This window comes from Mustela nivalis, assembly GCF_964662115.1.
Source record: "Mustela nivalis genome assembly, chromosome: 9".
In the NCBI taxonomy this organism is placed as follows: domain Eukaryota; kingdom Metazoa; phylum Chordata; class Mammalia; order Carnivora; family Mustelidae; genus Mustela; species Mustela nivalis.
Genome location: NC_139028.1, coordinates 12,312,483 through 12,384,571, shown reverse-complemented (window position 1 = coordinate 12,384,571; position 72,089 = coordinate 12,312,483). Strand labels below are relative to the sequence as shown.

General features: G+C 41.7%; 1 protein-coding gene and 1 long non-coding RNA gene across 3 annotated transcripts in view; both read left to right on the top strand.

Annotated features, from left to right (window-relative positions):
* The window catches only part of CWF19L2 (CWF19 like cell cycle control factor 2), a 143,124-nt gene extending 127,714 nt beyond the window's left edge, over positions 1-15,410 (top strand). Inside the window, exons 15-18 of one of the 2 annotated variants that reach the window (XM_082682755.1) lie at positions 4,489-4,644; positions 7,107-7,187; positions 12,002-12,103; positions 14,742-15,410. In XM_082682755.1, coding sequence (XP_082538881.1) covers positions 4,489-4,644; positions 7,107-7,187; positions 12,002-12,103; positions 14,742-14,885 — 483 coding nt within the window. In that variant the 3' untranslated portion in view covers positions 14,886-15,410. Of the gene's footprint in view, positions 1-4,488; positions 4,645-7,106; positions 7,188-12,001; positions 12,104-14,708 lie in introns of both variants that reach the window. The other variant, XM_082682754.1, reaches the window with a different exon arrangement.
* Positions 15,411-60,094: 44,684 nt separating this feature from the next.
* Positions 60,095-66,009, top strand: LOC309840579. The gene is made up of 4 exons (XR_014298671.1): positions 60,095-60,119; positions 60,341-60,493; positions 60,830-61,108; positions 65,909-66,009. It is a non-coding gene; the product is annotated as an uncharacterized lncRNA (long non-coding RNA).
* Positions 66,010-72,089: the final 6,080 nt, after the last annotated feature.

Here is a 72,089-nt window from a genome sequence, read left to right as displayed (position 1 = left end):
AGTTGGGGAAGAAGGCTGGGGTGGTAGAATTTGAACCTTAAGTAACATCTCCTGTAATGCCCCTGTTTTCAGACTGTAAACTCCCAGCTGTGTTGGGTTTTCCCAGCCTAGCAACCTTATCGTATACCTTCTCCAAAGAATAACCTTGTAGTGTTCTGCCAGTGTCCAGAAACATAGTGGCGTAGTAATCGCTTTTTTCCAAAGACTTTCATCCATGCCATTTGCTTTTTGCTACACCTTCACTCTACTTCTGCAGCTACTTGGTGCTGCCAATTCCTGAGCCTTCCGAGGCTTCTGCAGTGCAGCGTGGCCTCCTTCTCTGTCCTCTCCCTGCTAACCAGCCACGTACCACATGCCACCCAGGGTGAACCAGCTTTCCAGTGTTTAGGTCAGATATTTTAGGGTCATCTGAGTTTTGGTGATTCTTCTCTAATTCTTTCTGTTCTGGTAAGTTTGGACTGTTTTAAAAATTACTTCAATGTCATTTTGAGTGGTTGCTCTGTGAAGGTTATAGAGTTAAATATATACATTGTATGCTGTCTCATAATATTTATCTTGGGATAACTTTATCTTTAGACATGTTCTATTTAGAAAACTTGAATAAATTATAGTATTAATATTACATGATCAATTCTAAATAGCTTTGATATTTTTAAGTAAAATAATTTTCATTTCAAAATTTTGTATTTATATTTACCTGAATTGTTGTAATACGGCAAAATAAGAATTGCAACACTCTGTAGTATAGTTTACTTAAAATATATTGTAAGATATTTTAGTCCAGATGTGTTTAACTAAATGAAGAATGGCACTTGGGTGAGTAGTCACAGTTTAGAAATGTGGAAAATAGTGATTACCCAATGGATAGAGTTTTTTTCCTACAAGAAATATGGGAAGTTTATGTCATCCCTATATCAAGGGGTAGCTATAGCTCTCTGAAGCATAAAATAGTTTCAGTATCTTATAATAATGAAATAAAAGTTTCTTCAATGTTTGGTTGTCATATAACTTAAGGAATGAATATTTTTTCAACATGTGTAGTGTATGTGTTATATTGAGCTTTGGGAAAATCCTGCTTGAGAGGAGTGGATAACCTCAGATTATGTCGTTAAACTCATATTTTTAAATTAAAGGTTTTATATGCAGAGAGAAGTACTTCAGTGTGTGTGTGTGTCCTCCCCAAAAGTGTTTGCATGATGTTTATATATAATACTGAGCAATTCTTGTATCACTGCTAACTTAGGTCTTTTGAGTTTTCATTTTTAATTGATGACCTCTGGAGTCCGTCTTCTTCACTGTTACCCAGAGAGTATCCAGAACGAGCATCCAAACAGTTAAAGCAGGAGAGGGCTGTGAGCAAACATTGTTGCTGCTACTGCTTTTTATCCATTTTCTACCATCTTCAAAAAAGCTTAGTTTTAAAATATGTAGTTCTAATCTAGTGGTGATTTTCCTTTGTCTTTTTTTTTTGAAAGATTTTATTTATTTATTAGAGAGAGAGTGAGAGAGCATGAGCGGTGTGAGGAGCAGAGGGAGAGGGAGAAGCAAGATTCCCCACTGAGCAGGGAGCCAACGCTACGCTTGATCCCAGGGCCCTGAGTTCATGACCTGAGCCACCTAGGTGCCCCGATTTTCCTTTTTCTAACATGGAAGATTATCTTACCACAAAACTTAGTAATGAAATAAATAACAATTAATTGAATATATTCATAATAAGAATTCAGAAACATATTAACAAAATAGAAACAATCTAAAAACCTATGTTATAGAACCAGTTGTATATTCCCATTAGGTTTTGTGTTTTAATTTTTTTGTGCATGTGATACAAGGCCTATGAAGGTAACCGTTGGGACATACAGTTGAGTGGAGGGAAGAATGTGGTTAATGTTCTTCACTGCTGTTGCAAACAAAACTTAATTCACTGTGTTGGAGAAAGCAAGGGTGCATTTCTTTCTTTCTTTCTTTCTTTTTAAGAATTTTTTATTCGAGAAAGAGAGTGAGAGAGAGAGTACACGAATATAGAGGGGCGGGGCAGAGCGGGGAGAGCTTCCCCCCCTCCAGCAGACTTCCTGCTAAGCAGGGAGCCCAATGCAGAGCTCGATCCTGGGACCCTGAGATCATCATCTGAACTGAAGGCAGACGCCCAACTGACTGAGCCACCCAGGCGCCCCCAAAGTTAATTTCTTATGTTTTATTCCCATGTGGGTTGGGCAGTTCTCGAAGGCAAATTGCCTGTACACATTCAGTCATATATCCATATTTCTTCCATGAAAAGGCTATTCTGTGGTGGAGTCCTTCTCTTTGAGCTCCTTGGATGAAAGAAAATGAATACAAAGGCACACTACCCCTTAACTGTTTCATGTGACACATAAGCCACTTGTCACGCAAGTGGCACTACCATTTCTATATGCATTCCATTGCCCAGAATTAAATATGTCCCCACCCAAGTCCCAGGGAGGCTGGGAAATTATTAATCTTTTTTTCTCTTAGGAAGAGGAAAGTGAAATAGTTTAATAAAAACAGCTTTTGGGGGAAGGGTTTTTTTTTATCTGCAGAAATCAAATTAGAGCTTTGACAATTGCAAAATTTGAATGATTAATTTTACCATGTAGATATCCAGGTCAATAGTTTATATATTTTTTTTATTTTTTATCATAATTTAACCTCATTTGTGTGTGCAATGTCTCCATTAATTTAATTTTATCTAGTACCAACGTCAGAGAATTTTTAAAAGGGGAAACAATCATCTTTAGTCATTTATAATGATTTATCTCATGGTCACCTTATAATGAGATTATAGGTGGAAAGTCTACAACCCCGTAGGCTATTAGCCAAGGCTTTGGGGTTTACCAACAAATGGAGTGTCTGCAGTAAAGAGACTGTGTTGGACTTCTCTGGACCTGTGGTCAGAAACAAAAAGCAAATCCTGTGTCCGTTGCTTATTAGATGTCTTTCTAGTTGACATCAGGTTACAGTTACTTGATTTCTTTTTTTTCCTACTTAAAATGAATATAAAACAGAAAAGCAATGAATGATCAGTAATAAGTAATTATGGCAGACCTGGCAGAATCCCAGAACTCCGGTCCCCTACGCAGCCATAAACCGTCGCCTCTCACCGTTCTGAGTGTCAGCGGAGGCCGGGTGGGGAGTCTGCGCACCCATCTCCACGTGGCTGTCCTGGACAGTGTCTGAATGACAGCCTGGTTGAATCTCTGGGGAGTCATGCTGAGTGAAGAAAAGCAACCTCAAAAGATGTTGTGATTGCATTTATAGAACACTGGAAATGCTAGGGTTACAGAAGCAGAGAGCCCACTGGCGGCAGCTGCTGTGATGGGAGAGAATGTGGCCGTGAGCAGGCGGTGGGAGGGATCCTCACAGGGCTGGGGTTGCTCTGTCTCTTGACTGTATCCACGTCGATATCCTGGTTGTGATACTGGACTGCGGTTTTGTAATGTGTAACCATTGGGGGAAACTGGGTTAAAGGCATATGGGATCTCTCTGTATTTTCTTCAATGTGATCTACAATCATAATTTTAAAATTTTAAATATTTGAAAATTATAAATCCACTCACAAATCTAAGTAAAAAATGCTTCTTCCTCCTCCTTAGGCAAATATAGTAGCACTTTACAAACATATGACACTCCACAAGGCCACATTTCAATTTAGGATTCTTTGACACCTTGGTGGTGGTGGGGAGTTGGCTTCTGGCTCCTAGTCTTCATCCTGGCCCCCTGTCTTCCCCCACTGAAGCCCCTGGCTTCATCCTGCTCTACACAGGCTGTCCCGTGAATCCGTGTGGACGTCCCAGACTGCATGTCTGAGCTCCACAAACAACTGACCCCCAGGCCTACGAGTGTGAAATAACTAAAGAAATAAGCAAGTAGAAGATAGCAAGAAGGAGGGATGTTATAACAATGTTGAGTTCTTTGGGAAAAGAAAACACTCTTACTTTTCAACTTTAGCATGTTTGACTTTCATACATTTGCTAGGACACGATTCTCTGTGAAAATAGGGGACCACTTGAATGTGCAAGGTTACCGGTGAAGGGTCGGCAGACATACATGGGAACCAGCAGAGAGAGATGCTGTGAGCCCAGGCAGACGACTGGCAGGAAATTCCACGCCTACCTTCTAGGACCTTTCTTGGCTTGTGGATATTTTCCTCTGATTTTGCTGTCAGTTCCGCATATTTTACTACTTGAGTTTGTTTTTCTCTCTTCCTTTACTTATTTTAGTTTATTGGAACCATTTCCAATATATACGTAAAACTATGCAGAGTAGTTCCAATTTTTAAAGAAATGTTGCTTAAATATGTGAAATTATGTAGTAGATTTAGAAAGTAAAGTAACTATAAGGTAACAGTACAGAATTTAACTGTTGTTTGCTACTTATTTTTTATTTCAAAGGGATTGAGTTTACCTTTTACTGTTTTCATAGTTTGTATTTTTTTCAAGTGCTTTATTTACGTAGCCATGTTCCTTCCTTCAGATGTTCAGAAAATCATTGGTAAAGATGTTTGAAGATAAAGGACTGGACTGCATCTTTTTGGAAACATACATGGGCATGAAGAAGCATGGTCATATGGTTTATGAGTGCATTCCTCTTCCGAAGGAAGTGGGCGAGATGGCTCCCATCTATTTTAAGGTATTTGTGGATAGACTTTGCGTGCGTACTTTTCTGCTACCTTGCTGTTTTACGAATGTGGTTACCTTTTTTCTTGTATTTTTTTTCCTATGTACTTATATCAGATTCCATCTAAGGAAATGAAGTAAAGCACACAAAAAAAATTCTGCTGTATTACAGAATTCTGTGGAGAGACATTTAGAACTTTGACCTTTAAAAAGCATGCTTATTTATAAGTATGAATAAACTGTCAAGTGGTCATTTATAATTTCTATTTTAATTTCTCATTTCTCAAATGAAAAATCAGGGTTTTCCACTGAAGTACTCTCAAGTCAAAATTATCGTCCTAATTCTAGAAAACCTACTGAAATTCACAAGACCTAAAAATAGTTACATACAAATAGTACAGATTACAGTTGCTGAAATAAGTTACTGCTCTTTTAGTATTTAATACCTCGTTGTGCTATTTTTCAGAAGAAACCAGTGTCCAACCTTGACGTACATTTTTTGGACATGCAGTTACTAGAGTTTTTAATCAGTCAAGTGTCATTGTAATATTCAGGCAGCTTTTACTGAATAGCATGGTTTGCTACTGGGCTGAATGCAGTGTGTCTTACAGACAAGCATAAATGCTTATGTGTAGAGCCATGTGTGAATTAGTAACACGTGCAGTGAACAAAGGAGGTCATGTTTGCGAAGTGCTATAGAAAGACGTTCCAATGCAACATTTAGACAATACAGGATGGTCAAGTTCATTAATATGGACTGTACATCCCAATAAGAAAGATTATAAAACCTATTAAGGTTAATGAGGCAATGAAAGTCTCCTTTCTCTATAGAGATTTTTTCCCCAAGATTTATTGATTTACTTGAGAGAGAAAGGACACATGCATGCATGAGAGGAGGAGAGGGAGAAAGAATCATCAAGCAGACTCCCTGCTGAGCACAGAGCCTGACACAGGTCCTGATCCCAGGACGCCGAGATTATAACCTGAGCCGAAATCAAGTCAGCTGCCTAAGTGACTGAGCCACTCAGGTGCCCCAAGATATTTTTTTTAAGTCGGCTCCACACTTAGTGTGGAGCCCAATGGGGGGCTTGAACTCATGACCTCAAGTTCAAGACCTGAGCTGAGATCAAGAGTTGGACACTTAACTGACTGAGCCACCCAGGTACCCCTCTCTAGAGATTTTTAAAAACAACTGACTCTTGGATTTTAAGGATTATACTGTTAAAATAGAATAAGCTGGTTAATCCCCAAACCCAGGCTAGTTCTATGTTAAACAGAATCAAGTGGGAAAGAGGTTATTACACTTTTATTAATTTTTTTTTTTTAATAATTCCTCAGGAGAGTCTTAGGTGATTGTGACTGTCGGCATTGAGGTAATAGGGCAGAATGTGAAACAGCCACTGTCAGCTCTTGTTGGGTGACAGAGATGTAGGAGGCTGGGTCACTTCTACCCGGAACCCCCTGCCTGATCAGTAAAGATGGATTTACTTGTTCTGGCTTCAGTTTTATATTGAATATGCTACCGTCTAGTGTCAACACAAGCACCAGCCCATGACTGTTAAATATGGAACAGCAGTATAGCTGATATTTTGAAATTGGGCTTATTTGAATGTTAATTGTAGGTTTAAGATTTGCTTCATTAATAATGATAACTGTACAAAAATGAGAGTATTTTGTACTCATTATCCTGGCTTTTCTACTAAATATTTCTTTGCCATAAATACTAGTTCTGTTGCTTAGCCTAGAAAGTCTTATAATGCCATTTCTGTGTATTTTTTTCTTTCCCTGCATCTTTACTGCTTTGTTATAGGGCCAGAGATAGTTCAAATGCTTGGTTGCCACAGAGCGTATAAATCACTCTTGATATTTGGAAAAGGGCAGTCAAACTAAACAAGTTTATTTGAATAGATTTTTATGAATGAGCTAAGGAAGTTGTGAACTTTAATATTTGCAAACTTACGTTCAATACTAAACTGCTTAGTCTTATTAAGGATTGTGTTTGTCATGTAAAGTTGGGCTTGAAGTCAGTACAAGAATTAAGAATGAGTAAAATAATTATCTTGGTAAAGAAAGGACTTTCAAAAAATCAAGATGGTCCAATTTTATTTTATTTTATTTTTTAAAGATTTTATTTATTTATTTGACAGACCGAGATCACAAGTAGGTAGAAAGGCAGGCAGAGAGAGAGAGAGAGAGGGTGAAGTAGGCTCCCCGCTGAGCAGAGAGCCCGATGCGGGGCTCAATCTTAGGCCCCTGAGATCATGACCTGAGCTGAAGGCAGAGACTTTAACCCACTGAGCCACCAGGCACCCCAAGAAGGTCCAATTTTAAATAACAAATGAAAGCCTTAACCATTCAAAATAATGAACTATCATTATAATATTCTTTGATTAATTCACTATATTACTTTACTTTTAAACTATCTCTTTGTATTTGCTTATAAACTACTTTTTCATTGTTAAATGTCTTTCTTAGAAAGCCATAATGGAGTCTGACGAAGAATGGTCTATGAATAAGAAATTGATCGATCTCTCTTCAAAAGACATCAGAAAGTCTGTAAGTGTCCCCCCCCCCCCCCCCCCGCCTTGTATAAGAAATGATCCTGGTACTTAGGATCTTAGGATCTTCATTAATTTTCACATGATATTTGAGAAAGAGGCCATTTGGCCGAGTGACCAAAGGTAAAGGAGTTCTAAGAATAAGAGATAATTTCCATCCTACTTGGTCTAGCAAATGCCTATTTATTCAGATGTTTCTGTGTTATGTGTTCCTGACCTCCTGGCCTGTGCCCATGTAGTGCCTGTAACTGGCAATGACAGCATCACACTCAGCCGGAGGAGCTTCTGTCCTGGGCTTTGCAGCTCCTGTGGGACATGTGTGAGAGGGGCCTTCTTTTCGCTTCAATTACAATGAGGGAAATATTCTCCTACAGGCTCCTCTTCATTTTCTTTTTCCCTTTGTACAGAGACTCCCTGGTAGGTTCCTGTAAAACAGTGGTTGAGTTAGATTATGGCTTCATTATTCTTGGTGAAGTTTCCTAACCACGTTTCCCAGTTAGTCTTGATTTGCTAGATTATCTCAGACATTCTATGCTTGAGTTGAATACTCCTGCAATGACCTCTCTCTTTTCTAGAAATATAAATGCAGTAGAACAAAACTGTGGATTCCTTGTTGTTCTTCTATTCATGAAGTTATTTATTGTACAGTTGCTAGTTGAGTGACAGCTACTTACTAGGCACTCCTATAAGCAGTGGAACAGAACAGAGAGGACTGCGGACCCTGCGGGGCTTCTGGTCCAGGTGGGAAGAGGGGCACTCCAGCCTGTACTGTTGTCCCGGGGCTGAGTGTGTGAATGACGTTGTGTTGAGCACAGCTGCACCACTTGGTTCTGTGTTGTTTTGGAAGCTTTTATGCCACGAGGGCAGAGCTGAGTGTTGCAACAGAGACCATATAATCTGCAAAGTCCAGAATATTTTATTTAAATTAAAACTTTTTTTAAAAGATTTTATTTATATATTTGACGAGAGAGAGATCGCAAGTAGGCAGAGAGGCAGGCAGAGAGAGAGGAGGAAGCAGCCTCCCCACTGAGCAGAGAGCCTGATGTGGGGCTTGATCCCAGGACCCTGAGATCATGACCTGAGCCAAAGGCGGAGGCTTACCCCTCTGAGCCACCCAAGTGCCCCTAAATTAAAACTTTAATAAGTTTTTTTTTAAATATGCTGACCCATGTTCTAGTAGATGACACTAGCCTATTTTCCTTCTGTTTCTCCTTTTGGAAAGCCAAACTCCTGATATAAATTAACTGAGGATTTCTTATTACATTTATTGTATCTTAATTAGAAGATTGAAATTTCATTGTATTACTGAAGATAGTTTTAATTCAAAGGTAAAACATTGTCTCCAGCCTTCTTCTCTCTACTTGATGTTGAAATGGACCAGACAATACATTTAAGAACAAAACAAAAACCATTCCTCCCAAACATCCTCTTTGTTTGTTTTCTGTGATTGTTTGTTTTCTGTGACCCTGTCGAAAAAGGTATCTGACGTAGGCATATTTGTTGTGCCTGAGTTTTTCACTTCTCACATCATCTCCATTGCCATTAAATATTCTTTTATAACCTGATATTAATGGTGTTTGAAAATATTTCCAAGTAGAAATTATAGAAGAAATGTATTATTCTCCATTCATTACTCTGTATATGCAGTTTTCTTATGGGTAAACCATCTACTACCTATTCTAGATATTAGAACATGCACAGGACTTGGGTTAAATACCTCGAGGGCTTTAATATTAACTTTTACCAATATGGAAAATGAGAAACCAGTCTTTGTAGCAATGGTAGTTGTGCATTCTACTTTAAAGCTTTGCGAAAATACCAACAGCTGCTTTTTCTAAGTCACCACCTAGTATCTGCGAGTCACAGCAGAGAGGGAATGAGCCAGATAACCTCTTAGCTTTAGGATTTGGCAATTATGTGGATGGAACTGTGAAGAGAACTTGTGTATTAGGAATAATTCCAAAGGAGGTCACTTTTTAAGTTAACAAGCTTTCCACTGTCTTTTGAAAATGATGAAAGTGTTTTTGAGCACAAAGTGGAAATATTGACTTACTTTAATGTTATTTTTATTCTGGAAGAACCTCATTATACTTATTTTTCAAGCTCTGTGTCCTTGGTAGTTTCATAAGTGTTTATCTGCTTCATGGGGTGGTGTGATTCACAGCACCCCCCCCAGCCCCCCCCCCCCCACCCCCCGCAGGTAGATCCTTAGCTTCTAGCAGAGATTTACATACTGGTAATTCATTCTGATTCTTTTTTGACTTATATTTTTATGTGGTGAGGTTAGCCTTTCTTTTTAATGCCCTTTTTTTTTTCCTTTCTGGATCTTAATTTCTTTGCCTGCATCAAGTTTGTGTGAAGTTTATCGGAACAAACAAGGGAAATCTGTGTGTTTGTTGCAGAACAGCTGTGTTTTCCTAACTAACTAGTTAAGAAAGGTATTCATTTTTCACAGGGCTATTTTATTGAGATTTCCTGTGAATTCTTCCTGAACTTTTAAGTAGTATGATTTTAAGTTTAATTTTGTAATAACTAATTGAAAAGCACACTTAGGGATTTTTAAAACTGAGGAAGGTCCATGTCAAGGAAACTTCGGGTTTACCCAGAGACCTTCAAACTCAAGGACAGTTACAGGAAGTCAGGAGTGAGATCTGGAGTATAAAAGGGGAAAATTCAAATATTACTGGTGGTTTTGTTGTTTTGTTTGTTTTTTACCATCAATGTTTTGCCATAATTCTGTCAGTATCTTTCCCCGCCGTTCTGGCAGGGCGGCAGGTTTTCCCTTCTGTGGCCTGCGGGGAGAGAACAGAGAGGGCCCTGGCAGCTCCTGTTCCTCGTGTACCAGTAGGAAAAGCCCGGCAGTCACATCACAGGCTGTTGAGACTCTTGGTGTGTAAGTTCATTTCCTACTGGTGATGTCATAAATTACCACAGACTTAGTGTTTTAAATGAATGCATATTTATTATCTTATAATTCTGGAGGTCCCAAATAGGAAATGGGTTTCATTGGACTGAAATCAAGGCATTAGCAGGCCTGCATTCCTTCTGGAAGCCACAGGGAAGAATCCGTTTCCTTCCCTTCTCTAGGTCTTAGAAGCCTCCTACATTGCATGACATGTGGTTCCTACCTTGATCTTCAAATCCAGCAGTGTGGGATTTTCCAGGCTTTCTCTGACAGTAACTCTCCTGACTCTTCCTTACAGGTATCCTTGTGATTGCATTGGGCCCATGTGGGCCAATTTCAGGATATCTCCTCCTTTCAGTATCATAAGTTGACTGCACCTAGGAAGTCTCTCTGCCATATGAGGTGATCTATTCATGGCAAATAGGGGATTAGAACACTGACATATTTTAGGGCCATTATTCTGCCAAATACAGCGTGATGCGAGCGGAAGGCATGGGCAGCGTCATCACAGATCGCTTCCTCAAGTTCTCCCTTTCCTTGGAAGTACTGTCGGTTAGTTGATGTAGTTCTGTATCATTGTAGCCATTCCCACTCATGACTCACACGTGGTTGCCTTCTTCAGATGACAGAAATATTCTGGAGCCTTCTGTCCTTTTTTCTTTGACCGCCATGTTTGGACAAAGCACTGTTGTTTGGAAGACAGAAGAGGCTGTAGTGTTTGAAGAACGTTCTCTTTGCCATGCATTGGGTTAGGCCCTTTACGTGCCTTCTCCTAGTTCATCCTTCCAGTTGTCATGAGAGTCAGAAATGTTAAATTACTTGCCTGGGGTTACAGAGGTCTAAGAAGCAGAGCTGTGGTTGACTCCTTGACTTTGTCTTTTCTTCTCTAGGGTCATACATGTTTATCGTATATTAAAAATGTAAAAATACAAAAAAAACCACAAAGGCACAAAATAGCTACCCACTTCTCTGCATTTTATGTTATAAACTATTTTGTAAACTGATTTTTTTCTTACGCTTTTCCTGTAACATGAACAACTCTTTCTAAGCCCTAATTTTAACTGCTTTATATTATTTCATGATGACGACTGTCTTTCCACCGTACTGTATTATCTCCTTCCAAGTCATGCCTTCTCAAGGACACAATATAAAATACATACAGTTAAGTAGATGTGTGATTCAGTGTCAAAAATGCGTAAGTGCCAGCTGTATATTAGGATCACGACCCAGTTGCATAATGTGTAGTGACAGAATTAGGGCTTAGAGGGAAAACTTGCAAGGAGACTGATCTACTTAATTGATAAAGCTAGAAATTATGGACTTTTTCCAATCAAGGTAGAGTGTGTGTGTGTGTGTGTGTGTGTGTGTATAGAAAGGAGAGAAGAAAAGATAATACTTAATCCTGGATAAACTTTGAGATGAGGTTGATGAACTATTATTAAACCCATTTTTTCAGTTAATCAAAAAAATGTGATTGGGTTTAGTTTATCTTTGGTAAATCAGTAGTAGTAAAGTCTCAGATTATAAACAAAACTCTATGTATATGGGTATGCCTCTCCCTGTTCTGCTTTGTGAGGGAAATAAAAGAAACCATGTCCTTATTCTCTTTGTAGTCTAAGGAAAAAATTGGTACCTTTTCTTTCCTGTTTTCCCCAAAGACAGGAAAATAGTTGGTTTTGATTATAATTGCTGGATGTTATGAAGAGCTGTCTGGCTGAGAGGTTACCAAATGAAATGTTTCACTTTGAGAGTTAGGTCATTGCCTAAGTATTTCTAGAGTTGTAAATTTATTATATACATTTGTCTTAGAGGGGTGCTTAATTACTGTCACGTCTCAGAGCAGGAGCAGGGACTCAGGAACTTCCTGAGCTGGACTGTGCTCATATGTGATTTATCTGTTTGTTTAGGTGCCCAGAGGCTTACCTTACTTCGCTGTGGATTTTGGCCTCCAAGGAGGGTTTGCCCATGTCATTGAAGATCAGCACAAATTCCCTCATTACTTCGGAAAGGTATGCTCACAGCTTGAATAAAATTCCAGAGGTTAGCAATTTGGTAACACTTTTCTTTCAAAGGGAACTCGAAACTTTGGGCACAATATAGAGTGAAGATGGGGAGTACTGTTCCATCCAGTTTTTAGAGGAAGAAGCTAGAAACTATTAAGAAAAGTATCCCAGAATATTCCTAACAGTCATGATTGTCACTGGGCAATCCAGCATTTACGGACACGGTCCGAGAGCTGGTGGCTGCTTTCCTGTGGAGCCAGCCAGCCTTGTGCGGGGAAGGGGGACGACCGTCCACGCTCTCAGCGAGCTGCTGGTGAGCCGCGTCCTGTTTGGAGCGCTCCGTTCTGGAGCTGTTGTCGCTCTGGTCACCTCACGGATGAAGAGGCTGAGCTTCAGACAGAGCCAGGGGTGCAAGCTCCTCTCGTTCGTGGTTACAGTTGACCCCTCATGCACAGTGAAGCACCTTGTGGTCTGAGAAGAATATACACGTCGTCTCGCTCCGTTCCCAGGTGCCCAGGCCGGTGTGCGAAGGTCGCTCTAGACTGCTGGTACTTGTTGTCATGGCACCGTGCCCTGCAGGGTGCAGCCCGTACGTTCAGGGCCTGCTGAGTATCTGGGAAGTGTGTAAGTTTGTATCAGGGACTGGAATGAAGATCATGTGACCGCTGGAGGAGTAATACAGTCTGAGCAAATCATAGTTCCAGAAGTGCCTTTTTAATCAAGTGTAGCTCAGGCCTTTCTGCTCATGTTTTCCAGAAATTATTGTCTCCACTGGTCCCTTTGTTTGTTTGCCAGTGAAGAAGGTTTCCTTTTCCATGAAGTTTTTTCTGAATTACCCAAAAATAGACTCCTCTGTTTTTGAGTCTCCATATAGTCTGCTTTGGTGTTTACCTCATCTGCTTTCTAAGATGGTTCTGTGCGTAGTTTGGCTTTTCTTCCTCAGCCCCACGTTCTGGGCTCAGTTCTCGGAAGGCACCTAGCTGTATGCCAGTTCTCATGGTATTCCCCTGCGGTACTTGGTACTCACTTGAACACGGTAAGTCCTCCTGGTAAACAGTAAAGATGTTGTCCAAGATCTCACCACACAGCCCTGTAGGAGACTGAACGTGCAGAATTTAACTGAGTCCAGCATTTTCCTGTGTCGCCCTCTACGCGTTACGTGTCTCCCCCACTCCCTTGTGTGCATGGATACTCGCAAGCCTAAGTCGCGTTTATTTCTGTAGTTAACAGCACAGGAGGAGAATCATGAGGAAATAATGCAGGATAATAAGCAGACTAATGAAAATCCATTTCTTACAGGGCCTTGGAATGTGACTTTTAAATGAAGGTGATTTATAATTTTTCATTCTTAGTTTATTTAGATTAGTATTAAAGTATGATTTTGTTTCCTGATAAAAAATCTCCAGCTAATAGTGGAAGAGGGCACCTGGGTGGCTCAGTTGGTTAAGCAACTGACTTCAGCTCAGGTCATGATCCCGGAGTTAGGGGATCGAGCCCCACATCGGGCTCCCAGCTCCATGGGGAGTCTGCTCCTCCCTCTGACCTTCTCCCCTCTCATGGTCATTCTCCCTCTCAAATAAATAAATAAAATCTTTTAAAAAATAGTGGAAGAAGCTTGCTTATAAATATACAGGGTGGCAGAGAGAACATGAGCCTGAGCTTGGTCTGCGGTCCAATAGCACAGTTCATAGTTGCTGCGTGTTGGTTACCTTCTTCCCACACCTTTCCCAGAAGAGCTCAGAAGGACCAAAATAAGCAGATTCCACCCTCTCTTTCTGCCCTGCGCTCCTCTCTGGCGGATGTACTAACAGGCAACAAAATGGATACATTACGTGACAGGAGACAAGCTAGCACTCCTAGAATTAGACGGTTTGCATCGTTAGAACTAATTGAAAATGAGGATTTTTTTCCTCCCAAGTTTTTATTTAAATTCCAACTAATTAACATACAGTGCAAAAGTAGTTTCAGCTGTAGAATTCAGTGACTCAGCACCTGCATACGACACCCGCTGCTCAGCACCACAGGTGCGCTCCTTCATCCCCATCACCTGTGTCCCCCACCTCCCTGCCACCTCCCCATCAGCTGGTTCTTTCTAGTTAAGAGTCTGTTTCTTGGTTTACTTCTCTGTTTTCCCCCCGTGTTCATTTGTGTCTTTAATTCCACATCTGAGTGAAATGGTACGGTATTTGTCTCTCTCTGACTGACTTATTTCCCTAAGCATTATACTCTCTGGTTCTATCCATGTTGTTGCGAGTGGCAAGATTTCATTCTTTTTATGGCTGAGTAATATTCCACTGTGTGTGTGTGTGTGTGTGTGTAGACCGCATCTTTTTTACCCATTCCTTAGTCGGTGGACGCTTGGGCTGCTGTGAACATCAGGGCACATGTGCCCCTTCGAATCTGTAATTTTGTATCTTTTGGGTAAATACCTAGTAATGCTATTGCTGGTTTGTAGGGTATTTCTATTTTTAGCTTTTTGAGGAACCTCCATACTGGAAAATAAGATTTTTTTTTTTACCTGAAACTAATATTTATGTAAAATTTGAACATCCTCACAGAGAACTACTGTTTAGTAGCAGAATAAACAGAAATAGTTTCCTTCTGTTTTCAGACCTGCGTCTGTATTTTTCTCCTTCTTTACAAGGAAATCATTGGTGGGATGCTGGATATAGAACCAAGACTCTGGAGGAAAGGGATCCGGGAAAGCTTTGAGGATCAGAGGAAGAAAGCCCTGCAGTTTGCTCAGTGGTGGAAACCATTCGACTTCACCAAAAGTAAAAAATGTTGAGTCATACCTTTCATTTTTTAAATTTCTTCTTCAGATTCCTTTCAGTTTTATTTCCATTGTCTCTAACTACACTACTGACCTTATGGCCAGAGGAGAAAAAGTCACGCACTGGGTCTCAGACACCCACGCATCACTGGGTCGTGTTTCCTGTCTGCCTTATCCCGCAGACTGCACTGTAGTGACTGGGCAGGGGGGCCCCGCCCATGTTCCTTTTCTGTACCTGCTACGTCTTGTGTTCTGAACTGTGCAGTTGAAGACGTGGAAAGACTTTTCTGAACAATTATCTGGGAGTTGTAGCAGATCATTGGTTCAGAGGGAAGTGGGTCTACTTCAAGGTTGTGAAGACTATTGTCTGAATTCTGTTGAATATTTTAAACCAAATTGGCGTATTCAGCAGTAATTGCAATTTCTTTTCACAGCATCTTATAGAAAGGCTCTTACTTTTCTACCAGTCGTCACGGCTTTTCTATTTTATTAAAGGAAAAAGAATGTCCCAGGAATAATAAAGAATTCAGTGAAGCATAATGTGTTCATGATTTGTTTTTATTTCTGGATTTTTAAATAGTGTCTTTGAATTTGGGGAATTTTAAAAGGTAATTGTTCCAAATAACACAATTGTTTGGGTTTTGAAAGTTAAAAATTTAAGCCAAGCCGTCACTTTGGGATTGTATTATTACAAAATCATAAGTAATGAGAGTATTCTAAATGTCCGGAGCCCCATCTGTTGCCTTGCACTTGATCTGAGCTGCTTCATTTTTCCTTTGTTCTCACACTTGGCGTCAGTAGGAGGCCATGTACTTATAAAATATGACCATGCTGTAAGAGTGCGCCTATTTTTTTTTAACATGGAAGATATTTCTGTTGTGACTGGTTTTCAAAGATCCTGGGTTTTGGAGCTGACCGTTGACATCTGGTCATGAAATGTTGATGACCTAGAATCAGTGTGGTGCATACTGCGGAGTAAATGCTAACTCTCTGCGGGTCTTTTCCACGTTGGCATCAGGCTCTTTCCTGGGTGTGTTAAAAAATGTTTATGTCCCAACTGTAGTTTTAAAATTTCACATGTAAGTTGAAGTTTAATGGTTTCCATTTCTCAATATTTGCAAGTTGAATTTAATTATAATTATCAAATAGATACTTAATAGTGTTGTAAAGTAAGTAAAGACTGCTGTTTCCAGATTCTTGAGCTTTACTGCAGGGCCTTAGAGGAATGTATAATGATTATTTATTTAATCTGTGAGTTAACAGTTGTTTGCAGGGCACTTTGTTTTGTGCTGGTAGCACAGGAATGAAAAGTACTTCCCCTCCTTTATGGTATAGTCTAGTGGAGAAGGAGAAACGTACATAAATAGTGTCAGCACAAGAGAAGTTCTCCCCTGCTTTTTAATTTAAATTCAGTTAATTAACATATAGTGTATTATTTGCCCCAAGTGTACAGGTCTGTGGTTCACCAGTCTTAAACAGTTCACAGCACTCACCATATCCCATACCCTCCCCAATGTCCATAACCCAACTACCCTCTCCCTACCCCCCATCTCCCAGCAATCGTCAGTTTATTTTCTGAGATTAAGAGTCTCTTATAGTTTGTTTTCCTCTCTGGTTTGTCTTGTTTCATTTTTTTCCTCTCTTCCCCTATGATCCTATTGTTTCTTTTTTTTTTTTTTTATTTAAAAGAAACAAACTTCATGATTCTTTAATTTTTTTTATTATGTTAGTCACCATACAGTATTTCGTACAGTGTTCCATGATTCATTGTTTGTGTAAAACACCCAGTGCTTCATGTAATCTGCACTCTCCTTAATACCCATCACTGGGCTCACCCATCTCTCCACCCACTCTCTTCTAAAACCCTCAGTTTTTAAATTCCACGTGTCAGTGAGATCATAAGAAAATTGTCTTTGTCTGACTTATTTCGCTTAGTATATAATACCTCTAGTTCCATCCACATCGTTGAGAATGGCAAGATCTTATTTCTTTTGATGGCTGCATAGTATTCCATTGTATATGTATCACATCATCTTTATCCATTCATCTGCCTATGGACATCTGGGGTCTTTCCGTAGTTTGGCTACTGTGGACATTGCTGCTATAAACATTGGGGTTCATGTGCCTCTTCGGATCACTACATTTGTATGGCCAACTAATCTTCGACAAAGCAAGAAAGAACATCCAATGGAAGAAAGGCAGTCTTCAACAAGTGGAGATGGGAAAATTGGACAGCCACATGCAGAAAAATGAAACTGGACCATTTCCTTATACCACACACAAAAATAGACTCCAAATGAATGAAAGACCTCAATGTGAGACAGGAATCCATCAAAATCCATGAGGAAAACACAGACAGCAACCTTTTCGATTTCAGCTGCAGCAGCTTCTTTCAAAACATGTCTCCAGGGGTGCCTGGGTGGCTCAGTGGGTTAAGCCTCTGCCTTTGGCTCAGGTCATGATCTCAGGTTTCTGGGATTGACCCCCACATCGGGCTCTCTGCTCAGCAGGGAGCCTGCTTCCTCCTCTCTCTGCCTGCCTCTCTGCCTACTTCTGATCTCTGTCAAATAAATAAATAAAATCTTAAAAAAAAAAAGTCTCCAAAGGCAAGGGAAACAAAAGGGAAAATGAACTTCTGGGACTTCATCAAGATAAAGAGCTTCTGCACAGCAAAGGAAACTGTCGACAAAACCAAAAGACAATGGACAGAATGGGAGGAAATATTTGCAAATGATATATCAGATAAAGGGCTAGTATCCAAAATCTATAAAGAACTTACCAAACTCAACATCCAAAGAACAAATAATCCAATCAAGAAATGGGCAGAAGACAAGAACAGACGCTTCTCCAAAGAAGACATCCAAATAGCCAACAGACACATGAAAAAAGGCCCACATCACTTGGCATCAGGGAAATACAAATCAAAACCACAGAGAGATACCACCTCACACCAGTCAAAATGTCTAAAATTAACAAGTCCGGAAACAATAGATGCTGGTGAGGATATGGACAAAGGGGAGCCTCTTACACTGTTAGTGGGAATGCAAGCTGGTGCAGTCACGCCGGAGAACAGTATGGAGGTTCTTCAGGAAGTTGAAAATAGGGGCGCCTGGGTGGCTCAGTCATTAAGCGTTTGCCTTTAGCTCAGGTCATGGTCTCAGGGTCCTGGGATCGAGCCCCACATCAGGCTCCCTGCTCAGCGGGGAGCCTGCTGCTTCTTCTCCCACTCCCCTGCTTGTGTTCCCTCTCTCACTGTCTCTGTCAAATAAATAAATGAACTTTTTAAAAAAGTTGAAAACAGAGCTACCCTATGACCCAGCATTGCACTACCAGGTATTTCCCCCAAAGCATGAGAAGTCCTAATGCAGGTTATATGCTAAATGGGGCAGAGTGCAGTGCTGAGGGACTATTTCACATCTCCTGGCTGAGTGGGGGACGTTGCTTCCTATTTTACTGAGAAAACAGAACCACATCAAAGAGATTTCCAACCACATCTCTCCGCATACCTGCATCTGTGCCTGTGTACTCTACTTTTCCTCAGGCAACATAAATTATTTTGTTGTTCTTATCTAGGTCTGGTCCACTCATTTATGTTCTGGATTTCATCCCTTCACACCTACTCAGTTGCCCCTACTCTCCCTGTGTTATTAGGCTTTTCCCTCTCTGGAAGATTATTCCTTTTAAAATAAAAAAATATTTTACAACCACAAACTCTGGCATCATATCCCCCCTAGCCATATTTCTTCTCCACTCAACAGCAGAACTCATTTCAATGATATCTGTGTCTTCTCCTTCCATTCTCCTCCTGTTCTCAGTTAGACTTCCTCCTCCCCATTCTACTAAGACATCCTCCCTGAACCTTCCCCACGGGCAGATCACGTGATGACTGCTCTGTGTTCCCCTGGGTCTGTCGGCAACGCTGATGCACTTGAGGCACCTCCTTGTTTCTAGAGCAGTGTCTCATTTCTCCTGCTTCCTGACTGGTGGCCTCCTACCAGCCTTCTTCACTGGTTCGTCTTCATTTTCTCAGCCGCTAAGTGTGGAAATGCCCATCCTCAATTCTTTGCTCTATACACTGTCTCTCTCTCAAGGTAATGCCATCATTAAAATGGTCTTAGACATCATTTTTAGATTAGTTCATTTATCCAACAAATATTTGTTTTCTGTATGCCAGTTACTGTTCTGCGTACAAGGAATACATTAATGAATAAAACAAAAATTCCTTCTTTGAGGAGTTTACATTGTATCAGGGAAGATAGACAGTAAACATTAGATATGCTAAATAAATTATCCAGAAACTGTCAGAAGTGGTAAGTGCTATGGTGGAACAGGACAAGTAAAATATCTCCCAAATTTACGTCTTCAGTTTGGACCTCTTCATTGAGCTCCAGAATTCTATATCTAAATATCAAGTTGACCTCTACTGTATGTTATCTGTAAGAAGGATTTGCAAATTCAACTCCTGATTTTCCTCCTGTTCCAGTTACTTATAACAACTACTTTATTGTATCTTGTGGTTTTAGAGGTGAGGAATTGGATTAGGGCTTAGCGGGATGGTTCGCCTCTGCTTCATGGTATTTGTGAGACCTCAGCTGGAGTGGCTCAGACATCTGGAGATGACTGGGGACCATATGTGTATGGCCTCTGCTCTTCGTACAGTGTGTGCTGGAGCTCGAGTAGTTGAAGTGGTCCTTCGCTCCCAAGCCTGGTGCCTGGACTAGAATCACTGGAAGAACTTGGGACAGGCTGCTGACACCCTCTTCTCATCCGACAATTTAGTGTAGTTGGGCTTCCTATAAGGCTTCTGATTTCTGTCCCAAAGGATGATTCCAAGACACAAGAGGTAGAAGGTGCCACTGTCTTAGGCCCTGGGACTGGAAATCAGCACAGCTTCATTTGGCTGTATTTGGTTTGTCACAGCTGTCACATAGCCCATCTGCCTTCCACAAGAAGGGTCCTAACTCTTACTCTTGGTGGGAGTAGTGTGGCCACCTTTAATCCACCATATTCTACCCTCTGGCTTCCCACATTAAAAATATATTCAGATCCTCCTCCCAAGGAAGTCTCATCCCAGTAGGGCACTAGGCTTAGGCTCAAGATTCAGGATCCCATCTACCCAAGGCTTAGACAGAGATGAGGCTCTTCAGGGCTTCATTCTGAAGAGTCATGAATTTAAGAGACAAGTGTTCTGCACCCCTTACACACACACACCAAATACTGTAGTAAGAAGCAGACAATAACTAGTAGGCACATGATGGAGAATTTGAGGCACACTGCAGTCACTGTTCACTGGTTCTAAAATTAGGTCACGCAGTATGTTGCCAGTTGTTTGATAAGGGCTGTGGTCCTGCTTCTTGCGTGGCAGGGGTGGGGGGGTGGGTTCCATGGGGCTTTTTGCTCTGCCCTGTGTACTCTTGGTTCAGTGCTGAGCAAGCCTTTCTTTTTCATGAAGAGGTGAAGACTGATGGTTCCAGTGAAGACAAAGTAACCACATTATCTTCCTGCCTGAAATGACCAGAAAGCAGACAATATACCCGAAATAATGGTTTTTAAGACCTGGTTATCAGGTACGAAAGTATAATGATCCCAAAGTGACGGGAAACAAGTGAGACGAGTCCCGTGATGGCCCTGTGCTATTGCTCCGAGAGAGATCTCATCTTACGGTACAAGGTGTGGGACTCCAGGCAGAGCTTATGGAACAAACCAGGCAGAGCATTGAGGAAGTAGAGCTGTGAGTCTGGGGGGACCAAGACAGCAGGGCAGGTGATGAGAGGAGATCACGTGCACGCATGAAGGCTCCCCGAGGCCAGGCAAATGGGCACACCCAAGAGGATTCAAAGTCACATTTCCCACGAGCAGGAACAGATGGTTTCAAGACTGACCAGGATGGGCGAGCACCCATAGTGGTAGTGTGGAGCATAGAATAATTATCTCAAGCCGTAGTCCTGACCCAGCCTTGACTGACCAATCTTGAACACAAGAGGCAGAGGAATCAAGCTGTTTCCTATATGCAGAACAAAGCTCAAATTAAAGATCCTTTATAGTGTAAAGAAAAACAGTGTGCAGCTTATAACATGTGAAGACGAAGTAAGTGAGAATAATAGCAGAGAGGTGGGATGGGGGAAATGGAAGTAGACTTTTGTAAGCTTGCCGTACAGACTTGAAGCGGTACAGGAGGACTTGAACGTGGGCCGTGATAAAGATGTAGTTATGAACTGTAAAGCAGACCCTAAGATAAAAGATTGAGCAGATAGAGATTTGTAGCAGTAAGCCAAAAAAGAAGATAAAATGGAATATAAAATAGTATTTGACCTAAATGGAGGCAGGTGAAGGAAACAAAGTACAGGTGGGACAAATGGAAAATGAACAGCAAGATGATAGAGATGAGCTGAAACATCATAGCAGTAATACTCGCTTTTTATGGCTGTGTAGCAGGTACCACAAACCTACCCTCTTAAAACCACACATCTCACAGCTTCTGGGGTTAGGAGTTGATATACAGCTTGACTCGTGTGGAGTCTGAACTGGGAAAGGATCCATTTCCCCATCCATGTGATCGTTTGCATTATTCATTTCCTTGCATCAAGGACTTAGAGTGTCCATTTTGCCAGCTACCCTATGCTACTAAAGGGCATCAGCTTTCCCTTACCATGGGGGGGTTCCCCACCATGGCCCCTTGCTTTCTTCACAACAGCAGGAAGGAAGGAGATGATGGCACATTGGCCCCTGACATCTTACACAGCACAATGACGTCGTCACACAAAATTATATACACCCATTGCCATAGGGTCACGGGTCCTGCCCACACCCAAGGGCTGGGGTCACTCAAGGAAGACCACCATCAGAACATAACAGAGGCCACCCTAAGAGTCTGTCCACCAAAAATATGCCACATAACATTGTAAGAACCTTAAAACTTAATTCTTCAACGTCTCTCATCTTATTCTTTGTTGTCTTACGTTTTACTCCTGTGTCCGTCATCATCCACAGGATACCTTGTTACTATGTTGGCTTTAAACACCTAATTCTATTTTAAAGTATTTTTAATGAGAAGAAGTTGGTTTTATATTTATTCCAGTATTTGCTGTTTTTAGTACTCTGCATTCCTTTGAGTTGATCCAAATTGATGTTTGGCATCATCTGAGTAAATGGGCATAAAGTCCGTCTGATTTTTCTTCAGGCTCGCCTCATCTGTTTCCTGCTGTTTCTTATTAATTGATTGATTCTGTAGTGATTTTGTTTGTTCTTTTTGTCCCCCTGCTTGCTGACGTTGTTATAGCTGTGAGTGATCTCCTTAGCTGTTTCTTTTTTATAATCATCTTGTTTTTGAGTTTTAGACATTCAGATTTTTGTCAAGTTTCTCAAGAAGCAATTTAGAGAAAGTCCTTTCTTTTGTGTGAACTTTCTTCTAAGTATGTTCTTTGTAGTTTGCTTGCCTTGTTCCAATTCATTCATAGTTTAATTCTTTCACTTACATTTTGCCATAGTGTGTATACAGAGTGGCCACGGTGTTTCTTTTCCTCTTTTCCTCTTGCTCATACTCGGGGTCCATGTTTCATAATGATGGTTATGGTCTTATTTGTACATAGATACTCAGAAGTATAGTTTATTTATTGTGAATTGTGCCTTTCAGCATTAAATGGGGGCAACTATAGGCCTCTGAAGCATCTCTTATGGTACTGTTGCCAACCCATTAGTAACACCTATTTTGGACTTTATAAGCAATGAATAAACACTGTCTAAAAGGATAGAGTCACAAATTTTTTGAATTTATTTTTAAATATTTATTAGAGCACGCATGTGATGGTGGAGGGGGCAGAGGAAGAGAGAGAATCCTCAAGCAGACTCCCTGCTGAGTAGAGAGTCTGACTCGGGACTTGATGCCAGGACCCTGAGTTCATGACCTCAGCTAAAGGCAGAGACATTCAACCTGCTGAACCCCCAGGCACCCTACCCTTGTATCTTTAATCCCCAGGGTCCTTGTAATCCTTGGTCCTTTGGATACCACTTATAATGTGAAGGTAGAACTCTGGTTCTGAATTTATTTATATTCTCTGCTTTGAACATGAATTAATGTTATTACTTATAGGATACATAGAGATCATACATGACACTGGCTTATTCGTTTGTTTGGTGTTGCTTTAATAATTAATTCCGATTTGGCCACTGGGTTGCCTGTTGTGACAGCTACTTAGTGCTCTTTAAAGGAACTCAGTAAAAGAAATACTGTTATTAAAATGACAGCTGTGAAAACAATTTTTTATGTGTTAATGTAGTGTTAGGTTTAAAAAGGCAACACTACATAGTATGTGAAAAGTCATTTAAGTGGGTGTAAAAAAGGGAGAACTTTTCTCAAATGGAACTATTAGGTGTCCTTTTAAAAACCTTTCAACAATAATGTAAAAGGGAGAAATGAAAAATTAGAGTAACATCACCTCAGCATGGCTGGATAGCACTTAAATCAGTAGGACTCTGCTCTGGATTATGTAGGATGTTGCTGGAACATGTTTCAGTTGAGAGTAAAAAAGGAACCTTACTCTTTTTTCAAACACTAGAATCTGAAGTTTTTGTGTTTGTGTATGAAACTCTTTTGAATTCCTGATGATCCTTTGCTTATTTTTGTTTCACTTTTAAGACAGAACATATCAGAATCCCTGTTTGTGTTTTTATTGTGGTCTCATGAAATCTATCCTGGAATTTTCCTGAAATTATAAAGATAATACAAAAGGAGGACTATGAAATTAGTCATTACCAAGATGACATCCCAGTGGTTCAATTTGGTTAAACAGATAATTCCTAGAGTACTTTCCTATTTAGATAAAAGCATTTGCTCTTCCAAAAGAAGTTTTAGATTCCTTCCTGGATATTATAACACAGTCAATAAGCCAGATATAAGTGGTATACTTCTCTGAACTCAACTAATTAATTTTATCTGTTTTTTTACCCTCACATTTTTCTTAGGACTCTTGTTAGATGAATGACAGTTCACAAATAGCTTGGGGTTGATGGTGGGGACAATGATAGAGTTCTTCAACCTTGCTGAATGCTGTAAATAGCAGCAAAACAATTAGAATGCAAAACCAAAGACCCACAGAAACCATCTTCAAAACAGAGTATTCCCCTAGCCCCCAATTATAATCAGCTTGTAGGGACAAGCTGCTGTCATTAGTAGTACCTGCATGATATTAGCATCTGGACTAAAGGAAGTGGAGGGGAAACAAGCAGGCTAGTAACATCCCCAGGCATAAAAGAACCCCCAAATTGCCAAAGAGTGCTTCCTACAGAGCATGACCGTTTCGTCTGAAAAGAGCAGCAGAAACTGGGAACAGAATCCCAGTTGTGGGTGCATGTAATGGCATCTGATGGCTCTGAAGTAAAAAAAATAAAATACAATAAGATCCTTTGGCTTTTCCCTCCTTTTGAAAGTAAAGGCAGAATTTCTTCATCCCAAACAGTAAGTGACAGAACATTATCTCAGTTAAATCCCATGCAAAGTTTTTAGAAGATGAGAGAGAGTAGGAGCCAAACAATATTCCTACAGCCAATGAGAGTTCACAGACAGACCTGTCCCCAAACCAATGAAAACTAACTCAGTAGTTCAAAATGAGCTTAAAATTTTAAGAAAATTGTAGACTGGGGAAGAAACAGCAGCATATATTAGAACAGAAAGAAATAGCAGAAATGAAGTGAGTGAAGAATGGAGGATTTTTCCTATTTTCCCCCTTTCTTTGTTTTTTTTTTTTTTAATTTAAAAACAACATGTAGTATATTATTAGTTTCAGAAGTAGAACTCAGTGATTCATCAGTTTCATATAACACCCAGTGCTTATCACATCACATGCCGTCCTTAATGTCCATCACCCAGTTACCCCATCCCCCCACCACTTTTCCCTCCAGGAACCCTCAGTTTGTTTCCTATGATTAAGAGCCTTTTATGGTTTGTCACCTTCTCTGATTTTGTCTTGTTTCATTTTTTTCTCTTTTTCCCTGTGATCCTGTTTTGTTTCTTAAATCCTACATATCAGTGAGATCATATAGTAATTATCTTTCTCTGATTATTTCACTTAGCATAATTTACCCTCTAGTTCCACCCACATTGTTGTAAATGTCAAGATTTCCATTTTTTTGATGGCTAAGTGGTCTTCCTGTGTGTGTGTGTGTGTGTGTGTGTGTGTGTGTGTGTGTGTGTATACATCCCACACTTTCTTTATCAATTCATTTGTTGGTGGACATTTGGGCTCTTTCCATAGTTTGGCTAGGTGGACATTGCTGCTATGAACATTGGGGTGCAGGTGTCCCTTCAGATCTCACTGCATTTGTTTCTTTGGGGTAAATCCCTAGATTGGGGTAAATACCCTACAACCCAATTGCTGGGTTGTAGGGTAGCTCCATTTTCAACTTTTTGAGGGACCTCCCTACTGTAGAAAGGAAGATTTCAATGAGAGCTGCTAACACCTACAAAGGATTCAGGATTTGGAAAGTGAAGACAACCTCAGGAAAAAAAACAAACTAACAGATTACAACTTAATAGAAGGATACAATGTAAAGAGGAAAGTTAAAAAAAAAAAGATTTTAAAGTTTGAAGAGAATACGACGGATAGCACATAGGCTGAACTTCAACATAAATACAGTAAAAAACTTTGAAGAAGAAAATGAACAGAAAAAAAGAACAAGGCCCAGATAATCTCATGAAGGATTTTATTACCCCTTTAAAGATTCAATGATCCTAATGCCTCTTAAGGTGAAAGGGGTCAAAGGTGATAATGTAGGAAAATCCGGAACTCTCTTCCTCTCATGTATTTACAAAACTCAAAGCACCATATAGATTATTTCTCTCTGGAAAAGATCTTAAAATTAGGTGAACTGCTTCTCCACAACAAGGGATAAAAGGACCTCATTGAAACAGACAGAGGCAGATTCTTACAACCCCCCCACCCCCGCCCAACTTATTGATATAAAAAGGGATCTCCACAGACACGTGCTTCTCCTGAAGTTGGTGTTCACACCATGTTCACAAGATGGTTGGTGTTCCACATCGGCACCCTGACCTCTGGGACTTGCACTGGAAAGAGGAGCCCCTTGAAAGTCTGGCTTGGAAAACCAACAGGGCTGATGTCTAGGGCTCCTAAAGTTCTAGAAGAAGCTGAGATTCCCCTCTTGGAGTGTTTACATGCAGTCCAGTTTGCCCCCAGACCTGGCGAACAAACAGCAGTTGGAAATTTCCTAGACTATATGTGAAAGTGATCTATTTGCTGGTCTGAGGGCATTGGCTGGAGGGGCAGTTGAGATTCTCTCCAGAAACAGAGATGCGTGTGGATGCCTTAGTTGCACTGTCTACATAGCTTGCTAGTGCAGATTGGCGAGCTTGGACACAGCATCCTCCCGCCACTTTGCTGGGATGGATTGGGGTGAGAAGTCCTTGCTCAGGCCGGAGAGTACAGGTGATTGCAGTGTTCTCCGATTTTATGGCTGGAGTGGGCAAGCACAAGTGGTCATGGAGTGCTCTCATGTCCTGGCGAAAGGCTGGGGGCATGGACAGTTAGGACAGTCTGCTAACCTCTGGCTGCAGCTGCTGAACAGGAATGGCCACAGCGTTCTTAGCTGTGCAAGCACACTGACAAGGCACTCTCCCACTGTGTTTCTGAAACACACAGGCATACGCAGTCAAGACATTTCCACACTACTTTCCTGAGACCAGCGAGTGTGCCCTGCCACGTCCACTGTCCAGCTGCCTCCCAGTTCTTGGCCAGCTGCCAACTCCAGGGCACTGCACAGACAGCAGACTGACAGCCTCAGTCTTCCTAAGAAAAATGCCCATTTACTTAGCCTGGAGCTTCAGCCTGAGGGACAGGCTCCAGGTTCTCCACACATCTGGAGCCTAAGGAGGTGCTCCCAGGAACCATAAGTAGGGAGACACAGTCCTTGTGTACCCCTTTGGCCTCACTACACGTTAACAAGACTTCCCAGAAAGAAGGTTATACACTCATCTGGAGCCCCAATTTTTGCAGTTGTCACTCAGAGGACACCTTCAGATCTCTGGTTTAGAGGCCAGAGAGACTAGGATATATAATGAGATTCTTCCCCTTGGATCACTGATGACAGATCTTGGCACACCCTCAACAATGGGGGCATATCAAGAATAAACCAAGCAGTTTAGACCACTACAAAGGCTTGAGAGACAACCAAGAACTAGGAGAATTTCGAATGAGAAGGATTATCACCTTCACAAGAAGAGCATTCAGGCTGAGAGAGGTTGCTGTCTTACTGAATGCACAGAAACACAAGAGAGTCAAGCAAAATGGGGATACAAATAGGTTTCAAATGTAAGAACAAGACAAAACATCAGAAGAAGATCACAGTGATACAGAGATAAATAACCCACCTAATAAAGAATTCAAAGTATTGGTCATAAAGATGCTCACCAACCTTGGGAGAAAAAGAATGAACATAGCGAGAGCTTCAGTGGAGATATTAAAAACATAATGAAGTACCGAACAGAAGGCAGAGAGCGGAAGTATACAATAACCGAGTGGGAAAGAACACTAGACGCGTTCCAGAGCAGACTGGGTGAAACAGAAGGATGGATCAGTGAAGTAGAGGGACAGGAGTGGAACTCACTCACAGCAACTGAAAGAAAAATTATTTTATTTTATTTCAGTAAAGTGATAGAAGTATATTGACTGGAGATAAAGAAAAAGCTCTCAAGAGTTACAGGGGTCCTGACAGGGTTCCCCAGAAAAATAATTAATAAAGATAACTTGAGGGACCTCTGGAACAACTTCAAGCAGACTTACGTTTTCATGTAGGGATTGCAGAAGGAGACAAGAGAGAGAATGAGGCAGAAAACTTACTTGAAGAATTAATGACTGCAAATTTCTCTAAACTAGGGAAGGAAACAAACATTCAGGTCCAGGAAGCCAAGAGTTCTAAGTAAGAACCCAAAGACAGCTACACCAAGACCATTATAATTAAAAGGTCAAATTTAAAGAGAAAATCTTAAAAGCAGCAAGAGTAAAGTAGATTGTTACACACAAGGGAAGCCCATAAGGGTTTCAGCAGATTTCTCAGAAATGGCAGGTCAGAAGGGAGTGGCATGACATCTTCAAAGTTCTGAAAGGAAAAAACTTCCAACTAAGGATTCTGGACCTACCATGGTTATCATTCAGATTTGAAGGAGAGATTAAGTTTCCTAGACAAGCAAAAGCTGAAGGAGTTCAGCACTACTAAACCAGTTTTATAAGAAATATAAAAGGGATTTTTTTTTAAGCTTTGAAAAGAATTGGCACTAGTTAACAAAGCATGCAAAAGTAAAAATCTTGGGGCTCCTGGGTAGCTCAGTTATTTAAGCATCTGCCTTCAGCTCCGGTTATGTTCCTGGAGTCCTGGGACTGAGCCTGCAATGTCCCTCTCCCTGGCCCCTCCCCACTGCTCATGCTCAGAGTCTTTCTCTCTCTCTCAAATAAGTACATAAAATCTTTAAAAGAAAAAAAGTAAAAATCTCACTGTCAAAAGTAAATATATAGTAAAGGTAGTGAATTAATGACTTATAAAGCTACCAAGAAGGCAAAATGACAAAAGTAGTAAAATTAACTAAAACTACAGTAACTAAGGGATATATGAAATAAAAACAATATAAAAAGTGACATCAAAAAAGGTAAAATAGTGGAAGTAAGAATGTAGTTTTGGGGATGTGTTCAAATTTAGGTTACTGTCAACTTAGACTATTTTAAAGTAGGATAATATGTGTGAATCTTATGATAACCACAAAACAAAAACTTACAGTAAATACACAAAAGAAAATGAGTAAAGAATCTAAGCATAATGCTAAAGAAAGTGATCAGACGACAAGGGAAGACAGGAAGAAAGAGAAGACAGGAACAGAGAGAAAGTACAAAAACAGCCTGGGGAAAAAAAAATGAACAAGATGGTAATAAGTATATACCTAGTAATAACTACTTTAAATGTAAATAGACTAAATTCTCTAATAAATAAACATAGAGTGGCTGAGTGAATTAAAAAAGTAAAAGAAAAAATGATTTGTAAACTGCCTACAGGAGACTCACTCAACCTGAATAAACCAAGGACACATATACATATTGTAAGTGAAGGTGTGGGACGCCTGGGTGGCTCACTGGGTTAAGCCTCTGCCTTTAGCTCAGGTCATGATCTCAGGGTCCTGGGATCGAGTCCCCTATCGGGCTCTCTGCTCAGCAGGGAACCTGCTTCTCCTCTCTCTGCCTGCCTACTTGTGATCTCTCTCTGTCAAATAAATAAATAAAATCTAAAAAAAAAAAAAGAAAGAAAGTGAAGGTGGACTCTGAGAAAAAATTGGGTTGGGAAGGGAGGGGGGTGGGAGGATGGGGTGAGCATGGTGGTGGGTATTAAGGAGGGCACGTATTGCATGGAGCACTGGGTGTGGTGCATAAAGAATGAATCTTGGAACACTAAAAAATAAAATTAAAAAAAGAAAGTGAGGGGATGGGAAAAGATACTCCATGCAATTGGAAATGGAGAGAAAGCTGGATAGCTCTAATCATGTCAGACAAAACAGACTTTAAAACAAAGACTATAACAATAGACAAGGAGGAACTATATAATAATAAAGAGGTCAATCCAGCAAGAAGATACAACATTTCTAAATATATATGCACCCAACAGAGAAGCACCAAAATATATGAAACAAATGTTAAAAGCTTGAAGGGGGAAACTGACAGCAATACAATAGTAGTGGGGAATTTTGACACCCCCATTTACATTAATGGATAGATCATCCAGACAGAAAATTAATAAGAAAACATTGGCCTTAGCAGAATAGACCAGATGGACTTAATAGATACATACAGAACACTATATCCCCAAACAGCTGAATACACATTCTTCTCAAATGCTCATAGAGCATTCTCCAGGACTGATCCCATGTTAGACCACAAAACAAGTCTCAATAAATTCAAGAAGACAAATTATATCAAGCATCTTTTCTGACTACAGTGCTATGAAACTGAAATCAGTTATAAGAAGAACATGGGGAAAACGACAAAATAGGAAGAGATTAAACTATTTACTGAAAACTACTAAGTCCTAGACAAAATCAAAGGAGAACTTAAAAGATACATAGAGACAAATGAAAAAGTAATATGAAAAATCAGTGGGAGAATAGCAAAAGTCGTCCTCAAAGGGAAGTTTATAGCAATAAAGGCCTATCTCGAGGAAGAAGAGAAATCTCAGTTTAACTTTAGGCCTGAGGAACTAGAAAAAAGACAACAAATCCAAAAGGTAGTGGAAGGAATGAAATAATAAAGATCAGAGTGGATATATATGAAATAGAGACTAAAAGACAATAGGAAAGATCAGTGAAATTAAGAGCTGGCTCTTTATCTGGAAACTAAGGATACATCCAGACTGAAAGTGAAGGGATGAGGAAGCATCTTTCATGCCAATGGGCCTCAAAAGAAAGCTGGGGTAGGGATTCTCATATCAGATAAATTAGGTTTTAAACTAAAGACTGTAGTCAGAGATAAAGAAGGACACTACCTCATTCTTAAAGGGTCTGTCCACCAAGAAGATCTAACAACTGTAAATATTTATACCCCCAGTACAGGAGCAGCCAACTACATAAGACAGCGGTCAATCAAGATAAAGAATCATATTGAGGGCGCCTGGGTGGCTCAGTGGTTTGGGCCGCTGCCTTCGGCTCAGGTCATGATCTCAGGGTCCTGGGATCGGGTCCCGCATCGGGCTCTCTGCTCGGCAGAGAGCCTGCTTCCCTCTCTCTCTCTCTCTGCCTGTCTCTCCATCTACTTGTGATTTCTCTCTGTCAAATAAATAAATAAAATCTTAAAAAAAAAGAATCATATTGATATGAATACATTAATAGGGGATTTTTAACATGGTGCTCTCAGTAACAGATCATCCAAGCAGAAAATCAATAAAGAAACAAGAGTGTTGAATGACATATTGGACCAGATGGACTTCATCTGATACATACAGAACATTCCACTCTAAAACAACACAATAGTCATTCTTCTCAAGTGCACATGGAACTTTCTCCAGAATAGACCACATCAGGGCTCAACTGATATCAAAAGATTGAAATTATTCCCTGCATATTCTCAGATCACGATGCTTTGAAACGGGAACTCAATCACAAGAAGTTTGCAAGGAATTCAAACACTTGGAAGCTAAAGACTACCCTGCTTAAGAATGTTTGCATTAGGGTTGCCTGGGTGACTCAGTGTGTTAGGCCTCTGCCTTCGGCTCGGGTCATGATCTCAGGGTCCTGGGGTCAAGCCCTGTGTCAGGTTCCCTGCTCGGCATGGAGCCTGCTTCCCCCTCTTCCTCTGCCTGCTGTTCTACCTATTTGTGCTCTCTCTCTAGCTCTGTCAAATAAAAAAAATAAAATCTTAAAACAACAACAAAAAAAGAATGTTTGGATGAACCAGGAAATCAAAGAAGAGCTTAAACAATTCATGGAAACCAATGAGAATAAAGACACTTTGGTCCAAAACCTGTGGGATACGGCAAAGGCGGTCCTAAGGGGGAAATACATAGCCATCCAAAGCTCCCTGAAAAAAATTGAAAAATCCAGAACACCAGCTGTCATTACACCTTAAAGAACGGGAGAATCAACAACAAATTAAGCCAACCCCACACACAGGAAGGGGAGTGATCAAGATTAGAGCAGAGATCAATGAGTTAGAAACTAGAGATACAGTAGAATACATCAATGAAACTAGAAGCTATTTTAAAAAAAAAACAATAAGATCAATAAACCATTGGCCATACTAATCCAAAAGAAGAGAGAGGACCCAAATTAATAAAATTCTGAATGAAAAGGGAGAGATCATGCATAGCTAACACCAGGGAAATAGAAACAATAATCAGAAATTATTATCAACAGTTACATGCCAGTTAAGCAACCTAGGCAGAATGGATGTATTCCTGGAAACCTATAAACTTCCAAAACTGAATCAGGAAGAAATTGACAACCTGAATAGACCAATATCTAGTAACAAGATTGAAGCAGTGGAAAAAAACAAAACAAAACAAAACAAACCTCCCAAAAAACAAGAACGCAGGACCTGATGGATTCCCTGGAGATTTCCACCAAACACTCAAAGAAGAAACAATACCTATTCTCCTGAAGCTGTTTGAAAAGAAACAGAAAGAAAACTTTCAGACTCTTTTTATGAAACCAGCATTACCCTGACCCCAAACCAGGCAAAGACACCATCAAAAAGGAAAGTTTCAGACCAATATCCCTGATTGAATATGGATGCCAAGATTCTCAAGAAGATCCTAGCTAATAGGATCCAACAGTACATTAAAAAGATTATCCACCATGACCAGGTGGGATTTATCCATGGGGTGCAAGGGTGGTTCAACATTCACAAATCAATCAATGTGATAGGACAATTCAATAAGAGAAGAGAGAAGAACCACATGGTCCTCTCAATTGATGCAGAAAAAGCATTTGACAAGATACACATCTGTTCCTGATTAAAATGATTCAAAGTATAGGGACAGAGGGAACATCCCTCAACTTAATAAAATCTATGAAAAACCCACAGCGAATATCATCCTCAGTGGGGAAAAGCTGACAGCCTTCCCTTTGAGATCAGGAACACGGCAAGGATGCCTACTCTCGACACAGGTGTTCAACATATTACCAGAAGTCCTAGCAACAGCAATCAGACAACAAAAAGAAATAAAAGGTATACAAATTGGCAAAGAAGAAGTCAAACTCTCTCTCTTTGCAGATGACATGATACTTTATATGGAAAACCCAAAAGACTCCACCTCCAAACTACTAGAACTCATACAGCAATTCAGTAATGTGGCAGGATACAAAATCAATGTACAGAAATCAGTTGCTTTCTTATACACAAACAATAAAAAAATAGAAAGAGAAATTAGAGAATGGATTCCATTTACTATAGCACCAAGAACTATAAGATACCTGGGAATAAACCTAACCAAAGAGGTAAATGATCTGTACTTGAGGAACTACAGAACACTCATGAAAGAAATTGAAGAAGACACAAAAATATGGAAGAGAACCCCATGCTCATGGATCAGAAGAATAAAATTGTTAAAATGTCTATAGTGCCTAGAGCAATCTACACTTTCAATGCCATCCCGATCAAAATTCCACCAGCATTTTTCAAAGCACTGGAACAAACAATCCTAAAATTTGTATGGAACCAGAAGAGACCCTGAATTGCTAAGGAAATGTAGAAGAAAAAAACAAAGTTGGGGCATCACGTTGCCTGATTCCAAGCTTTACAACAAAGCTGTGATCACCAAGACAGCATGGTACTAGCACAAAAACAGACACATAGACAAGTGGAACAGAGTAGAGAGCCCAGATATGGACCCGCAACTCTATAATCAAATAATCTGGGGCAAAGCAGGAAAAAATATACAGTGGGAAAAAGACAGTCTCTTCAATAAATGGTGCTGGGCAAATTGGACAGCTATGTGTAGAAGAATGAAACTCAAGCATTCTCTCACATCACACACAAAGATAAACTCAAAATAGATAAAAAACCTCAGTGTGAGGCAGGAATCTATCAAAATCCTAGAGGAAAAACATAGGCAGTAACCTCTTTGACATTGGCCACAGCAACTTCTTTCAAGGCATGTCTCCAAAGGCAAAGGAATCAAAAGCGAAAATGACCTTTGGGATTTCATCAGGATAAAAAGCTTCTGCACAGCAAAGGAAACAGTCAACAAAACAAAGAGGCAACCCAAGGAATGGGAGAAGATATTCACAAATGACACTACAGACAAAGGGCTGATATCCAAGATCTATAAAGAACTCCTCAAACTCAACACACACAAAACAGATAATCATGTCAAAAAATGGGCAGAAGACATGAACAGCACTTCTTCAAAGAAGACACACAAATGGCTAAAGGCATATGAAAAAATGTTAATCATCATTAACCATCAGGGATATTCAAATCAAAACCACATTGAGATACCACCTTAAACCAGTTAGAATGGCCAGAATTAACAAGACAGTATACAACGAGTGTTGGAAAGGGGAATCCTTTTACACTGTTGGTAGGAATGCAAGTTGGTGCAGCCCCTTTGGAAAACTGTGGAGATTCTTCAAGAAATTAAAAATAGAGTTACTCTATGGCCCTGCAATTGAACTACTGGGTATTTACCCCAAAGATACAGATGTAGTGAAAAGAAGGGCCACCTGTACCCCAATGTTCATAGCAGCAATGGCCACAATTGCTAAACTATGAAAATAACCAAGATGCCCTTCAAGAGATGAACAGATAAAGAAGATATGGTCCACATATACTATGGAGTGTTGTGCCTCCATCAGAAAGGATGGGACTGGAGGATGAATACCCAACTTTTGTATCAACATGGATGGGACTGGAGGAGATGATGCTGAGTGAAATAAGTCAAGCAGAGAGAGTCAATTATCATATGGTTTCACTTACTCGTGGAGCATAAGGAATAACACAGAAGACTTTGGGAGATGGAGTGGAGAAGTGAGTTGAGAGAAATTGGAGGGGGAGACAAACCATGAGAGACTGTGGACTGAGAAACAAACTGAGGGTTTTTGAGGAGGAGGTGAGGGGTGGGGTGAGCCTTTTGGGTATTATGGAGGGCACATATTGCATGGAGCACTGGGTGTGGTGCATAAACAATGAATTTTGGAACACTGAAAAAAATTAAATTAAAAAAAAAAAGAACTGGTTCTTCAAAAAGGTAAACAAAATGATCAAACCTTCAGCTAGACTCACCAAGAAAAAAAAAAAGAGGACTCAAATAAAGTAAAAAATAAAGAGAAGTTAGTAACTGATAACCACAGAAATACAAAGGATCCTAAGACACTGTTATAAACAATTATATGCCAACAAAATTGGACAGCCTAGAAGAAATAGATAAATTCCTAGAAATGTAAAGTCTTTCAAGACTGAAATATGATGAAATAGAAAATCTGAGTAGATGAATTACTAGTAAGGAGATTGAATCATTATTTTAACAACTCCCAACAAACATTTAGGACTAGATGGCTTCTCTGGTGAATTCCACCAAACATTCAAGGAAGGTTTAATGCCATTCTTCCCAAACTATTCCCAAAACCTGAAGAGGAGGGATTGCATCCAAACTCATTTTATCAGGCTTGTATGACCCTGTTAGCAAAACCAGATAAAGACTGTGGGAAATAAAGCAAAGCAAAACAGAAGGAGGTAGAGAGAGAGAGAAAGAAGAGAATTAATTACAAGTCAGTATCTCTGATGAAGATAGAATCAAAAATCCTTAACAAAATATTAGCAGCTGAATTAACAATGTGTTAAAATATGCTAAAAATATTACTTCATGATCACATAGGATTTATTGCAGGAATCTAGGATGGTTCAATATCCAATCTATGTGAAACACTATATCAACACACTGAAAGATAAAAATCATGTAATTATCTCAGTAGATGCCAAAGAAGCATTTGTCAAAATTCAGCATCTATTTATGATAAAAAAAAAAAAAACAAACCTCTCCATAAAGTGGGTGAATGGGAAACATACTTCAAAGTAATTAATACCATATATGATAAACCCACAGCTGGAAGCTTTTCCTAAGATCAGAAACAAGACAAGGATGCCCACTATTTCCACTTTTAATCAACATAGTATTGGAAGTCCTAGGCACAGAAATTAGGCAAGAAAAAGGCATACAAATTTAAAAGAGAAGGAAACTGTCCCTATTTTCAGATGACATGATACCATATATAAAAATCCCTAGAGACTCCACCAAAAATTGTTAGAAGTAATACATTAATTCAGTAAAGTAGCAGGATTCAACATTAATGTACAGAAATCTGTGGTTTCTGTACGGTAGTAACAAATCAGAAAGAAATCAAGAAAACAACCCCATTTACAATTGCATTGAAAACAGTAAAATACCTAAGGATAAATTTAACTAAGAAGGTAAAAAATTTGCACATGGAAAACTATAAAACCCTGATGAAAGAAACTGAAGAAAGACACAAATAAAAAGATCTTTCATGTTCATGGATTGGAAGAAGGAATACTGTTAAAATGTCCAAACAATCCAAGGCAATCTACAGATTCAGCGTAATTCCTGTCAAAATTCCAGTGGCATTTTTTTTACAAATAATTTTAAAATTTGTATGGAACCTCAAAAGACCTCAAATAGCCAAAACCATTCTCGATAAAGAAAAAGCTAGAGGTATCATGCTCCCTGAATCCAAAGCTATCCTACAAAGCTATAGTAATCAAAATAATTTTGTATTGGTATATAAACAGACATAGATGCATGGTGTAGAATAGAGAGCCTAGAAATAAACCTATGCATATATGGTGAATTAATTTATGAGAAGGGAAGCAAGAACATATAAGGGGAGAAGAGACTGTCTCTTTAATAAGTGGTTCTGAGAAAACTAGATATTTATAAGCCCCAAAATTAAACGGGACCACTATCTTAGAACATACACTGAAACCAACTCAAAATGGGTTAAAGACTTGAATTTAAGACCTGAAACCATAAAATTCCTAGAAGAAAACATAGGTGGTAAGCTCCTTGACATTAGTTTTAGCAATTTTTTTTTTGATCTGACCCTAAAAGCAAGGGAAACAAAAGTGAAAGTAAACAAATGGTACAACATCAAACCAAAAAGTTTCTGCACATTGAGAAACCATCAATAAAATAAAAAGGCAACCTGTTGAATGGGAGGCAGTATTTTCAAATTATATCTCTGATAGGGGATTATTATACAAAACATATAAAGAACTCCTACAACTCAGTACAAACAAAAACCAAGTAATTTGATTAAAATGGGCAGAGGAGCTGAATAGACATTTTTCTAAAGAAGACATACAGATGGCCAACAGACATATGAAAAGATACTCAACATCACTAATCATCAGGGAAGTGCAAGCAGATGACAATGAGCTATCTCCTTACACCTCTCAGACTGGCTATTTTATATATATATATATATATATATATATATATATATATATATATATATATATAGAGAGAGAGAGAGAGAGAGAGAGAGAGAGAGAGTTGATGAAGATGTGGATAAAAGGGAACACTTACACATTGTTGGTGGGAGTATAAATTGGTGCAGCCACTATGAAAAACAGTATAGAGGTTCCTTAAAAAACTGAAAATAGAGCTACCATGCAACCCAGCAATTGCACTTCTGGGTATCTACCCAAGAAAATGAAAATACAGAGTCAAAAAGCCCTACGTACCCTGCATTCGTTGCAGCATTATTTACCATAGCTAAAATACGGAAACAGGGACGCCTGGGTGGCTCAGTTCGTTAAGCAGCTGCCTTCGGCTCAGGTCATGATCCCAGCGTCCTGGAATCGAGTCCCACGTCGGGCTCCTTGCTCAGCGGGGAGCCTGCTTCTCCCTCTGCCTCTGCCTGCCATTCTGTCTGCCTGTGCTCGCTCTCTCCCCACCCCCCTCTCTGATAAATAAATAAAATCTTAAAAAAAAAATAAAATAAAATACGGAAACAACCTAAGTGTCCATTAGTGGATGGATGGATGGGTAAAAGAAAATGTGGTGTATATAGAGATATATGCAATGCAATACTAATTATCATAAAAAAGAATGAATTCTTAGCATTTGCTACAGCATGAATGGACCTTGAGGGGCTTCATTCACTTTTTGCTTTATTCACATTGACTTCTGTTTTTTTTGTTTGTTTGTTTCTGTGTCTGTATTTTTTTTTGTTTTATTTTATTTTTCCAGTGTTCCAGGATTCATTGTTTACATACCACACCCAGTGCTCCATGCAATACGTGCCCTCCACACTACCCACCACCAGACATAAGCATGAGAGACTGTGGACTCTGAGAGACATTTGGTTTCAATAGGCTTCTTAGCCTCATCACATGCAGGAAGTTGTAATGATGATGACTGCAACGCCATGATTTCCAGAATATTATTTGAAGAATTTTGGCCTGATATTAGTTCCAGATAATTAATATCCATCATAGGTACAGGTTGAGAAACTTGGTGTTTCTTCTAATCTGCAAACAAAACAAAAAACAGTGGCCTTGCTAGTAATACTATAGAGTATATTCAAATAAGTCAGTAATCTGTCAGCAAACACTGTAAGATGCATAAATTTAATGTAGAAATAACCAAGAAACATGCAAAAAAGCCTAAAATGCTATTTGTTGTGAGTGCAAATACAAACACAGATAATATTGATAGGGGCAAGGGTAAAAGCTAATACCCAACAAAATCATCTCTGTGTGGTATACATGCACCCTCTATAAAGATAGGCTTCAATGTCAATCATTTGACCAAAGCTTGCTTGCCTTTTTTTAAAAGATTTTATTTTTTATTTACTCATGTATTTATTTAAGAGAGACAGAGAAAATATCAGGCAGACTCTGTGCTGAGCAGGGAGCCTGATGTGGGGCTCCATCTCATGACCCTGAGATCATGACCTGAGCTGAAGGCAAAGGTTGGAGGCTTAACCGACTGAGCCACTCAGGTGCCCCTGACCAATGCTTTCTGTGGTTGATAGTGGCAGACTAGGAAATTTGAGCCAGCTTTCATATAGGAAAACTAAACTCTCTGGAAAAATGTGAATCCACCTGCTTACAGGTATGAAAGGGCTCACTAGGTCGAATAGTTCAGGAGAGGGGAGCATCTGGAGAAGTCCAACGTTTGTTTGCCTTTGGGGTTAATTGCGTATTCGAGAGGCCAAACCCCAAGACACCTGCAGCATTTTATTTGTTGAGGCCATCTCAGATCTGCCTGAGTGCAAGTGGGGAGAAGTAGACTTCAGCTTTTGCGGGTGGAGTGGCAAGCTACTAGAAGAGCATGCAGAATGGAAAGACTGCGAATTCGTTTCTGGAAAATAACAACCTGGTATAGGAGGTAAGTAGAGTTTAAGTGTTCAGGGTCTTTGCATTGAGAAGGATAATAGCACTCGTTAACAGTGGACTTCAGTGGCGCGGCTGCTAAGGGAAGCACTGGAAGAACAGGTTAAGAAGGGTGTAGCACTACGCGGCTCATGGACAGGGATATGGAAGCACAAAGGAAAACCAAAAAAAGAGAAAGCAAACATAGAACACATGACTCAATTAAAATTGGAAGGGGTGATGAACCATGAGAGACTATGGACTCTGAAAAACAACCTGAGGGTTTTGAAGGGGTGGGGGGTGGGAGGTTGGGGGAACCAGGTGGTGGGTTTTGGGGAGGGCATGGATTGATTGCATGGAGCACTGGGTGTAGTGCATAAACAATGAATTCTGTTACACTGAAAAGAAATTTTAAAAGAACACCAATTTTTGAATTTTTACATTAAATAAAATTATGATAATCATTTTTAAAAAACTATGGTAAAGTGGCACGTTTAAATCCAGATACACCAACAAGAAAGATTGTCCATCTGTATTTAAAAAGACTACCACCACCAAATTTGACCAATTTTCTGTGAAATGTGGGACTAAGAAAGGTTCGTGCTTGGCAATCTGGTCTCCTTCCTTTTCTCGCGGTTGATTAAATAAGAGTGGAGTCAAATCATAAAATATTTACTGAGTACTTTAAACAACATACTTGGGTGGAGTGGAACTGTGAGAAAGAGTTAAATGGGCTTTTTGTCTTCAAGGAGATTAAAGTTTTAAAGTGTTAAATTATGAAAAGCTCAGTCATGTTAAAATTTTAAATTATACTTTAGAACAACTAAAGAACTTGCATGTCATGTCAAAAGGATCTCAAAGGAATGAAAGGTAGTTCAGGACAGGACAATTTTATTTTATTTATTTATTTTTAAAGATTTTATTTATTTATTTGACAGAGAGAAATCACAAGTAGACAGAGAGGCAGGCAGAGAGAGGAAGGGAAGCAGGCTCCCTGCTGAGTAGAGAGCCCGATGTGGGACTCGATCCCAGGACCCTGAGATCATGGCCTGAGCCAAAGGCAGCAGCTTAACCCACTGAGCCACCCAGGCGCCCCAGGACAGGACAATTTTAGAAGAGTGTGGATTTTACTGAGTCCATGGAAAATATTTAGTGAGAGTCTCTAGGATGTAATTTTCTTGTTGGATAGAATAGGATGAGCAAAGTGCAAATGGAAAATATACAAGACATGTTTGGAGGTTAGCAAGTGAACCAGCTGTGTCTGCAAAAGTCATTTGGGGGACTCTCAGGAGATGAGAAGCCCCTGAAAGATTTGGGACACATTTGGAAACACATTTGGGACACATTTTGGAAATCTCGTAAGTCTGAGTAATTACATTTTCCTCCTATCCGTACTGTGGCATTAGTACAGATTTTCAGAAAGAAACAATACTTGAAGTATTGTTTGAGGAAATTAATCTGATATAAAATGTAGGGAGGTCATTTAGAAGGGCTCCCAGTCATCCTTGTTACCAGCAGCATAGGGGCTGGAATCAGTTGCAGCTTTGGTCAAACATTTCACAGGCATATCAGTGTCAAGATGAAGGAATGAACAATGCTACTGACGTGCCACAAAGGAGGAGTTCTCAGACTCTTTCATAGACACTAATCTGTGTGCCTTTGATACATGCAGCATTTTCTCTGCCAGACAGAAATGAATCAGAGCTGGCTTCTGTCATCCCATAGTATTCATAAGGAGTAGTAGTTCAATGAAGTGGAATCACTAATACTCTTCCTTCCTTTTACCATTTGTATTTTTGCATCATTAAAATGGGTGAATTTACAGTAGTTGAGAGAAGATCCATGACCTAGTGCCTTCATCACCATGGTAGAGTCGACCTTTGGACAGAAAAGGTCACTCCTTCCCTGAGTTAAACAGAAACTCTTGGTCCCTTAAAAATCTTTATAAAAACTGGGGCACCTGGGTGGCTCAGTGGGTTAAGCCTCTGCCTTCGGCTCGGGTCATGGTCTCAGGGTCTTGGGATCGAGCCCCACATCGGGCTCTCTGCTCAGCGGGGAGCCTGCTTCCCCCTCTCTCTCTACCTGCCTCTCTGCCTACTTGTGATTTCTCTGTCAAATAAATAAATAAAATTTAAAAAATCTTTATAAAAACTGATGAAAGTTTGGAATCTCTCTGCAGTAATTTTCAACTATCACAGTCTCTACTAGTAAAAAGGGCCTTTATTTCTTGATGATTTATTCGTATCTCTGGGCTCCAGAATGATCATCTAGGATAGGTCTCTGTGAAATACACAGTCACAGAATTTATTGCATCGTCAATGCTCTTCAAAAGTTTTCCCTTTCAAATTGGCAGTCTCCATTAAGAAACATTTTAATGATAAACAGTAAGACATGCTAGCCTTCCTATTAGTTATTTTCTATGTACTGAATGTTAGGGAGTTGATCATCACTTACACAACAATCATATATCATTATACTTACTATCCCGTGGTTTACCTCAGTGTTAGACTGGCCCCTGGATGCATTACACGAGTCAATAATTGCATATAGTTATATGTATTTTTGGTTTATAAATGAAAGCAATGACAGCAGGGAAAATGCAGCCCATTTCAATTTATTTAGGTTTTTCCACTACTATGGGAAGTTCTATCTGGAAGCATTATTAAGAGCATGGACTCTGGAGTAGTGTGGACATGTGTTAATAATTGTGTGGCCTTGTGCACATTGTTGTACTTACTAGGAGACAGGCATGGTGCAAGAAGATGGAAACTTTAAGGTGATTGGAGTTTCATGAAAGTGGAGGTGAAGCAAGAGTATCAGAAAGTCATGGATTTTAGACCAGTTTACGTGTGTCCTGTGTGCGGGCAAGTACCTGGTAACAAAGACCGGGTTGTGAATACTGGTCCTCCCTTTCCACATGTCCCTGTTGGCTTTTCTGTGGCAGACCTGATACTGTGCAATGATAATCTGGTAGAATATCAAATCGCCTTGGTGACTGGAGTTTGGCTAAACACAGAGTCTTTTTTTTTTTAATTCATTTTTTATTTTCAGCGTAACAGTATTCATTATTTTTGCACCACACCCAGTGCTCCATGCAATCCGTGCCTTCTCTAATACCCACCACCTGGTACCCTGACCTCCCACCCCCCCCGCCCCTTCAAAACCCTCAGATTGTTTTTCAGAGTCCATAGTCTCTCATGGTTCACCTCCCATTCCAATTTCCCCCAACCCCCTTCCCAGAGTCTTATTTGGGTCAAGGTGGGAGTTCACACTATTCTGTGTATGTACCCTCCTCAACATACAACTGGGCTTTCACTGCAGAATAGCAGTTTCTCAAGTTCTAATAAAATTTCCCACGCTTACTTGAATTTAACAAATTAATCATCTCTCTCTCTTTTTAAATATAACTCAAGGGAATGAGGAACAAGGCATTGTTGAGATGTATTATTAGCTGGCATAATTTTTTAGAATTTCTGTACAACAACACAAGGTGTTCATAATACTCAAAGGATCCCGCTTTTCTAGTAAGTAGGAAGTAAACTGCTCATTTTTAGACCTTACTTAAGTATTTCAAGCTATTATGGTCTGCTAAGATTCATCTTTAAATACTCTAAATGAGAATCAAATGGGCCAAATCAGCAAATCAGTGATTGAGGAATTTGAGGCCCACAGTAGCATATGGAATTCTATTAAAAGACAAAAACTATTTTTTCCAAAGGGTTTACTATAATTTAATCTTATGAATTATTCTTTGAATGCCTGTCTCTAGTAAGGCATATCCTCTGAATAGATTTTACATGGCAATGATGAAGTCATCTGGCTACTGACTTACCCGGCAGTTGGATTTGAAGTGTGCCTGGGCCCAAAAGGAGCTACACACACAGAAATGCAAACTATTTGGGGCAGTCGGGTGGCTTATCCGTTTCAGTGTCTGGCTCTTGATTTTGGCTCAGGTCATGATCCCAGTGTTGTGAGATCGAGCCCAGTGTTGGGCTCCACGCTGAGCAGGGAGCCTGCTTAATGTTCCCTCTCTCCCGCTTCCCCTCTCCCACCCTCTCTTACCTGTACGCTCTCTCTGTCTCTCTGAAAAAACAAAACAATACAAAGTGTTCAAAAATGGTTTCTGGTAAATAGAGTTCATTTAGTCGGAGCCAAGAAAATATGAAATAATTGGAAGTGCTTCTCTAAACTTTATCTACCATATAGATATGGTTTTTGAACAAACATTTTACTTTTTAAATGCATGGTAATTGAACAGAGTTGTATGGAATATTGTTAAAGTCATTTACTGGCAACATCTTAAGGGCTGAACTTCTGGAATCTTTGTAACAGGAAGGTAAAAGTAGTGAGGAGTGGGGATTGCTTGCTTTTTTGTGCTGAGCATTTGGTTTCCCTCTCCAGAAGAGTTTCTCCAGGAGCCACAATTTTTAAAACTCACCTATTTCACTGGAAAAATCTGGTTGATATTTCCTTAACCAAATGATCAAACTAAGCATTTCCACCATGATGGGATAAAATGGCTTCCTTTCCTCCAGTGAGTACATGGAAAAGCTTACAACATCATCCCTGTCATAGTCAGCAAAAAAAAAAAAAAAAAGTTTGACTTGGATCTCCTTGTAAGGAAACAGTCCAAATTTTGAGACACCCAAAAATGTGTGCTTCCTGGTTGAAACCTGGAGAAGAAAAAGGAAATAAGAAAACTCCAAAGGAACAATTGGCACAATTTTATTGGAGCAATTGGCAAAGTTTGAATAGGAACTGTATCTTAAATGCTAGTTCTTCACTAATGTTACATTTCCTGAGTGTAATCATTGCATTGCATTATGTAGGTGAATGCTTTGTTCTTTGGAGATGCTGCTGAAGTATTTAGGATGAAGCGTCAGAGTCTGTCAGCAGCTCTCAAGCGGTTGAGGGGGAAAATAATGTATACAGAGAGATAAACTAAATGAGGCAAAATGTTACAACTGGTGAATCTAAGGGAATAGCAAACAGGTATTTAATGTAGTATTCTTGTAACTCTTTTAAATGTGTGAAAATTTTCAAAATAAAAATTTGTATGTCTATAATGTCTATATGTAAAACAGGTATACAATCAGAGAGAAAGTTAGATGGGATAAATGAGATAGAGCGAGTCCAGTTGTTACCAATCGTATCAGATGCAATTCTCATTTTCATAATCAGTATTTTTTAATGCCATCTTTACTATCCAGATGAAATCCGTAGATAATATAACCCACCTAATATAAAATTTCAGAAATCGATAGAATGACCTTCTGTAACATAAAAGAGAACCTTTGTCCCCCTAGATTTCCAGAATTTCCCGTAGGGGGTGGTACTGCCCCTGATGTGAACACGTGGGTTCACTGTTTGCTACTGTAGCAGGGAGATTATCCTGAGACATCACTGTGACTAAAATATGACTGTGTCTGTTTGCTGAGTGGGATGAAGGCCCAGGAAGCATCAATCTGTATTACATTTATTTGCCTGAAGATAAGGAGGAGAATTCTTGGGTGCCTGAAATAGAGGTGCAGTATGGAAAGTCCTATAAGGGTATCTGTTGTCTCACTTGGTTCCTGTAGATTTTGTTTAAGCTCCATGGAGGAATAAATTTCTAGGTAAAAGCTAAAGAAGCTGGGTTTTTTTGTTTGTTTGTTTGTTTTGTACAGTTCCTTAGGAAGCTGTCAATGTGAGCATGTATTTGTGTTTCCATATGTTGACCACACAGCCGAATGCATTTTGTTTCCCTTAGTTCCTTAAAATTTATGCAATGGAGGAACTTTCTCCTATAACCCTGGGTGAAACTTGGACTGGCTTATAGCTCTCCTGATTAGTATTAGGTAACTAATATTTAGCAGCAAGTAACTCTTAATTGCCCTGATTCCATAGTTTGAAATGCTCAACCCAATATAGTAGAAAACTCTTCATTGTAAGGCACAGACTTCCTGTTCACAGTTAGGGCCAACAATGGGTGGGCCCCTACCCTCTCTGAGAGGGGAATGGTCAACTTCTCCTTGACCTTCCACCCCTCCTTCACTAGCTGCTTTTCCTACTGATTCCTCCTGATAGAGTTGGAATTTGCACTGGGAAAGAGGAACAGAGGGTAGGTAGTTTCAGTGAATAGGTCTCAAGGTGACTTTAGGCTTTTTGAGTCTTGCAGATGTAGAAAGTTGACTCTCCTAAGACTGCATTGATGGCATTTTGAAGGGTCCCTTGCTGGACTGTACTAACTGTTAAGTTGTGTAATGAACTCTGTTCCTTCATTGTCCCTTGCCTGTGAGCCCTAGTTTTCTGGTAGGCTTCAGGCTGGCTCTCTCTCCCACTGGGGCTTACATTTGGTCCGTGGAAAACGTTTATGAATTCGTTGACTCATAAAAGTGGGAGGACAGGGTAATCCCAAACAACTGCTTTTATGTTGTTCCCACCATTGGAGTGCCCAGCTGGTCCCATTGAAGTGAATGAGGCCCCATTAAGTTTTTTCAGGCAGGTGTCAACTTCAGAAAATACCTGTCAAGTTTCCTAAGTGATCCCACTGAAAGTCCTCTCGGGCTAGAGGTGAAGATTTAGAGTTGCACTTTGCCTCTCCCCTTTGGGGAATGGGTAGTTCTCACAATACTCTGTTGCTCTCTCTAAATATTTTCACAAATCTCTTTCTACTAGTTGGTACCTTGTGACATACCCGCTTTGGAATTTTATATCTGTTTTTTGATGGAACCTTTGCTGAAACTCCCAGTTGAACATTCCATTCTTCTTGGGTCCCCAGGTAACAGTGCAGTGGGACAAGCAGGCTAGATGTGGGAGAGTCAAGTTTAAATTTGACTTCTGATTCCACCACTTGTTTTGTGATCTTGGGCAAGTTACTTAACCTGTTAGTAAAATAAAGGTAATGTGTGCTAATGGGATTGTTGTAGGAAGAGAATGACATACTCTGCATAAATCATTTAAGCCGGGGCACAGTGAGTGCTCAATAATCCATGTACTTATGATTGGTGTCCTTTCCATGTATAGAGCAAAGAGCTGCTCTGATAGCTTCAGAGTTGGCAGATTTGAGAACATCAGAAGATATTTCCTTGAAATGTTTATTAGCATTCTTATGGGAGTATCCAGAACTGTAGCACCTTCCATGGCTTCATGGGTGGCAGATATCAGTGGGGTCTGGAGTCGAGGTGGTAAACTGGACTATCCCAGCACATGACTGAAAAAGTGATAAATTGGTGGTTTTTTGGGAAAGATTTTCTTTATTTGACAGATAGAGAGATCACAGGTAGGCAGAGAGGCAGGCAGAGTGAGAGGGGGAAGCAGGCTCCCTGCTGAGACCCCACGATCATGACCTGAACTGAAGGCAGAGGCTTAACCTGCTGAGCCAAACAGGTGTCCCAACAGCTAGATTTTTTAGAAGAAATCATTGATTCAGTAATTTCAGAGGCTTCAAAAACCATTTTCATACACAAAAGGCTTTTAAGTAATTCATTCCCATACTTTAATAAATATTACCTCAAAAATTTTTTCAGGTTGAGCAAGAAATGCACACACAAAAAATAGACAATGGGGGGTGCCTGACTGGCTCAGTTGGTAGAAAGTGTGACTCTTGATCTTGGAATCTGGGGTTCAAACCCTATGTTGGGTGTAGAGATTACTTTAAAAAATAATTAGTGAAAGGCTTAATGCAAAATATTATAAGGCAATGAAACTGTGAAAGTTAGAGGTTATGTCTAAGTAACTTTTTGAATTTTGTTTTTGAAACTTATGACATTAATTAAATATTTTTCTACTAGAAAATACAGAATGCTGTATAATATAAACTATTATTTACTTGATTAAAATCTGAGCTGTTTGAAGTAAAAATTACAGAGTAGGGGAATGAGTAAAGGGAGGAAATAAATCAACTTAAAATGATAATCTGGCACCAATAAATAGATAAATAATGAAATAAAATTATTAATGTGGTGTTCACAGACTTTCTGTTCTCCCCCAGCCCACACAGGAAATTATTATTTTCCTTGCCAGATTTCTACTTGCCCTTTAACTGCCAAATTATCTCCTGTATTTCGATGACACACAGTGAGGGGGCAGGCAGTGAAGAACGGGTCCAGTGAACCTGAAATAGGATGGAGAAGTGTGGGAGACATCAGAAGTTTCTTAGGATGCTTCTCCCTCTGACCTTCTCACCTCTCGTGCTCTCTCTCACTCTGTCTCTCTCAAATAGATAAATAAAATCTTTAAAAAGGGGAGGGGGCACCTAGGTGGCTCAGTGAATTAAAGCCTCTGCCTTTGGCTCAAGTCATTATCTCAGGGTCCTGGGATGGAGCCCGGCATCGGGCTCTCTGCTCAGCAGGGGCCTGCTTCCCCCCTCTCTCTGTCTGCCTCTCTGCCTACTTGTGATCTCTGTCTGTCAAATAAATAAGTAAAATCTTAAAAAAAAAAAAAAAGATGTGTTCATGAGGGTTATGCATCAGAACCTCTTCACATCCTTCAACAGATGAAAGCAGAGTGTTGAACTGAGAGCACAGTTACCATTCTAAAGAACTGTGCTTTGTCTTACTGCCCAGAGCATGAACCACAAAGGTCATCATTTCCATAGGGCTGCTCTTGGAACTTTTGTCTAACATCATGCACTGAGAGTCAGTACTCAGCTGAACCTTAGAGTGACGTCATTGCTTTGTTACCTGAGTTGAGAGCACATTTTTATACCCAGCTCAAGAGCACATTATTACCATGGCTAACAGACTTTATGATAATGGTAGAAAGGTGGGGAGTTGTGACAGAAACATAGATAGCTCTAGACACATTCTCATGGACATGCTGAAATCTGAGTTGTCAATGATCGTTTACTTGGGAATGGATGTGCCAGCTCCAGAACTAAACTTATATAGTGCTCTGTGAGTTCACTGAATTTAGAAAGTCTAAAGGAATCCTTTAAGAAACTGCAATGAAAACTATGTTTTATCCCAATGTCCACAGCTATCCAGTTTCTGAAGCAAGTAGACCTCTGCAGGTCCTCAGAGAAAGCCAGAGCAAGATGTGAATAACGCCAGCCTTAGCTGACCAGATCCTTATGCCAAAACTAGGCCCATAGGGACACAGTGATGGCCATATAGGCTGGTTTTAGAAACACTGGTAGGTTATTTGCCAGAAATAGAGAGTGATATGCCAAAGACTGAAGAGATGGACTTAGCGTTATGGTTAGTAAAAGTTCAAGGATGAACAGGATCAGCATGAGAAGGGTGTCTCCACTGTGAGATTTCTTATGGTTATCCAGAGCTGGCCTTATGTGCGAGTCAGCTTCAGAGATGATGACCATTGAGTGGTGTTTGTTAAACTCAGTGTGGTCCAGAGTTGGGGCCATACTGGACCTTCGCTGCAGTAGGGTTACAGATACTCCTTCATTTGGGATATGGATAGAGAAATGTATGTTCAAAGATTTTCTTTTCTTTTTTTTTTTTTTTAAAGATTTTATTTATTCATTTGCCAGAGAGAGAGAGTACAAGCAGGGACAACAGCAGCAGGCAGAGGTAGGAACAGACTCCCCACTGAGCAGGGAGCCCAAAGTGGGGCTTGATCTCAGGACCCTGGGATCATGACCTGAGTTGAAGGCAGATGCTTAACCAACAGGGCCAGCCAGGCATCCTCAAAGACTTTCTAAACATTAAGATAATTATGAGATAAAATTAGTAGTGGAGACTCTCCTACTAGCTCCATCAGAATATTCCCAGGGTAAACTTTGGTGTGGGTTCAGTTGATTGTCAGTGAAAATTAACACCTGCTGGGATCATCATGAGAAGAAACCAGAGAATGAATCCAAGATTCATAATAAATAAAGGCCAGGAAGGCAGAACCCACATAAGAAGACTATGTGGAGTTAAGCAATAGGATGTTCTCGCTCCCTCACCTCTGCGGGGTCTGGTCAACTCTACATGTTGGCAGTAGGTGATGACCTCTGCATGGAAGAGTGTGGAAAACAAGGAATGTTTTTTTGTGAAGAGTCATGTTTAAAATCTTATGTGGTGTCCATTCTAATTTGCATTAATGCTTCCTCCTATTTAGTATATATCAACAGAAATTGCACTGTGAAATCCTAAAAATAGAATTTCAAAATGAAATCCTGAAATTTCTAAAAAATGAGTGCAGCCCCCAGTTCTGTGTAGTACCTACACACACAAGCTTTGGTTAGCTGTAAGAATCTGCGGCAAGTCTCTCTGAGCCTTAGTTTCTTCCTCTGTGAGCTGGAGATAATAATGCCCATCTCACACGTGGTGGTTAATACACACATACACAGGCATTTATAGACACACATATATGTATAATGCATCTCACACAATAAAGTGCTGAGGGAATGGTATTCTAATGGTGCTCCTGTTGTATTGCATATTTGTGGACATAATAGCAGTGACGACATTGACCATACACTAAAGGAGAGCTCAAAAATAGCAAATATTACATTTCTTCTGAAAAAACAAGATTGGGGGGGGGCACCTGGGTGGCTCAGTGGGTTAAAGCCTCTGCCTTCAGCTGAGGTCATGATCTCAAGATCCTGGGATCGAGCCCCGTGTCAGGCTCTCTGCTCAGTGAGGAGCCTGCTTCTTCCTCTCTCTCTGCCTGCCTCTCTGCCTACTTGTGATCTCTCTCTCTCTCTCTCTATTCAAATTAATAAATAAAATCTTAAAAAAAAAACAAAAAGAACAAACAAGATTGGGGGATGGCATGAGTGTGAGTGTGAGTGTGAGTGTGAGGGACCGGTGTGGATGAATGGGGATTGTGGTGTGTTGGAGATACGACAACGCAAACTTGGACAAGCTGGGCCTGGAACGGGACCTTAGAGGCAGGTGTCGTCCACTGAGTCATGAATGCCAGGATGTGGGGAGGAGTCGGAAACTGAAGACAGAGGACCGTATTCGGTCAAGAAGTGTCCACGTAGAGAAAAGAGAGAGATGGCGGACTGGAGCTTCATGGCGCTCCCTGGTGGCACACGTTGGCCCTTCCCTCCCAGCACCCACGTCTCTGGCTTGGACTTTGGGCTCCCTCAAATTTTGGCCAACTCACAGGTGGAATCTCACAGGAATCCCTGGACGTGAATCCCTGGACGTCCAGAATGTATTCTGGACGTGAATTTTTCCTAAATCTAGTTTCTGTGTTTAGTCTAGTGAGGTATTCTTCAGTTTCTATGAGGTACAACTCAACTTCACATCTCTCCCTGTGGCCGTGTGTGTCCTTGTTATGCATGGACAGAACACACGCGTGTGTGCAGACGTAAGACATGTGAACACCCACATGTGTACTATTCTGTCATTTCTGGTATTTCTGGCATTTCCGGCATTCTGGCATTTCTGGTGAAAGAGTGTGGGGCGTGTCCGGTTCACATCTGGAAACAGGGAGTACTTCAATGAAGGTCTTTCTGTTACGCTGTGGTCACAGCAGAAGCAAAATGGGGTGTCAGGGCCAGGGATAAAGCAGGGAACAAGGAGCAGATGCCTCACAGTGCGCAGTGCTCAGCAGTATTGTTGCAGTAAGCGGGTGGTTCCGTTCTGAAAAGTGGCATTTTATAGTTGTAAAGAGTCATAAAATGTGAAGTTTTTAAAAGAATTGTCCACTTGCTATAGGACTCTGGGTACAAGTTTGCATTTTCATTTAATGATTCTGCTTTTTGGGGGAGAGAGTGGTCGAACCTGACAGATCTATTTCCCCGAGTGGTTGAGGTTAAGAGGAAAAGCTTTCAGTCCTGTCCTGAGACGTCAGCAGAGTGAGCTGTGTCACTTGTCCAGTTTGTCTCACGCTGTGAACTTTCTTCCACCTTTCTTTGTTAGAAAAGGCAACCAAATCTTTTAATTTTGCAGCATTTTTAAATGAGTTCCCTCCAGATCCATACCAAAGCAGCAGAGGAAATCGTACATGTTTTGCAAAAGAAATAGAAGTAAAAACGCTATGAAAGTATGGCTTAAACTGATCTAACTTGAGGCTTTCAAAGTCTGTATCTCTGGAAAGACTTCCATTCTCCTCTCCTTTCCAACCCTCATTGCTGTAACGCTTCTTAACATGACTGTATGACAAAGGACTATCCCAGCACCACTGGTTTAAACATCTGCGCTCTACGTGCGTAAATACTAAGGCAGCCGGTGGGAGTTCAAGAGCTCACGGTGGTGTTTTGGCTCAGAAAGGGAGGTCTGAAACCCACTGACCCTGCTCAGATAAGAGGCACGACCGTCATCATCAACATTAACACTTAGTGAGTGCTTCCTGCATGTTATGGCCCATGCCAAGCATTTTCACGTGGTATTTCTTTTTTTAATAATTTATTTATTTATTTGAAAGAGACAGCGATAGTGAGAGAGAGCATGAACAGGAAGGAGGGGGAGAAGCAGACTCCCCGCTGAGCAGGGAGCCCGATGCGGGGCTTGATCCTGGGACCCCTTCATAGGGTCACGAGCTGTGCCAACATTCAAGTTCGTGCCACTCTGCACTGGGAGACCGTGTGTTCTCTCTGTATGTTCTTGAATATTATTGTATGTTGCTGTGCATTATTGGAGTTGTGGGCTGTTCCTCCCACCCCGGAGAAGAACAGCATAATTCTTAATCCTAGAGGACAGAAAAGTGAGTTGTGGTAACATGTTTCCACCTAGAATCTGAAGGGAGTTTGTATTATCTTGGGATGTTCTGATTTGGAAGTGAAAATGATCCCATCTACCCTTTTCCTAATAGGCAGGGTGCTGGTTAGTGTTTCACCATTTTCTAGCAGCCTCCGAAGCTGTCACTCAGAAGAAAGACTATACTTTGGGTGTAAATGCTATAATGAGTTCCTGTAATAAATTCTCTGTGGGTTTATTTGGGACAAACCTAATATAAGTTCGGTTCTCTGTTGTTAACGGACAAAGTCTAGAACATCTCTCATGTTTGTTTTCCTCACAATGACAAATGCTAGGATTTTTAATTTACACACTTCACTTCAGCAGAGTTCTTGGTGTAAGACTCTTGAACCTTGAGGGGCGCCTGGGTGGCTCGGTCTGTTAAATGTCTGCCTTTGGCTTAAGTTGTGATCCCAGGGTCCTGGGATAAGTCCCACATCAGGCTCCCTGCTCAGCGGGGAGTCAACTTCTCCTTCTCCCTCTGTTCCTTCCCCCGCTTTCCCAGGTTGTGCTCTGACTCACAGGTGTGCGCCCTCTCTTCCTCCCAGAAAAATAAACAAAATCTTTAAAACAAAACAAAAAACTAAAAAAAAAAAAAAAAAAAAAAAGACTCTTGCACCTTGAGTTGACTGGAGGCATGCGGCAAGTGTGTTCTTATAACTCTTCTGCTCACATTTCCCAGTTAGCTATCTGAATTTTGGATTTTTTTGCCTTTCATGTTAAGCAAAATGTCTACACACTGCTCCAACAACATTCATTGTCTTTTGAAACTAAGAATAGGCAATAAATAGCCGGGCATTTTAATTAGACACTTGCCTCCATGTGCCTTTCAGCAACCATCTAGCAGCACTGAAGAATAGACGGTGGTCTGCTCAGACTTCAGACATCCCCATCTCTGACTGCGTCGCAACAGACACCGCCAGCACGCAGAACGAGAAAGATTTCGTTCCTTTTTTCCTAAGCCATTCCTTGCTCCTCTTCCCTACAGCAACTCCCACCCACACAGTGGTTTTCTGTCCCTTCAGCCGTGTACTGATGCTCGTCAGCAGACTACCTGCGATCTTAACACACAGTCATTGTCTACAATGTTGCTCTTAGAAAAGGAGAAAATGGCATTCCGATTAGCCCAGCCTCTCCCTCTTTCTTTTCTCCCACACCTGCAGGTGGGTGCTCAGGGGTCTGGGTTTGGACTGCCCGCCAAAGAAACTGGGACAGGTGATGCTGGCCTGCCTTGGAGCAGGGCGCTGGATAGAGGAGTTCACAGGCCAACGCCTTGGGCCAACCTCTGTCGAACCTGGGCAGACAGTTAATTGGACTGTTGATCTAAGAAGGCTAAGCTGAGTCAGAGACTCAGTGTGGGAGACAATAGTGGGAAAACCAGCAAGACCAGGGAAACAAGGTAATTGCTAGAGAGTTTGAATGAAGCAAGTGGGCGGGGGGCCAGATTCAGGGTTATTGCCTATTCTTAGTTTCAAAAAAAATTAATATAGGGTTATATTAATTAGGGAGATAGTCAAGATGTGATTCCTGTCCTCAGATAAGCTCAGATAACCAGTCAACTGCAATTTGGGGTGGCATATGTAAGAACAGAGGTATGCACAAGGTACTGTGAAGGAAATTAAACTACTTGAGGTTGATGGGAAAAGGAAGACAGGGACTATACAACAGGGAAGAAGATGTGGGAATTGAGCTTTAAACATGAATGAGATTTAAATAAGCAGAAAACAAGTGAGAACATTCCAGAAAGAGACAACCTAATGCAAATTCACCAAGTTGTCCTATAGCAAATGGAAGTGGCCAGGATTTCAAAATAGCGGTAACCCAAGGTGAGAAGGAGATATGATACTGGTGAGGTAAGGAGCCAGGATGTAATGGGACCTCCATTCTGTATTCTTAAGTTATTCCAGACTCACAATTCAGATTTTAAGGCAGGGTAGAGAGAGGATCAGATTTGTTTAGAAAAACCGCTCTGGCACCCGTGTGGAGGATGCCTCAGAAGGACCTGACATAAGAGAAGGGGGTTAATTTATAGGCCTTTGCAATGTAGTCTGTTCAAGAGATGAAAAGGACCTGACCCAAGGAAGGGGCAGTGGTAGGTAAAAGATATATTTGAGAAGAACTTCAGAAATAGAATTTTGGAAACAGATTAGAGATGGGTACCAGATTTCAGAGTGGTGGAAGGAACACAGGAAGAGAGAGAAAAGGGGACAGGGGAGATAAACCAAATGACTTTGATTTTAGATTTTCTGAATTCTGAGAGCTCTAGAACATTCAGGAAGAGAGTTCCAAAAACAGAATAGACTCCAGGAGAGTAGTAATCCTGTAGATGGCTCACCTAGATTCACATGAGTTCAATTTACATGATAGAACATGAGATTAATTTGCACGATATATGAATATGCATGAGATGCAAATATATGAGCTAAACTTAAATTAGGTAAATCACCTGGATTTACACAACACGTGGAGCGTTACACACTCATGGATGGTAGCTGAAACTGGGGCCTGGATCAGCTTACCCAGACTGAAGTGGAATAAATCTGGACTTGTAATGTAGAGCACAATGACTGTGGTCAAGACTGTATTGTATATTTGAGAGCTGCTAAGCTCTCATCACTAGGGGGGAAAAGCTTGTATCTACGAGAGGTGATAGGTATTAACTAGGGGTAATCATTTTATAATTCGTACTACCTATATCAAATCATTACATTGTATACTTAAAGCTACACAATGTTATATACCAATTACATCTCAATGAAACTGGAAAAAATAAAAAAGCAAAGCCCAAGGACAAAGCCATGGAGAGCACTAATTCAAGGGGACATTAGGGGATATTGTTTTAAAAGCAAATTGCTGTGGAAATTTAGACCAGTGGCGTTCAGTACTGCCGAACATACTCGGGACTAAGTGAAGGGTGCCGAGCCTTGTAGGTTTGACAGCAGTCATCGTCGAGCCTCCCTGTGGAGGGTCAGTTTTGGGTTTGGGGTGAATGAGGGGTGAAGAAATTGAGACCGTGATTATTCCATTTTTCTAGAAGCTTGACTTTGAAGGGAAAGAAAAAAAAAGATTTATAATAACTAGATGAGATAGGCAAGTCATGGATTATCTTGATATGACGGATGGTCAGTGAAAGCTCTTCGAGGTAGTGATTTGCCCAGGGTCGGCCACGGGTCAGGAACAGAAACAAAATGAAATTCCCGGTCTTGGATTGTGAATTCAGACTTCCTTCTTCTCGCCCACCCAAGTGATTGTAAGATCATCCCGTGTGGTGGACATGACCATCATGTCAGTGTAAACGAGACCATGGCGTATCTCCTCCAAAAGCTAAGTGTTATGTTGGAGAAGGGGTAGGGAAAGGGAAGAATTATTTTCCCTGTTTGCCTGAACTTGTGAAATGTGCACAGGAAAACTTCATTTTAAGCCTCATTTGGCCTGTTTCCTCGGCTGGCTGTGAATATTCCGACAGCCAACTCCTGTTTTCCTCCTTAGCTATGGCCCTGACAGCCTGGTGCGCCTACTGTGATTTTAATTCGTTACCCGACCAAGGATGATAAAAAATAAATTGCATTCCCAAGTACACCCATATTGCAGGTCAATTACTTAACTGCCTGAAATCCTTTGTCATTTGGTCAACATGCATCAGATAGATTCTTTCTTCCTTGATCGAAGCTATGCATATAATTGAGGGTTTTCTTTGTGGAGATTAAGGCAACTGTCCTTGCAGTGATCCACGGGCTGTTGGAATATGAACAGCCATCTGCAGTGACACGGATTATGTAATATTCCTTGTCTTCGTGTAAAGATAAGCCTCCCTCCCATGCAAGATTGAGGAAACCAGGTTCTATTCTGAACTCAAACACTCTGAACTTGAGTCAGCAACCCTTGGCCCTCCTCACCAAGGACATAGAGTCCTAGAAGCAGAATCAGAAGCAGTGCTTTGCAATGCTTGGAGTCCAAGCTCACCTGGAGGGTGGTATCGATCTTAGAACGGATTAAGTCAGTAGAGTGTACTCACATGCCTTGTCAATGAGCCTGGCCTATGAATGGACTTTTTGTCCTAGTAATTCAAACCCAAATATCTGTTCCTAAGTAGATTTGCGTCCTCTTCTAAGAAGCAGCGAGTTAAAGAATGGGTATTTCATGAAATAGATGGGAAGCTTCTTAAGAGTGGGAATCCTCAGGTGCTGGGTGGCTCAGTGGGTTGGGCCGCTGCCTTCAGCTCAGGTCATGATCTCAGGGTCCTGAGATTGAGCCCCTCATTGGGCTCTCTGCTCAGCAAGAACCCTGTTTCCCCTTTCTCTCTCTGCCTGCCTTTCTGCCTGCTTGTGATCTCTCCCTCTCTGTCAAATAAATAAATAAAATCTTCAAAAAAAAAAAAAAGAGTGGGAATCCTGTCTCATACTTATTTCATAAGAATTAAAGTAAAATCAGTATGTGTAATAATTGTTACATCCCATAGATTAATAAGTGTTATGAGCTGATACGTACTATTCAGCATATAACCATGCCCAGTGAATGACTGCCGATTGATTTCATCCCATTCTAAATACCTTAGCAAATTAACTGCAGATTTTAAGTTGAATTAATGTCCTCTCTGGAATACTAATGACTCCGGAGAAAGCTGCCCGCGGAGTTTGTTGACTGCAGAGCTATTCTGAGTTTGATACATCTGGGAAGAACCAACAAAAAGATGGCAGTTTCCCTTCGACATTTTCCTTCTCTTTTTTTTTTTTGCCTGTTAGTTGGACCTACTATCTAGTGACATCGATCACCATGGGAGGAATAGGTTTATATAAAGTAGATATTTGTGGACTTTGTTTGACTCCATTATTAAATGGCTTTATAAAAATAAGAGCTTAGCGATGGCAATGTCTTCTCCTCCTCTTCTGTACTCTGAAGTTCACGCCTAGCCTGTCTTCTCCCATCCCTTTGCATCCCTGCAAGTTAGGGGGAAGTGCACCTGAGATTAAAAGGCCCTAAGGGGGGGCGGGGCACCTGGGGGGCTCAGTCAGTTAAGCCTCAGACTCATGATTTCCCATCAGGTCCTGATCTTGGGTTGTGAGATTGAGCCCCGAGTCCAGCTCCACACTGAGTGTGGTATCTGCTTATGACTCTCTCTCTCTGCCCCTACCCCCACTCATACACACACACTCTCAACTAACTAAATAAATAAAATCTTAAAAAAAACCCAAAAAGCCCTAAGTGGAGCCCATTGAGAGTTGGTGATTTTTTTTTTTTTTTTTAATGAGAGCATAGGTTTTTTCTTGAGCAGGAAGGAGCCCTTCCTGCATCCTCTGTTCTGTGTGAAGTATGCCCTGGGCTTGACAGGGTCACAGCCCAGCCTGCTGGCCCAACTGAGGCTTTGGCGGAGCAAACAGACCTAAAGTTCAAGTGGATGTGGGACAGGAGCCCCCTCTGGAGAGGAGCCCGTTGGCTGCTCTCAGAGTGAAAGCCCCTCAGTGTCCTTCCTAAGTTCCTAACTGGGTTACAGCTCTGCTGAAAACTCCGTAAGCTGCACATCCAGACAAGGAATACTGATTGACCAAGCATACTCACAGATCTCACTGGGTGGCTTGGCTTGAATCCTGATTTCCATTCATTGCTAAGGAAATGCAGGGAAGCTGTAGCTTTGAATCAGTGGCAGCTTTTGCCATCTGTAATAGTGAAGGGTACTGCTATTTTAATGAACAAATCCAAACGATGATATTCAAACCTTAGTTTGGCCAGAAGGGCATGGAGCTAGCACTGTACCTGACATATACTAAGTGCTCAAAAAATACCCATCCGTTGAATAAAGAGTGAATATCTTGCTCACTCTGCCATCGCTCCCTCCTACCCCCCACCCCCTCCCACCACCCCCCTGCCGGATTTTTAACCTGGGAAGAAATAAATGCACTTGAGTGTCATCCTCATGACTTTTGTGACTCTTTATACAAATTTATTTTGAGGGGGGCTCTACCTAGTCAGAAAGTATTAAAAGATGGAAGTATTCATTCTACTTATTCCCCAGTCTGTATAATTAGTTCATAAGTCAATTCAATACATGGAGCAAAGGTAGAAAAGAATTTTTATTTATTTTTCATCTTTCAAATTTATTTTTTTAAGACTATTTATTTATTTATTTGAGAGAGAGAGGGTGAACCAAGCAGGGGGAGGGGCAGAGGGAGAAGCAGACACCCCAGTGAGCAGGGAGCCCAGTATGGGGCTCAATCCCAGGACCTTGGGATTGTGACCTGAGCTGAAGGCAGATGCTTAACTGACTGAGCCACCCAGATGCCCCAGAAAAGAATTTTTTTTTAAAGATTTTTATTTATTTATTGAGAGAGAGGTAGTGAGAGAGAGCATGAGCGAGGAGAAATCAGAGGGAGAAGCAGACTCCCCATGGAGCTGGGAGCCCGATGCGGGACTCGATCCCAGGACTCCCGGATCATGACCTGAGCGGAAGGCAGTCGTCCAACCAACTGAGCCACCCAGGCATCCCCCCAGAAAAGAATTTTTAATACTAACTGTTTTAAATCATGCATACCTGGGATCTGTATATATTGATGTATAAATTGTGGTTAAATTATGGTATATTTCTCTTATGGAGTGCTAAACTGCTGTTAAAAATGATAGTTTAGAGCTGTGTCTATTGACATGGATTAATGTTCATGATATTTTGTTATAAGGAAGAGGCAGTTTGATTATAATCCTTTATGACTTGGCATAAGTGTTATTTCTTGGACTGTTCTTTCCTTGTGATTACCTCTTACCCCACTGTGTCTCCTCAGGGTGAATGCCAGTTTCCTTCTCATTATTCTTTTAACCAGTGCTTATCGAGCACCAGCTGTGTGCCTTGTGCAAGTCTCCATTCTTGCCCTGGTATGTTTTAGTGGTCTGTTTGTGGGTCTGCTCTCCCCACCGAAATGGGAGTTCCTTGAAGGAGGACATGGTTTTGTCTTTGATTCCAGAGACATTTTGGTATTTGATAAGTGCAGACTAAGTGAATGAGAGGAAAAAGGAAATTAAGTAACAGAAAGTGAGAACACCACCAACATAAAACAAGAGCATGCTGTTAGAGAAAAGAGGTTTCTAGGGAAAAACGGATATTACACACCATGAGAACCCTGTTGAATCACTTGGATTTCTGTAATCCAGAAGAAATGGTTGTGACTCCTTATAAGTGGATATATGTTATAATATGTCCATAACTAATATGTATAATTATATATATGTGTATTCCCCACTGTTCCAGTACACGTATATGATGTATTCAGCATGTAAATTCAAATGTGCATATGAAAATGTGCGTATGTATGTAACTTCCATGTTTATGGGGCTTTCTTTTCGACAAGCTATAGCCTCACCAGCCATTTCCCCCTCTATCACTAGATTGCCTGGCCAAGAAAAAGAAAGGTGTTAGAGCCTAATATTCTTAACATTTTGTAGTCTTTCTGGAATTGTTGAAGATAAATATATTTATTTCATGGAAACTTATTACCTCAGTGTGTCATGTCATGTCTGCTGTCTCAGGATTTCAAAGTCAGGAACAAATCAGTCTCCAGGTAGTGATAATCTAAATCCAGAAAACTGCCAAAGGGGGCAGCCGTGATTTACCCATACAGCTTACTGAAAAAATTCAGACACCCGGACTAACATTGCCTCTCTGTTCCTTCAACTGCCTTTTCCCCTCTCTGAGTCCTCATTCTTGATCTGAGGAGAGATATGTGAGGGGGAAGGCTGCCTTTGGGAAGTGTGACAAGGAACTGGTATTTTTCCCCCCAAGACCTTCTGTGTAGAGACACTGGGTGGTGGCGTCTGTCCCTATGGTGAAGGGAGTAAGGTCCTGGTAGAAATGCTTGTGAAGATGAGGGAGGTGACGGGAAGAAAGGGAGACGGGTGATATCCCCTAGTTGGGACTTTGCCTACTCTCCTGTCGGGGGGGGGCTGCTAGTTTGTCTCTGTGTTACCACAGCATGGGGGAAAGAGAAAGGAGGAGAGGGCATCCCCCTGGCGAGGGGACTGCCGGACAAAGATGCGGCTGAAGCTGCTGCCCTGCCTGGACATGTGCAGGCTGAGTCCCACGTGGACTTACGGTGTCCCAGGTGTGTCCGCATCCCCAGATGAGGCCTGGAGCCGCCGCGGGGGGGGCCCCTCCCTCACTGAGCAGGGCAGGTGGGACAGACCACCCGCCCACAGCCCACATTCTGGGTCCTAGAAAAGTGGCCCTGGATGCCTGTCGAGAGAGCTGAGAACTTTCTCCGCCAAGGAAGATGACATGACAGTTCCTCTCTCTTCCTCTTCGCTACCCTGACTGAAGCGGGCGTGTAGGGAAGGAGGTGAGAGGCAGGCATGATCCATCCTCCCCAAGGTGAATTGGAAGTAGGACTGGGGAGGGGACCTCGTCCAGGAAGAGCTTTGAATCCAGTGGGAAATTGAAGTTCAAACATTAATAGGGCCGATTCCTAGACATTTTTGAAATGTCTCCCCTGAGACAGTTTTGGAAGGCAAAGTGACTAAAGTGTTGCAGAACCTAGTCAGGAGGAAAGACGGGTCTGACCCAGTATCACTGGGAGGCAACTGTAAGGAAAAACGGTTTCTCTTTTTAATCCCAGGCATTGAGACCCCTCACCAGTAAACTGGCTACACCATCTGATGTCCCATCTCCTGGGAAGCCGCCCTGATTTTTGGAGGGAGCCACTCTTTTCCCGAGCTGATCTTAGCAACAGTTGTTAGTGGGTGACAAGCTCTGCTTTTCAGGGGACTGTATTAAAAAGGTGCTCATTAGCCATTGATATCTAATGTGAATGTCTTTTTGTTTTTAATGTGAATTTTTTTTAGTGTAACTTTGTTTAGGGGGGGATGGGCAGAGGGAGAGAGAGAATCCCGAGCAGGCTCCATGCCCAGCACAGAGCCCGATGCGGGGCTCAATCTCATGATCGTGAGATCATGACCTGAGCCACCCGGGCACCCCCATTTAGAGCTCTTTTTATTTCAGGAAACTCTGGAGGTTGTAATGATGCAACACACGCCTGTTCTTCTCACACATTCTAGAGACGTCAATTAAAGCCATGCATGGTGCTCCCAGCACGCTCAGCAAAGGCACGGGGAACGTGGCTGCCACTGGGTTGACAGGACAGTTTCCAAAACGGTGAGTTTTTGAGAGCTTCTGTCAGGCAGATGGAGCTGGGGGCAGGGCTCATGGGCAAAGAGTGCTCTGAAGCCTTCCCTTCTCCCTCGCCTCTCTCCTCCGCCAGACCATGTAGATCCCTGCTCTTTCCTGTAGTGAAGAAAGTAACATGAAAATGACCTCATACCGTACCAGCTTTTGTTTGGGCCGAACTGAGAAAGGCACGGGGAGAAAGCAGCTTCCTCCTTCCCTAAGACCCACTGCAGCTTTCCTCTCTCCTCCTGGATGAAGTCTTAGGTAAATCCGCTAGCCCTGTCAAGTCATTTTCAGGTATTCACGAGTAATTCCATTTTTCAGGTATAAAAAGAGCAGACAGTTTAACATGGAACTTTGAGTCTCTGGCCAGACTGGGAGGCCGGCAGGAGAGAGATCATGGGGGTGCTTTAGTTCTGTTCCGCATCCCTCCTCCCCGCCCCGCCTGCGCCCTGGATTTGCTAACTTGTGTCCGAGCTGCCGTATCTGGAGCAGGAAAGAAGAGAGAGGAAAGAAGCAGAGTAAAACAAAACCACGACAGAAACCCTTACCGTGAGCTGGTGTCAGGTTCGTCTCAATCAATTGTGCAGGGACGGGCGATAGGTAAGAATACGTTCTAATGAACACTAGGAAGGAAATTATGGGGGGTCTGGAGGCAGCTAGGGCTGGAGGAGAGTAATAAGGGGACCTAATTTGGGGGTTGGGGCATCAGAAAATGCTTCTCTGGGGAAATTCTGTGATGGCTCAGATCTGGCTTGGGGGGACACCATAGAGTGTCCCAGCCAGATGGACTGTATCAGTTTTGTTGACCTCTCTAATAAATACCCAGCTTGGAAGCTTAAAACAGTAGCCTTTCTTTCATCATCTGGAAGCTGAGTGGTATTGGCAGGGCTGTCCTCTTCCCTCCACAGATTCGAGGGAGAGAATCCTTCCTTTTTCTTTTCCATCTTTTGGTGGCTCCAGGCCTTCCTCAGCCTGCGGTTCCGTCACTCAGTCTCTGCCTCTGTCTCTCACCATCCTCTCCTTTTCTTACTTGTCTGTCTCAGAAGGATGCTGATCATTGGATTTAGGGCTCACACAGATGATCCAGGACGATCTCCTCTCATGATTCTTAATTCTATCTGCAAAGGCCCTTTTTCCAAATAAGGTCACATTCATAGGTTCCAGAAGTTAGGCCATGGACACATCCTTTTTTTTAATTTAACTTATTTATTTGACAGAGATAACCAGAGCAGAGAGGCACGCAGAGGGGTGGGGGAGCAGGCTCCCCGCTGAGCAGAGAGCCCGATGTGGGGCTCGATCCCAGGACCCTGAGATCATGACGGGAGCCAAAGGCAGAGGCTTAACCCACTGAGCCACCCAGATGCCCCATGGACACATCATTTTGGGGGAAACCAATCAACTCACTATAGGGCCAAGTCCACGGGGTTCTCTGCCCTCTGCCCTGTACTCGCAGGGTGGCCCATCTCTGTGTCACTCCCTTAACATGCCAAGTGTCATTAGAATTGCTGTCTTCGGATTTGGAGTAGTTCTGTGCCTCGGGAGTAGACTTTGATGGGGACAAGGACTTTGTCTTTGTTGGTTTTGCATCCCACCCCCACCTCCAGCATCTAATACATGGACTTGAAACACTTGAACTCAGCTGCAGATTCACTATCCTGACCATTGCAACTATTGGAGGACAAAGCAGTGGAAATGACAATTGGAATCTAAAATTAATAAGTGTCACAAGTGAATGAGATTGCTCATCTGTAGGAATCTTTTCGGAAGGAGATGGTTTGGATGAGTGTTTCTGATAAGACTAGGGAGCTCTTAGCTCCTAGCCAGGGACCTCAGGGGCTCCCCCAGGCCCCCCAAAAGAAGCCATTAATTTATGATGTGACTCACAAAAGATAGGCAGTTATCTTGGAAAGAGTGACGTGCCTATCTGGAGGGTACGTTGTAGCGACAGAAGTCTTCGGCAGCTGCTAACAAACATGGAAAAAGCAAGTGTTTGGGAAGAATCTGTGATTGCTAATCTGTCACTGTCACAAACACAGGGACACTGTGTGTGGTGGACGTGCGTTTTCCACACACATTCAAGCCACCCTACCCGGCGGGCTCGGGGCAGCGTCCAGAACTCGGGCAGGTTTCTTTGTTTGGAGTCACACCCTTCTGGCGACAAGTTGGTATCCCAGGTAATGTGACAGCTGGAGGTGAGGTGAGGGTCAGGGGCGGAGGAAGAGCTGTGCCCTGAGCAGTGGGCGTGAGTGCGCCAGTCACCAGGGAGGTCTACTTTCCATCCAAACGGAACTGGCTCTCATGGTGAGGTCTTGTGCTGGCGTGTGACTGACCTCAGGAGAGCACAGCGAGCAGAACTGGCCGCCCCGGGGACCAGATCCTCATCTCTCAATTGTCCCTCTGGGAGGAGGCCCAGCTCTGGGCATCCCGCCTCCCTCCTGTCAGCCCCTAAGGTTTGTGGTTCAGGAGGCGGGGGAGGGGGGAGCAGGGCAGGGTTGGGGGAAGCAGCAGCCCTCGAGAAGGGTCTAGCTGGATGACAGACCCTGCTGCTGAGGAAAGCAGGCATCAGGTGTGGCAGAAGGAAAGAGAAACGCCTCAGGAACATGGACGCAGTGTTGTAAATAGAAGGATGTACGGAGCTAAGGTTTCTGATGTTGCTTGAATGACAGAACATTCCTTCCTACAAGCACACATGTCCTCCGCAGAAAAATCCAGACCAGAACGAGATGGCGACCTGGAGGCCAGACTCACAGATAAGCATAGCAGACGGCCTGATTGCCAGGTCGGCTTGAATTTTCCTAAGCTAGATGCCTTAGCTCTGCTGGGCCCTAGCAGCAATAAGGAAACGCTCCTAGGTTTACAGTTACATTTCATCCACTTAAAAAGCCTGGGAGGAATGTGAGGAGAAGGAAGGAAGACGCGCTGGGCTCCATCCCAGCCCCTCGGCCTGGAAGCAGATGCATGTTCGACTGCAGACTTTGTTTTTTCCCCCAATTAGTCTCCAAATGAGTAACTCACAATTTCCATTTGCATGGTTCATTTTGTTTCCCAGGGAAGTAAATGATTATTTCTTAGTTCCAAGAATGTCTTTTCAAGGACGCCAGAGACCAGTAGCATTCTCATCCATTAAAAGTGAAAAACTTTTGCTTACAGTAGTAAAAACCAAACCTTTTAGATTGGGATTCCAAGTCACTTGTCTTTCCCCTCCCAGCAGCCCTGGGGTATATAGATAGGTTGGTCCCATGTCTCTTGGGAAGACAGGTGGGGCAGCCAAGGGTCCCCATCTCTGAGGACATCTCACCCACGGGCTGTCACCCCACAGACCTGTGAGGGGGTCTGGTGTGCTGAGCTCTGCTCATCGAGGAAGAGGCTGGGCAAGGCATCTACCATAGGAAATATACAGAGTGGAAGACAAGAAAGCCAGTTGGAAGGTGGAAAAAGCCACAGGTGAAGAAGAGCTGAATTATGTTAGGGGCAAAGCATTAGCCTGAAGATTCAGGAGGGGCTGGGGGAACCGCATCCTTCATCCTAGACTGTCTTCCGATGTAGAGGCCAACAAGTCCTCCGCCTGAGGTCTCATCACTTCTCCTGGTCCCACCTGTCCAGGTCCATTCCTGTTGAAGAGCTCTGCATTCAAGGTTGTCCCTTGGGCTCCGATGTTCTTCGTATTTGTTCATTTGTAACCAAGAGTGGGATTTACCAGCCTGGGTACCCAGGGCGTTCATGGGCAGAACGGGTTCCGTGGAAGTTTCCAAAGAGCGCAGGACTCTCTTCCTCCGTCTCCCCGGTCATGCCTTCCCTGGGCCTCCTCTGCTGGCTGCCTTTATCCTCGCGCTGATGGCAGCGTGGCTCCCCGGAGTTCCTGGGGGGCACGTGCTTCTGCTGGAGGGGATTTCCCTTTCCTCCAGTGGCTGAAATGAGTCCCTGGTGCTCACGTGGATTTGACAACTTGGGTCCTGGACCAGTCCCTGTGACTGGGGCTGGGCCAGTCCCACCTTCGCTCCCTGGGAATTGTGGTAACTTCTCTCTTCGCTTGGCTCCCGTTCATTGCAGGCTCTTACTGGCCTAACACCATCAGTGGAGTCCCGGGCAATGACAACAAGTCGAAAGTTCTTCCTCTTGTCCTTGTGTGATCTGACCCATGCCGGTTTCCCGGATCGTGTCTTGGCCCTTGGCCCTCCCTTTGCGCTCTATCCACACTGACTTCAGTTCCTCCCAAGGTCTGAAATCTTTCCCACCTCAAGGGCATCACCCAGGCCCCTGGGTCACAGTCTGATTGGAACTTTGTTTACCCACTCTTGCCTCTAGCTATCAGTGACATAAAGTTACAATTGAAAACAAGGGCAGCATTTGAAGGAAAAGAGGATGGAGGGAAAACAAGCAGGGAGGGGACCTAATTTAGGTTGGAGAGGGGCAGGAAGGAGCTTTCAGAAAAGGCCCTTCTGGGTGCCTGGGTGGCTCAGTGGGTTAAGCCGCTGCCTTCGGCTCAGGTCATGATCCCAGGGTCCTGGGATCGAGGCCCGCATCGGGCTCTCTGCTCAGCAGGGAGCCTGCTTCCTCCTCTCTCTCTGCCTGCTTGTGATCTCTGTCAAATAAATAAATAAAATCTTTAAAAAAAAAAAAAGAAAGAAAAGGCCCTTCTAAGCTGATAAATGAAGGGCGAGCACCTCCCATTCGTTCCATACCTGTTTCTCCTGCTCAGCCGTGCTCTGTGACAACAAGACCCACCCTTAGGTGGTTCACAGCCTTCCCTGTAGTGCACAGGACGCTGCTGGCTGGTGGACATGCAAAGTGTGTGTATGGATTGCCTGATACTCTGAACACCTCCCGAGGTCAGTGTTGTTCCCATATATCAGTGAGAACAGCACAGAACGGTAAGGCTGCTGGCCCGGTGTCAGCTGGACTTTGGTCTAGGAGGTGGCCTGGCCAGGGTTAGAAGCAAGGCCAGGGCTCTTCCCTCCTCCCTCCGGGGTCCCCTATAGGGAAGCTAGGTGGGTCTGTGCTCTAGGTCAAAGAGGCTAAGAACACTCTGGCCTCCCATCAAACTGGACACTGTTCCCATCATGTCCTGAATGTTCCCACTCCCGCCTCTCTGCCCCATTTTGTTCTACTGGACACTTCCCCTCTTGCTGCGTCTGTCCAGATCTTACTCACTGCTCAGAGCTGCCTCAGATATGCCTTTTAGGCTCTGTTGGCCCTTTTGCTGTGATGCTACCATCTACTTTGTGTTAGGGTTTTTTATACCTGTCTCTCTCCTGTCTTAATTCCCTCCTTGAGAGGGGACATATCCTCTCTGTGTCTGCAATCCTTAGAGCACTTAGCATAGTGCCTTACGTACAGCCAGCACTCTTTACAAGTGATAAACCTTGAGTCGGAAGCCTTCCATGGTGCTCTCTTCTGTAGATGCCTTTCTAAGACCATGTGCATCATGGCGCCTCCCTGCTTACGAATGTGAACTAGAAAACCCCACGTGACCTCTGGACGTGCCCCTCTGCTGACCAGGCAAGTCATTTAAGCTCTCAAGGTTTCTTATTTTTGTTTTTAAAGCTTGGAACCTATGAGATAGTATATGTAAATAGAAATATAAGGCTATTGTGAAGTTTGACCATTGCCTCTTGAGGGTCCTGGAGCTGTTGGCTCGTCAAACACGTTGATAAACCAAGTTCTTGTTCCGACTGGCTCCTCACAGTGTTTTCCTCGCTCCTGCTCTTCAGCATCTAAGTGAATGTGTGGCTAATGGTGAGATAAATATGGGGGAAATAATAATAATAATAATAAAGAATTCCATTCTTTTTTAAAATTTTATTTATTTATTTGAGAGAGAGAGAGAGATCACAAGCAGGCAGAGAGGCAGGCAGAGAGAGAGGCGAAAGCGGGCTCCCCGCTGAGCAGAGAGCCTGATGCGGGGCTCGATCCCAGGACCCTGAGATCATGACCTGGGCCAAAGGCAGAGGCTCAACCCACTGAGCCACCCAGGCGCCCCAAGAATTCCATTTTTAACACTATAATAATCTTATACCAAATTCTCTCATGATCCAATTATTCCATTCTTGGTCATTAGGTTATAAACCAAGAAGCCAGACTAGATGGAGCCAGACCACCCATTTCTCAAGCTTGTCTGTTGGCAGAAAGCCCACCACGCGTGCGCACACACACTCACACACACACACACACACACACACACCCATCATCACCATCATCATCAACAACATCGTTATCATCATTAGGAATGGTCCGTGTGAATTCCTGGTGACCAGTTGCTCAGGAAGTAGGCTAGGGCTGCCGTGGTGGACTGTATATTCTATGGCTTTCTTCCTCTGGGGACCTCTGTGCCTCCGGGATGGCAAGGCTGTGGCCCAGAAAGAAGCTTTCCTTTGCCTCTGCAAAAAGCAGTCTCCTTTCACTGGCCGCATGTGATGCCTGACTGGAAAGTGTCCTGACTGTAGTCACGTCATCATGCTGGAGGCAGCTGTGAACATCATCAACCCCATAAAGGCAGTGTGATGACATGTATCACACTGACGCCCCGCGGGGAACCATCTGACCAGTTCTATTCATGAACAGAAATAAAGCTGTGCAGATTACTGCCATTCATTTTACGGGCCTTTGTTGTACTTGGCCATCAGAAAAGAAAGAAATCTCAAGTGAAACTTCCTGTAATATTGAGTTGGAATGACTCATACCCTTGCCTAACTGTTATTAAGCTTTTTGGTGGAATTCTCTCTGGTCCTAATAGAAGTTTATAGAACCTTCACCCTCAAATGCAATAAACCTGTCACCAAGAAGGACGCACTTTGCCCCAGAGGGCACAGCCTGACGTTGGAACACTTGTAATACACATAGGACTGATATTCTACAGAAGAGGCAAGGGGCTGGGGTCATTCCAGTGTCCGCTCCAACGAGCACAGAGGCCACTGTCTAAGGGGAGGCCTGGCCTACAGCGCAGTGAAGGACGGGGAGGGATGGAAGTCAAGGCCACCCCACACCTGGAGGTGCCTGCAAACTGTTATGCACTCACTTATCCAGTCTGCCCTTTCCCCTGCGCCTCCCCCAGACTTGATCACCAATGGTCTGGATACCCCAAAGAACATTTTATTAGGGGAGTCTGGACAGATATACCCCTGGAAGCTAATAAATGGTAACTGTAAATCTTATCTCAAAAGTACTACCCATTGGGCGCCTGGGTGGCTCAGTGGGTTAAGCCGCTGCCTTCGGCTCAGGTCATGATCTCAGCGTCCTGGGATCGAGTCCCACGTCGGGCTCTGCTCGGCAGGGGGCCTGCTTCTCTACCTGCCTCTCTGTCTACTTGTGGTTTCTCTCTGTCAAATAAATAAATAAAATCTTTAAAAAAAAAAAAAAGTACTACCCACTCATTGTAGGACATTTATTTGATAGAGATAACCAAAAAGAAAAGAAATTAAAGTCATCTGGTGACTCTACCACCCATCAGAAACGCCGTCTGCATATCCGTTAGGTCCCCGCTCTGCACAGTCATATGATTTCTTTTTAAAACATAGGCAGATCCGATCCATATGGTTTTGAAACCTGCTGTTCACATGATACAGCATGAACACATTTCCCATTACTTGGAATCATAAAAAATTGTAATGCATGCGAGAGTATTCCATTTTTAGCAATGCATAAATGTGTACCTTGGAAACCTTCTATTATTAAGCAGTTAGGTTGTTTTAAACTTCCATGTAAGTAATGGAAATCATTATTTAAAACCTTTTCCAAGTTGGATCAGGATAGTAACATTTTTAAAATTTGAATTTATTTTAAACCATGAGATTGTACAGATTGTCATGTTTTTGTAGCCACTTAAATGTTTCTTTTGTGATTTCCCCATTTACTATATTTATATTGATGTGTTCATTTTTTTGAATTGATTTCTAGAGATTTATACTCTGATAAAGATATCTGTATTTTACACACAAACACACATATATTATACCTGCATATCGTAACTATTATAAATGTTGCAATTTATATTCTGTTATTTATTTATTTATTAATATATATTGTATTATTTGTTTAAGGTCTGGGATTCATCAGTCTTACACAATTCACAATACTCTCCATTGCATATGCCCTTCCCAATGTCCATCACTCATCCACCCTATCCCAAACCAAAAGAGATTTAGAGTCTCTTTTGGTTTGTCTCCCTCTCTGGTTTCATCTTGTTTCATTTTTCCCTCGCTTCTCCTATGATCTGTCTTGTTTCTCAAATTCCTCATATCAGTGAGATCATATGATAATTGATTTGTTTCACTTAGCATAATACCCTCTAGTTCCATCTGCCTTGTTGAAAATGGCAAGATTTTGGGTTATTTGATAGCTGCATAATATCACATTGTATATATATACCACATCTTCTTCATCCATTCATCTGTTTGTGGACATCTGGGCTCTTTCCATAGTTCGGCTATTGTGGACATTGCTGCTGTACACATCAGGGTGCAGGTGCCCCTTTGGATCACTACATTTGTATCTTTAGGGTAAATACCCAGTAGTGCAATTGCTGAGTCATAGGGTAGCTCTATTTTCAGCTTTTTGAGGAACATCCATGCTGTTTTCCAGAGTGGCTGCACCAGCTTGCATTCCCACCAACAGTGTAGGAGGGTTCCCCTTTCTCTGCATCCTCGCCAACACCTGTTGTTTCCTGACCAATTTTAGCCATTCTGACTGGTGTGAGGTGGTATCTCACTGTGGTTTTGATTTGTATTTCCCTGTGGCCGAGAGATGTTGAGCATTTTTTTCATGTGTCTATTGGCCATTTGGATGTCTTCTTTGGAGAAGTATCTGATCATGTCTTCTGCCCATTTCTTGATTGGATTATTTTTCTTTCGGTGTTGAGTTTGATAAGTTCTTTCTAGATTTTGGATACTAGCCCTTTATCTGATAAGTCATTTGGAAATATCTTCTCCCATTCTCTTGGTTGTCTTTTGGGTTTTTTTGACTGTTTCCTTTGCTGTGCAGAAACTTTTGATCTTGATAAACTCCCAATAGTTCATTTTCACTTTTGTTTCCCTTGCCTTTGGCGATGTTTCTAGGAAGAAGTTGGTGCAGCTGAAGTCGAAGAGGTTGCTGCCGGTGTTGTCCTCAAGGATTTTGATGGATTCCTGTCTCACATTGAGGTCTTTCATCCATTTGGAGTCTATTTTTGTGTGTGATGTAAGGAAATGGTCCAGTTTCATTCTTTAGCATGTGGCTATCCAATTTCCCCAACACCATTTGTTGAAGAGACAGTCTTTTTTCTATTGGACATTCTTTCCTGGTTTGTTGAAGATTAGTTGACCATTGAGTTAAAGGTCCATTTCTGGGCTCTCTATTCTACTCCATTGACCTATGTGTCTGTTTTGTGGCAGTATCATACCATTTTGATGATTACAGATTTGTAATAGAGCTTAAGTCTGGAATTGTGATGCCACCAACTTTGCTTTTCTTTCTCAACATTCCTCTAGCTATTTGGGGTCTTTTCTGGTTCCATATAGATTTTAAGATTATTTGTTTCATTTCTGTGGAAAAAAGCTGGTAGGGGTTGCATTAAACATGTAGATTGCTCTAGGTAGCATAGACATTTTCACAATATTTGTTCTTCCAATCCATGAGCATGGAACATTTTTCCATTTCTTTGTGTCTTCTTCAATTTCTTTCATGAGTACTTTATAGTTTTCTGAGTACAGGTTCTTTGCCTCTTTGGTTAGTTTTATTCCTACGTATCTTATGGTTTTGGGTGCAGTTGGATATGGAATTGACTTCTTAATTTCTCTTTCTTTTGTCCTGCTGTTGGTGTATAGAAATGCAACTGATTTCTGTGCATTGATTTTATATCCTGACACTTTACTGAATTCCTGTATGAGTTCTAGCAGTTTTGGAGTGGAGTCTTTTGGGTTTTCCATATAAAGTATCATATCGTCTACAAAGAATGAGAGTTTGACAACTTCTTTGCCAGTTCAGATGCCTTTTATTTCTTTTTGTCGTCCGATTGCTGAGGCTAGGACTTCTAGCACTATGTTGAATAGCAGTGGGGATAGTGGACAGCCCTGCCATGTTCCTGACTTTAGAAGAAAAGCTCTCAGTATTTCCCCATTGAGAATGATATTCACTGTGGGTTTTTCATAGATGGCTTTGATGATATTGAGGTATGTATCTTCTATCCCTTGAAGAGTTATGATCAAGAATGGATGCTGTTCTTTGTCAAATGCTTTTCAGCATCTGTTGAGAGTATCATATGGTTCTTGTTTTTTCCTTTATTAATGTATTATTATACATTGATTGATTTGTGGATGTTGAACCAACCTTGCAGCCCAGGAATAAATCCCACTTAGTTGTGGCAAATAATCCTTTTAATATACTGTTGGATTCTATTGGCTAGCATTTTGGTGTTCTGTGTTCATTAGGGATATTGGTCTGTAATTCTCCTTTTTGATGGGGTCTTTGTCTGGTTTGGGGATCAAGGTAATGCTGCTCTCATAAAATGAGATTGGAAGTTTTCCTTTCATTTCTATTTTTTGGAAGGGAGAATAGTATTAATTCTTTTTTAAATGTATGGTAGAATTCCTCTGGAAGCCATCTGATCCAGGGCTCTCTTTTGTTGGGAGATTTTTGATGACTGCTTCAATCTCTTTACTGGTTATGGGTCTGTTCAGGTTTTCTATTTCTTCCTGGTTCAGTTTTGGTAGTTTATATGTCTCCAGGAATGCATCCATTTCTTCCTGATTGTCAAATTTGCTGGTGTATAGTTGCTCATAATATGTCCTTATAATTGTATTTCTTTGGTGTTGGTAGTGCTCTCTCCTCTTTCATTAATGTTTTTCTTTGTTTGGGTCTATTGTCCTTTCTTTTTGATAAGCCTGGCCAGGGGTTTATCAATCTTATTCATTCTTTCAAAGAACCAGCTCTTAGTTTTGTTGATCCGTTCTACTGTTCTTTTGGTTTCTATTTCATTGATTTCTGCTCTGATCTTTATTATATCTCTTCTCCTGCTGGGTTTAGGGTTTCTTTGCTGTTCTTTCTCCAGCTCCTTTAGGTGTGGAAGGTTTGGTTGTGTTTTTGAGACCTTTCTTCTTTCTTTCTTTCCTTCCTTGTTTCTTTTTTTTTTAAAGATTTTATTTATTTATTTGTCATAGAGAGAGAAGCGAGAGCAAGCACAGGCAGACAGAGTGGCAGGCAGAGGCAGAGGGGGAAGCAGGCTCCCCGCCAAGCAAGGAGCCCGATGTGGGACTCGATCCCAGGACGCTGGGATCATGACCTGAGCCGAAGGCAGCTGCTTAACCAACTGAGCCACCCAGGCGTCCCTCCTTCCTTGTTTCTTGAGAAAGGCTTGTATTGCTATATATTCCTCTTAGGACCACCTTTGCTGTGTCCCATGGATTTTGATCAGTTGTGTTTTCATTTTCATTTATTTCCATGAATTTTTTCAATTCTTCTTTAATTTCCTGGTTGACCCATTCATTCTTTAGTAGGATGCTCTTTAGCCTCCAGGTATTTGAGTTCTTTCCAACTTTCCTCTTATGATTGAGCTCTACTTTCAAGGGATTGTGGTATCAAAATATGCAGGGAATGATCCCAACCTTTTGGT